The sequence below is a fragment of the Nelumbo lutea genome, chromosome 1, assembly GCF_056320005.1.
Source record: "Nelumbo lutea isolate HS-2025 chromosome 1, American lotus-T2T, whole genome shotgun sequence".
In the NCBI taxonomy this organism is placed as follows: domain Eukaryota; kingdom Viridiplantae; phylum Streptophyta; class Magnoliopsida; order Proteales; family Nelumbonaceae; genus Nelumbo; species Nelumbo lutea.
In genome coordinates, this window is record NC_142684.1 from 108,209,355 (window position 1) to 108,281,443 (window position 72,089).

The window sequence follows — 72,089 nt, forward strand, 5'->3', positions numbered from 1 at the left end:
ATCAGGATTTTAGCCCGCTTCGCATTCAAGGGTGTGTAATCCGCCCGATCTGCCGTAGGAGCTCGAAACGGCTGACTTGGCTTCTTCCCCCGAGCTAGGTATTTCTTCCTCCTATCCTCTTGGTGGGGAGGCTTGCTTTCCCTCTTCCTTTTTTCAAACCCGCCCTCAGCTCTTTGGTTGGTCTCTTCCTCCGTTCTTATGAACCTATCCGCGAGCTTGAGGAATTCAGCTATGGTTGTGGGCTGGTTGACCACCATGTGCTATTTGAATTCCTTGTGCGTCACTCCCCTCTTGGCCGATGTGAGCTGTACTGTGGGGTCTAGGTGTGGTATCTGTAAGCACGTGTTGTTGAATCGCTTGACATAGCTCTGGATGGACTCCCCTTCCTTCTGGACTATACCGAGGAGGCTCTCCTCAATTCGGGGGCACCATTTGCTGGTGAAGAAGTGCGTGATGAAGACTTGTACGAACTAGGTCCAGCTCCTTATCGACCTGGGGGCTAGGTTCTTATACCAGGTGTGAGCCACTCCCTGGAAGGTGGTAGTGAAGGCCACACACATGCAAGACTCGCTGGCCCTCGCTAGGTACATCTGAGACTAAAAAGCATCTACATGATCACTTGGGTCAAAGGATCCATCATACTTGTCTAGCGGGGGAGTTTGAAATCTTTGGGCATGGGGACAACAAGGAGTTCTGATGACAGGGGGAAGGGACTGAGAGAATAGGGGTAACCTTTACCTCGTCCGAGCTCACTTCCTCTTTACCTCTGAACTCGGGTAGGATGCGGGTGGTAGTTCGGTGAGCTCGTCGACGTCTCCACGGCCGCTTGGAAGGCCCGATGTTGGTGCTGCTTGCTTCAGTGTTGCCGAGCTCAACAGGCCTGGACTGTTGGTGCTAGTCCACGGCTAAGGCATCAAACTAGTTTTCCACGAGCAGGAGCCCAAACTGAGAATGCTGAGCTGACGCTGGCTTGATAGGTCAGGTGGTTCCCGATCCGCTGGCATGCTGCGAGGCAGGGGTAGTTGGTCTTTCCCTTCTGCCAGGGGATGAGGCTTGGCTTTTGGAGGGGTTCTGAGCCTGGGAAGCTTCTCTCCGATGAAGGCGCCCACCCTGAGGAGAGAGCTTGACTTGCTTGATAGTAGGGTGCCGAGGTGGAGTTGTGGCTGGCTCTGAGGCAATTGGGGGAACTGCTGTTAGTAGTGGTACCGAGAAATGTGATGTATTACCTACTGCTGGTAGAGTTGGTGTTGCTGAAGCTGCTGCATTTGGGCTTGCATGGCCCGCATGCATTGCATCAAATCATCAAGTTGGTTCTGGCTAGTTGCCAGGGGGACAATGGTTGGTTCAATGATGGTTGTCTCGATAGAGGGGGGAAGGGGAACATTCACAGGCACCACTATTTGTAGCACATTCAGGCTAGGGATTCCGTTCACTAAGAGGGGGATGGTGAACTGCTCGATGCAGACAGTGGGGGGCTGAGGGTGTTTCCCGACGACATTCAGGTCGGCATTACGTCTATCACTGCCGGAAGAAGCCATGAATGCTAAGTTTTCTTTCTTTAGAAAAGAGCTAGGGGTTGGGGGAGGCTTTTTGAAGCGGTTCCCACAGACGGCGCCAAATGATGATGCACGATCTGGTCAGTCCTAGCTGCTGGTAACCTTGCCTCTGACGGAGCAGGAGGTGCCTGAAACAGGGAGGAAACAAGAGATTCCGGGGGAGGAACCCGGTGGGAATGCTCTGATGCTCAAGTTAGTACTCTTGAGAAGGCAAGAAGAATGAGAGACTTTGATACCAGAAGGCGCAAAAATATCACATATCTTTACTCTAGGGGAAGAGGGCTTTTTAAAACTACCCTGGTGCACTCACTCCCAAGCCTCTGCCCGATTAGTCATAACTGCCTCTATGGGGGGTAGGCATAACCTCCATTGTCTTCTCTGTCAGGGTCGTCTCTACAACAACTGAGATGACGGTAGCAGGTGGTCGTTGGAGTACAATTGTCATTTTGTCAAATCCCTGATCAGTCAGGCACACCGCCTTAGAGTACGGGCTTCCTTGTCAGGTACGGTTATTCAGTCACGCAACCTGGAGCCAAGGTGTCGGACTGTCCCGAGGTGTCGGGGTGTGGCCCGGACTGACCCGAGGTTGGTTAGTCTAGGCTTTGTCCTTTGCGGGGTTCCTTGCAAGGCTCGGGACTTCTAGGGAGAGCTCGGGTTCCACCTCATGGGAAGTGTGGGTTCCTTTCGGGGAGCTTGGGGCCTCTCCTTGGGGAGCTCGAGCTTCTTTTTGGGATGGCTATCGCTGTGCCTTGGTTAAAGTTAAATTATATACTTTCAATTATCCATTATAGTTAAACTAAAAGAATTATAAAATCAATTATTATTTCAGGAATTAACAAAAAATCATAATTAAAACATTAAAATCAATACACACATAATAAGAATATATTATTAGTAAATAATAATAATAATTATTATTATTTATTATAATAATAATTTAATATTACTAATTTCAAAATCAATACACACATAATAAGAATATATTATTAGTAAATAATAGTAATAATAATATACTTATTATTATTACTCATTTCATAATTATTAATATATTATTAATCTATATTACTCAATAAAGACATGGAATAAAAAAAATTATTCAAATTGCTACTAAATGAATGAACTAAAAATCTATGAGTATTCTAATTGACTTGAATTTGACACATCAACACGCCCAAAATTATAATTTTAGCCTACATTTCTATTTCTATCTCCCAATTCTCGTAATTCAAACATACCATTATGTTATGTATAGGTTTCGCTACCGCCTTTTTCCTAAAGATAAATTCTATCCAGTCTTCGTGCATTGTGGGGAGCTTAGAATTAAAATCTGTAACCATGATCGACCAAAAGAAGCGTTGTCACCTAACTTGGAGGTGACTTCCAAACTTAGGGTGGTCCCATTATTTTTCTTTCCTTCATGTTTCCTCTGTTGGATGGGCTTTGGAATCTTGATTATATCATTAGTTGATTGTAGCCATACATGATGACGATTTGATTGTAGTCATATATTTTTCATCTCTACTTCAGAGGATTGATGCATCTACAAATGTTGTTTGACATGGATTGTTTTTCGTACTAGCTCTTTGAATGATTTTCTTCCTTCTCTACCTCTTTAAATGCATATCATTTAAATGCTTTTTATCCATCCATATGTCCTTAAATATTTAGTAATATTTGTGATATTGTTGTAAACATCCATATAAATTTGCTATTTTATAAATAGATTAATGATTTCAAAGTTATTGATACTTTTCTAGGGTTGGCTTGCCGAAGAGGACATTGATTTTTTATTGTTAAATAGTGAACTTCAAATTAAGTGATACAGTAGTTGCCCCTTACTTAGTATGGGGTCATTGTCTACCCTAAATGTCTATTATAAATAATTAAAAAATGAAATAATTCAGATTAAATCAAATAATTACTTGCTGAAAATTACTGAATTAAGTAAATAATAATGACAATCAATTATTTATAGAAATAATTAATAATATTAACAATCATCAAGTACTTAATTAAATAAATGGCAAAAAAAAAGAAAATAACTATCATCGGTTATCATTTATGTTTATTCAAAGCATGCCCCATAATAATTTCCAAATACAGTAATTAAACCTTAAATAAGAATCAATATTTGTTAACAATCATTAAAATTGTTAAGCCAAATCATTAATGTTTATTCTTAAATGCAAAATATGAATTAACATATCTATTATATAATAATTGTAATAGGTTGGAAAAAAATAATTTAAGTAATTTTTTAAATAATAACAAATTTAGTTAATATTATTACTATATAACAAAAAAATTAAATTAAATACTAAAATAAATTAATTATAATAATAGTAAGAATGGTTAAATTAAAGCAATAAACAGTTCAAGTTGAATTTAATGACCCGTATAATTTTACGGGTTTGACATATAAGGGTCAATTTATGTGGATCCGTAAACTATATGAGTGTCTTAAAAAATGGCAGTTTATAAATAGTAATAAAAATCATTAATGTTTATAATTAAAAGTAACTAATAATAATTAATTATGCATATTGTGAAGTTATGCATATTGGGAGAAGGAAAAAGAGAAAATACATCCATATAAAACTGTTTATGATTTTGCTTCATTGACTTAGGGTTGAAGATCTTCTGGAAGCTCTGACAGTAAAAGGATGTAATGAGCTTTTGCATCAAGATCTTGACAGTATGAAAACCGTATGGTTAATGCACGTCTTTCCGTGCGAAGACAAGTTGAATAAAAACCAACAAGCTCCATTTGGAGCTTTTCAAAAATAGCCCAAAACAGGTCTCACACATCTTTTTGGCACAATTTGGAGGCTAGATTTCTTGTAAATCAAATGAAAAAAAAAGACCACAACGTGATCTGCTTGACTTTTAAATAGCTGATAGATCGCACGAAAAGATATACCAAATAGAGCCTTAATTAGGCTCTTAAGACTGCATTTGACATTCCTTATTTTAAGGAAAGGATTCATTTCCTTTTTTGCAATTAAAAACTTGTTACTCATAGAAACCGTAAAAAGGAGATAAATCATTAAAACAAGGAATGCCATTGAGTTGCCGATTAATAGGAAATCAGGAAATCTGGAGGATGGGCAAGTACAGGCTCTTCCTGGGCTAACTGGGGACGTGGGGTTGACAACGTACTCAATCAATTAATAATCAGAAGGGCTAAGGTTGGCCATATGCTCCACAGCCTCCACCCAACCCAAACCAACAAGGAGTTTCAATTGAAAAAAGCAAGACAAGGACAGCCAGCTCAAACCCATGCTCTTTATATTTATTGCGTAATATAATATTTGTGTCATCGTAAAGCATTCGTCTCTTCACCATGACCATGCTTTTTGTCCCTACCATGAGCCACATATCTCTTCCCTGATTCAATTGGCCCAATCTGCATTCAATGCCCTAATCGACTGTAAGTCTGTTGGCCAGTATAGAAGGCGGCCGGAAACCAAGCAGGATCAATTTAGAAGCATGGTTTAAAAAAATGACTTAGAAATATAACTGTTCTGTTCTGGCCAGTATGAATGAATGATCTGTTTTAATAAAATAATAAAAAAATAAAAAATAATTAAAATTAAAAAAATGATTAAAAACCATTAAACGAATCAATAAATTGATAGTTTGACTACTCAAATTTATAGATCCTTAATTGGTTTAATGGTTTTGACCAAGGATCAAATTTGAAATAAAACGGAACCGATGATCTAAACGATTGCCAAGCCGAATGATCCGACCGTCCAAGTCACCGGCCGTTTGAAAACCATGCTAGAAGTAGCACAGCCATGGCGTCAACGACGTTATAAAATATATGATCCCACCGAAGGAAGGAGTTGAAAGGCCCACAGACTGGACCAGGACATCGATATCATTCATAGACCATAGTGCACCACCAGACCCACGCTAGCTAAACAGTCAACTTTGAGGCTTCTCTCGATCGAATATCTCCCTCCTTTCATCATTAGATACGCCATCCATTATTAGATACTCCATGACTTTATCACCTCAATTCCATCCATCCCTCCTTTTGACTCCATAGAAATTCTTCAGAAGATTCTCAGATGCCAAAGAAAGCTTCCACTGCTTTGGTGGCCGTGACTACTTTTGTTTCTTTTTTACAAGTGGATGAGAATGGGATGTGCATTCTTTTCTTGCATCTTTATCATTCAAAGCTGTTTATGTGCAAAAACTATTATCCATATATTATCAAACTACAATGTTTCCTGAGCATTTAAAGAAAGTTGTCCTCTTGATTAGGTAATTGGTAATAATTACTTTTCCTTCTAATTATTACCATTGGAAATATTACCAACCCTACATGTACATTGTGATATAATGAAGACCCCCTTGGGCAGTTGGGCCTTAGTATATAGGAATCAAGCCTCCTCTAAATGGGAAAAATCTTTACATCTGTGCCTTACAAGGAGGCATCCTATAATGTCCCACAATGCATTCCTGCCGTATATTAAAAATATCTCCCGATGATAATATTAGATCTGATGATATCATTACGGAGAGATATTTTTAATACTGTACAGATCTGAACTCATATGAATATATAGTGTATGTTGAATTTAATATTATTGTTATTTTTTCATGTAGATGAGATGAAAACAAAATGATAGAGCCGTACATGCTTTCCTAATGCTCCTAGCACCACTGGTTATGACACTCGATGGTGTCTGGTTATCACTTATCAGTATAGAGCTTGGTATTAAAATGTGGCATGAGTCGACTAGGGCCGTAAACAGATAGAATTGGATTGAATTCACTTATATCTGCATTTTATATATTTGTATTTACATCTGATTATCATGTCGGATTTTGAATCAAATTATGACTTAATCTATAATCATCTTATTGTATTTAAAATGATATAAAATAAAAAATTTAAAAAAATACTTAATTATTTTTATTTATATATAAAATAAATGTATATAAATATAACACATTAAAGCTATCAATTATATATGAATTTTATATATTTATAATATATATATATATATATAATATTTTTTATCGGACTTGGATTTTACTCAATTGAGGTAGAATTAAATTTTCATCCGATCCAATTATTAATTGAATGCAAATTTTAACACCCAAATTCGAATTAATCCAATTGAGATTCAAATGACTTTCGGAGTCCATTGACAGTTAGCCTTAGAGTCAGCTGCAATAATAAATGGATTTCACAACCACAACATCTACGTCAACGTGTTTGGGATTTTGGGACTAAAAATTTGAAAGCAACACACATTGAATTGATTATTGCTTAATTTCCTCAATTTCGCAACATGTTTTTTTTTTTCTTATCCCCATTTTATGTTGAAAAATGTCAACGGGTCTGCATAATTTTACCTCAAAATAATTTCATTTGCAGTTCAAAGAAACTTTTCCATCCCTTTTACATCAAGGCTATGCAAACATAGTACAAAGAAATGCAGTCCAATTTATACTACTTATAAAAGTGTGAATGAGGAGGTATTGACTTCTTGAATTATTCTTTATTGAAATATCCATCTTCATGAATTTAGTTCATTTTTATTGAAAGGGCAGAAAATGTAATTAAAAGAATACAATTAAGTACATTCAATTACCTCTCATTAAGTCTTATATTTAAGTCATTAAGGCTCCATTTGGTTTGTGGGATGGGAATGAGAAAAATGGAATATTCCAAAAATATTCTCTTTTCTCTCATTTGTTTTGAGAAAAATAGAGGGATGGGATGAGAAAAATGGTGGGATGTCAGATCCCAAAATCTTGGATTTGGGGTTGCACCAAAACCGTGTGACCCCGATGGAAAATTTTGAGAAATCACTGTTACAAAAGCGGAGCAGAGCAGCAGTAGCGGCAGCGGCTTTCGAACCCAGATCTGCTACCTCCGTTCTAACCTAGAAGCAGAGCAGTGGCGGCAACTTTTGAACCCAGATCTGCTACCTCCGTTCGAACTCAGAAGCAGAGTAGCGGCGGCGGCTCTCCGAACCCAGATCTGCTACCTCCCCTTTTTGAATCTAGATCTTTTTTCTTCTACCTCCCCTTTCGAACCCATATCTGTTACCTCCATTCGAACCCAGAAGCAGAGCAGCGACGGCGGCTTCTCATTCTTCTTCTTCTGCTACCTCCTCTTTCAAACCCGGATTTGCTACCTTCCCCGTTTAAACCTAGAAGCAGAGCAGTGGCGACGACTTCTTCTTCTTCTTTTGCTACCTCCCTTTTCGAACCCAGATCTGCTACCATCCCCATTTGAACCCAAATCTTCTACCTCCCCTTCCTCCCTCTCTCCTATCTTCTTCGTCATAGTGCTTTTCCCATTTATTTTCTCATATCTAAAACCAAACAATGGAAGTGTAAATTTTTACACTTTCCCATCCCATCCCATCCCTCCCAAATCTTCCCACAAACCAAGCGGAGCCTAAATAAATCACATTCTCTCTCATTGAATCCAACATTTATACTTTTGTTTATCATCATTAAATTCCACTAATAAATCCATACACAATAATTATTAATAGAATAAAATTTTATATTTTTTAAAATAAATATAGAAATTAAATCATATTTTTCATCTAGGTGGTGGGTAAGTAGTTCAACCATTTGGGTCAAATAGATAATTTTATGATGTCATAAATAAATAATACAAATTTAGAAATATAAGAAATACAAAAAATGTAAAAAATTTTGAAAAAGTAATTGGACACATTTCTATTATTATATATTTGTCATCATTTTATTAATGATGGACATCAAATATACAACTTAAAATCGATGGAAAATTAAACCATATTCCAATCTGGGAGGTGGGTTAGTGGTTCGCCTTTCAGGTTAAATAGGTTTACCTATGATGTATAATTAAAAAAAAATAGAATAGTACAAAAAAATAGAATAAACAAAAATAAGTATGATAAATAATAATTTTTTATCAATGATATAAATGAAATGCAAAATTTAAAACTAGTTTGAAAATGAAACCATTTCCATATCTAGATGGTAGGTAGGTCAATGATCTAACATTCTGGGTCAAATGGGTCAATCTATGATGTTATAACTAAGTAACGAATATTAAATACATACATACATAAACTCAAAGAAAAGTATAAGCATTATATTAAGAATTTTGATACAATTCTATTGTCATATATTCACCATATTAAAAAAAATAAATATGAAAATAAGTTTTACTTTTATCGATGATGAAAATGGAATACATGATTTAAAATCAACCGAAAAAGTAAAATAGTTTTTCCATTCAAGTGATGGGTTAGTGGTTAAACTATCCATGTCAAATGGATGCTATTATTAAATAATAAAATACATAAAATTCTAGAAAACGTAGAAAGTTGTCGATAATTTTGGGTACATTCTATAATATTATATATTCATCATATAAAAAAAGTGTGATATGAAAATTACTTTTGTTAATGATAGAAATGGTATAAAAATAAAGAGCATTAATGTCTAACACATGACACGACTAACCATGTCAAATGGTTCAATAATTTAATTAGCTAGGTCATCATAGGCAAGTGGTTTGGTAGGGATGCAAACAAATAAGATCATATTTGAATTAAGGTATATTCAAATCTGATATGATCCAAAGATTCGATCAGATCTCATAAATATTGACTCGAATTTGAATCTGATCAAGATGCCAGATATTTGAATATGATACGATCCAATTTAATTAAAAAAAACAATAAATTATTAAAAGGAAAAGAAAAAAAATAACAGTTGAAATATTGAATTGGTATCTATAATATAGATAGGAAATGGATAGAGTAGAACTAGAAGTTTGTATTTGGTAAAGAGTTAGAGTTCACATTTCCGCCCCACAAGGGGCAACCCCACAACACATCCCCACTGTGTATTGATAACTTCTCCTAATGATGATATCATCGATTCTCGGGAGATGTTCCCAATACATGATGGGGATGTGTTGTGGGGCATTGTGGAGAGGAGATATGATCTCGATGGGATGATATAGGTCTGCATATAAAACACAATGGCCAATGACTTGGCCTTGGCAAGCAAGTGATTTCATCCCTGTTCACATGGTTTCATTGCCTATCAAGTGATGATTAAACTTAATTAGTAATTGCATATATATTATTATACTAGTGGGCACCCATGCAATGCACGGGCTTTGCTAAGTAAGAGCTAAACAATAGAAATACATAAAAGCATACAATTGTTTAATATTTTAAATTTTTAAATAATTAATAATTATTTATATTTTATATACTATTTTAATAATCTTTTTTACAATATAAAAATAACAATAATTAATTTCAGCTAGGATTGTTTATCAAATTGTTGAAACCAATCAACCCAACCCATTTTTTGGTATTTTGAGCTTTTTCCACAGGCCAAAAGAACATGTCAAAACCACCTTAATGAATTGAGTTAGGTTAAGGGTCAATCCATCACAAAATCTAAATATGGACCTTAACCTAAATCCGAGTTGATGCCCAAAAGCTAAATTTGTCAAATAAACCTAATTTGTGCCCAACTCTAAATATGGACATTAGCTTAAACCCAAATTTATGACAAACCTAAATTTGCCAACTAAAACCTAACTTGTTCTCAACTGTAAATATTGACCTTAGTATAAACCCAAATTGATGCTAAAAACCTAAATTTGTTGATCAAACCCCAACTTTATCCAACTGTAGATATTGACCTTTTTTTCCTATAGCTCCATTTGGAAGGAGTACAAATTACAAATGTGTAGAGTACAAATTACAAATAAACCTAATTGATGCACGAAACCTAAATTTGAAACTTAATAAAAATTTTATTATTTTTACTATTTTATATGTAAACAACTATAAATATATATAAACTTTGGTGAATCAATGTTACTTCGTTTTTTCCTTAAAAATACATTTTTCAACATCTCTCAAACATGTGGTTAAGGGCCTATCCATGACCACCTCTAAACATGAACCTTAGCCTAAACTCAAATTGATGACAAAAACCTAAATTTTCCAATCAAGCTAATTTCTACTCAACTCTAAATATGGACCTTAACCTAAAGCCAAGTTGATGCCAAAACCTAATTTTGCCAACTAAAACCTAGCTTCTACCTAACCCTACTAAATATGGACTTTAGCTTATATCCAAATTGATGCCAACAACTAAAATTTTCCAAACAAAACCTAACTTTTGTCCAACTCTAAATATGGACTTTAGCCTAAACCCAAATTTATGCAAAAGATCTAAATTTTAAGCTCAATAACTAAAAAATGAAAAGAAAATATTTTTTTCTACTATTTTATATGTAAAGAAATAGAAATTTATAAAAACTTTGTTAAATTACTATTGCTTCATTTTTCCCTTAAAAATACATTTTTTTGAAGAGTAGCTCACATGAACCTCTTCCTCTCATCTTATGCATGTTGTTATCTATTTATAAATTAAATCATTAAAATAAAAATTTAAAAATAAAAACCCTCTTGAGTCTTAATTATCTCTAATAAATTCGACAATTATTCTCTTCAATAGGATTATTCTTAACACACACACAAACATATTCTCTAGATTTCTCAATTTTCAACCCCTTCTTGTTCTCAATAAGGCCATGCTCCTTTTTGGATTTTGAGAATGTAGGACACATAAAAAAGTCACTTTTCTTGGGTAAGTGATAGTGGGTAGCTTCCCCACTTGGGGAAAATGGCCAAAAGAAAAAGAAATGGAGCCTAAATTAAATGGATTGGGTGAGGTTAAGGGCTAATATATCCATGACCAACTCTAAATATAGACCTTAGCCTAAACCCAAATTAACGCCAAGAACCTATATTTGCCAACCAAAACCTAATTTTTGCCCAACTCTAAATGTGGACCTTAGGCTAAGCCCAAATTAATGCAAAAAAAACCCAAAATTTTTAACCAAAACCTAACTTATTTTGAGCCAATGCATTAAATGGCTATAATACAAAGAATTTGAACATACATTAATATTATAAAATTTGAACATACATTAATATTATATATTCTTCATATTAAACAAAAATGTGTTTGAAAAAATAAGAATTATTGTTAATAAAGATATAAATGGCTAAAATACAAAGAAAAAATGAATTAATGTCTTAATCATAGTCCATTTTCCTGGTTAAATAGGCTAATGGTTCAACCAGTAAGGTCCTTTGGTTACTCATTATTATCATCATCATCATTTGGTGCTGCCACGTGCAAAAATAAATGTGAAAATAAGAATTACTTTTATTGATGGTGAAAATGTAATACATGACCTAAAAATCAACTGAAAAAGAAAAAAAATGGTTTTCCATCCAAGTGGTGGATTAGTGGTTCAACTATTCATGTCAAATGGATCAACACATGATGCTATTATTAAATAATAAAATACTTAAAAATCAAAAAATGTAAAAATTTGTAGATAATTTTGGGCACATTCTATAATATTATATATTCATAATATAAAAAAGTGTGATTAATGAGAATTATTTTCATTAATGATATAAATGGGATAAAAATTAGGATAAAAAATAAAGAAAATTAATGTCAAACACATAACTCCACTAACCATGTCAAATGGTTCAATGATTTAATTAACTAAGTTGTTGTAGGCAAGTGGTTTGGTAGGGATGCAAATAGATCGGATCGGATTTAAATTAGAGTATATTTGAATTTGATTCGATTCAAAGATTTGATTGGATCTCGTAAATATTGATTCAAATCTGAATCCGATTAATATGTTGGATATCCGAATCTGATATGACCCGATTTAATTAAAAATAATAAATTATTAAAAGGAAAAGAAAATATAACAATTGAAACAAAGAAAAATAAAAAATATATAAGTATTTTTTCAACTATTTTCAACATATAATAAGTTTACAAAAATCAATATAAATAACATATTTATAAATAAATAACAAATAACATACATATATAATTAATTAATTTGACCACAATATTAAAAACCAATATTCAAACAATATATTGGAATTGCATTTCCTCTTGGTAAATAAGTAATTTTTATTATCTCATAAATTAAATAATAAAAAATAAAAATACTGATTTTTTTTTTATAAATTTTATAAAAAAAAGTGGACATGCATTAATATTATATATTCTTCATATTAAATAAAAATATATTTAAAAAAATACAAGTTATTATTAGTAAAGATACAAATGGCTAAAATACAAAGAAAAAAAATGAATTGATGTCTTAATCATAATTCATTTTCCTGGTTAAATAGATTAATGGTTCAGCTGGTAAACTCATTTGGTTGTTGATTATCATCATCATCATTTGATATCGCTACATGCAATACACGTACACTTTAACTAGTAAGATAAAAAAAAATCATGATAGCAAGATTTGTAACTGATATTTTCTTCATTTTGAACATTCCATATTTAATGGGATTGTAAGGTTGCAAATGTCACATTAAATGGGATTGTAAGTTGATCCATCCACAATGACATCCACTACCACTAGCTAAAATCTCCAATTATGTGTTCATGTGTGATGGGCTGATAATAGAAGCATCTTCTTTGGCAATTAATGTATGCATGCATTTCCCCTGTGATTGTGTCTACCGTTACCATTACTGGTTCGCTGTTGTTGCTGCTGTAATAATCATTTATCCCATCATTCAATTAATTAGTGGTTGTAGGGCTAGGGTTTGCTACCCCTCTAGCATGAAACATGTGGTGGGTCCTGTTGACTGTTTTTTTTTTTTTACTCTCAATCTTTTATGACCATTCTATTTCCTTTCATCTTTTCGACAGGTGGTTAATCCAAAGGGCCCCCCCTCTCAGGGGATAGCTTTGATTAATTACATCATCCCTAAAGTAGGGTTGCAAGTCGGGCCGGATTAGGTCGGGTTAAGGCCAACCCTAATCCAACTCTAAATTTTAAACCCCAACCCTAACCTAATCCAACCCAACCTTTAATATGACCAATCCAACCCTAACCCTAATTCTAACTAAATTCCTTCAATCATAACCCAACCCAATCCAACCCAAAGTCAATTTCGGGTTGGGTTGGGCTCAACCCAACCTTCTTCCCATTCCTTAAAACCTCATAGAATTTATGGATTTTAGATCTTAACTCAACTTTCATTATATATATTAATCCTATGTTTCATTAGTATTTGTTTGTTGACGTTTTTTTTCTTTGTTCTTTTAGTACAAAATTCAGAAAAACAAGTGTTAGAAATAGCTATAGTTTATTATGAGTTATGACTTAAGATAATACACAAAGTTTTCAAAAGATATAAAATAATGTTATTAAGGTTTTAGTCTTTCTGATTAGGATTAAGTGAAGTGATTATTTTAAAAGAAATACATGATACTATGTGGTGGGGGATATAATCAATGTATGTTATATATTACATATAACATATATTTATATATAATATATACTATAGAATTGGGTTCGGATTAGTTTAGGGGTCAACCTTAACCCAACCCGAAGTAAAGTTGGGTTCATAAATTTCAACTCTAACCCTAATCTGAACATCAACCCGATCCAACCCAATCCAACTTTTTCGAGTTGAGTTCGGACCAACTTGGCCTAAGTTGGAGCCTTACATATTGGTGTGAACAGTAATAGGGTGCAAGTAAGGTCCATTGCAACGGTTATGCGGGTTTGGTCCGGCCATCCCATCACTGCATGTGTGATGTGTTATGAAGAAAGTTCATAATTAATTAAATTAGTTAAAAAACATTAAAATTTAGAGTCATTTACTTAAACACTTCATATAAAGACCTACCTGCTAGTTTGTATATTATTAAAATACTACATATAGTTTAATTTACGAATTGCAACTGCTATAATAACGGACCTTCGATCACGAATAGTTTTGTATTTCGTTCTAGGAATATGGCCATATGAGTCTCGTCTTTTTTTTTTTTATTTAAAAAATGCATCTAATAATTCTCATGCCAGCTTTTTAAGTTTGGAAAGAGTACAAATACAAACATATACCAGACAATACAAAATACAATGTTTTTCACTCTAAATATTTGTATACTCCTTCCAAGCTAAGACCCCATTTGGTTGGACAGAATCAAAATTTCATTCCATTTTCTGCTAGAATGACATTCCTCCATTTGAGAGAATGGCCATTCCCTACCCCTCTCTCGGGAATGAAGTCTCATTCCTACTAATTCCAATTACCATAGTTTTCAAAATCGGACTGAAAAAATCGGGAACCGATTAGGTGGTTGGTTCCGTTTTTCCCCAAAATCGGATTTTTCCCAAACACAGTTAATTTTGGTTAGCAAACCACTGACCCGAGTGATTAATAGTTTGAACGGTTTTGACCATTTTTTATTTATTTTTAATTTTTATTTTTTTGTTAGAATGGACCGACCATTTGACTTGAGAACCATACCCTGACCAGTTCGTTCTCCAGGTCGATTTTAAAAACCTTGTCAATTACCATTCTCATTCCTGTTTAAAACCAAACAAACTATGGGAATAGGCCATTCCGTTTCCAGAGAATTTCAATTCCAATTCCGATTGCGAACCAAATGGACCCTAAGCCTTACCATTTTGGGAACAAAAACCCTCCCTCTACATCGTCCATGTATATTTTTCCCCTCTACTCTGGCTCCGCTCATAAAAAAATTCCTGCTCTGCCCCTATAATTTGTTAGACATCGTAGAAGATAAGTGAAAATTCAAAGAACTTTGTTTTAACATTTCTTCAAATGCGCATTACAAGCTGTGGTGTTCTCGTTTTCAGTTGAATCAATACTACTACATGCAGTTTTTGAATGGTAAAGTTGAACCTATGGTTTTAAAAAACGACTAAAAATGGAATCATTCTGGCCACCGATTTAAGGATCAACGGTTCAACTGTCTGGTTTGAATGAATGGCCTATTTTGATAAAAAATAAAAATAAAAAAATAATTAAAGATAAAATGGCCAAAAACCATTGAACTAATTGATAGGTCGATGATTCAACTGCCCAGATTAATAAATCATTGACTTATTCAACGATTTTTGACGAGAGACCAAATTTAAGATAAAATAGAACCGATTACCTAAATGCCAAATGGTCCGACCATCTAGATCAAACGTCAGTTGGAAAACCATGATTGAATCACAAGTGGAATCTAAACTACCCTTCCCTTTTCTTGATTGTTACACGACCTTGATACACGTTTTTCTTGTAGCAGATCCCGCCCCGTACCAAACATCCTCCGTGAGTCCATGTAATTACAAAATACGCCAATAATTCATACAAAATGCACGGAATTCCGCTACGCATAGTGTACCTAAAGACTAGAGAAAGAACAGAAGCAATAGTACATAAATAGAAAATTAAAATTTCTACTAATGTAATTTTCTTTCTTTTGCACAAGCAACATTCTTTTGAGAAATTTGAAAGAAAACATGGAGTAATCTTGCTGCAGAAAAACATGGACTCTAACTGTTTTGTGGGATCAGGGATTCGGAATCGGATTTTGACAAGGTGGGATCTGCTCCTCACACATGGCGCCTCACAACAACTTTTTTGGCACATTCCTGTAAATAATAACACATATAAGTACAGGAAATGTCCTCAAGGCATAGTGGGATGTGCCTATGAGGGACAAATCTGATCTGAAATTTGAATGGGTCCAACTGTTTAATTGGGTGAAATTGAAATCCTATATCTATTCATGTTGGAATAATTTGGGGGAACTCTTATTTCAATTTATTTTAATTTAGATCCTAATTCCTGTTTGAACCAAATAAACTATAGTGATGTTTGGCATTAATAGCGCCACATTAGATAAAAGGATGCTTCAAATAACACCCTTTTGTTTGGTACCGTTTTCTAGGAAAATGGTGTATTATTGTCAACGATGCAATGACATGGCATCATCTTGGTAGGTGTTTGGCATCGGTGCTGAGAACATCACACCATTTTCTGAGAAAAACGGTGCTAGACATGCGGTGCTAGACATGCGGAGTTGTAAGTATCATTTTCTAACAGTGTTTATTTTTTGTTTGGAATTGGTGCTACCACATAGACTATTTTCTAAGAAAACAATACTAGTTTTGTTTGGTACCAGTGTTGGCAGCAATATTTTCAACATGGTCTATATTATCCAACATCTAAGATGATGCCACATCATTGCACCGCTGACAGTAATACATCATTTTCTTAGAAAACATTGAATTTGATATTGTTCCAAACCATACTTTCTCAATTTCCAAGGCGCGGTCTAGAGTAACGTTTTTTTAGAAAAATAGTACTAAACAAGAGGGCATTGTTTAAAGCACCACTTTCTCTGATGTGGTGCCTATGTGGCACCGTTTACTGAGAAAACAACATCGATGCCAAACACCCACTTGGACATTGGATAATATAGATCAATGTTGAAAATGTTGCTGCCATTACTATTACCAAACAAAACCAATGTTGTTTTCTCAAAAAACACCTTTGTGGCAGCACCAATTCCAAACAAAAAATAAACATTGTTTTTTTATTTTTATTTTTTGAAAATAAACACGTTGCTAAGAAAATAATGTTTACAACTCCACATACCCAACATCATTTTTCTCAAGAAATGGTGTGATGTTCCTAGCATCAATGCCAAATACCTACTATAAAAATATATCATTCTCATTCCAATTTCAAAGAATTTTGATTCTGATTTGACTACAAACCAAACGGACCCATTTTTTTTCCTAATCTAGTACTTCTTCCTTTAGCTTTCATATAATCTATCCGAAGTTAATTTAAAGAGTTAGTCCTATGATCATAAAGACTGATACTTACATGAAAGTATACGCTTTGTTTTTTTTTGAAGATGATGGTAGGATAGAAAACGACTTCCACTGAGATCGGCTAAAAAGAAGAAAAAGCAATTCTACGACTTACAAAGGATGGAATTATACTATTTTTTTTTTCTTTTGATAAAGCTATTAGTACTGTATTACCATTAAACCACTATCTTTAATCTAACTCTACTTTTCATTTATTTCAAAAACCACCAAACACATCCCAAGCCCCATCTTCTGTTGAATGAAGTAGGTAAGTAGATATTTTTGAAAGAGAGTAGGTAAGTAGATGCCCTTTGCTTTATGCAGGTTTATACTATTATTATGCCTCCAAAACTCGCTTTCTTTCTGTTGTGATTTTGTCCATCTTTCTTCTTTTTTTTTTTTGTTTCTCAAAATTTATTGGTTTTCCACAGAAAGATTTTAAACCCGACATTTCATTTTACAAGATGTCAACATCCTGACTACTAACCGGTAGGCTGGTCATTCGGGCGGTTTGGTCCAATCTGTTGGGACAGAAGAACCGACCAGACTAAGTCCTTTGTCTCCCACATGCCTCAAGAACGAAGAAAGAAAAATTTCAAATAATCGAGGCGTAACTCAGCACTTACACCTCCAGTCTCATTGCTTGGCAGCTTTAATTTGGCCGTTTGGCAGAGCAACCAGGGCTTCTGCATATTGGGGTTCGGGATCACATTGAAACAATGAAACATGTAGGCCAGCGTCTAAAACCGATTTATCCACTCAGTAAATTTATTTGGGCATCACTGAGACCTCAGATGAACTATTGGTGGACTGACGTGCAACTTTGTATGTAGCGAGAGACAGATAGTGTTTGTCCTCTTCATTCAACTTATTATGTGGGGTGCAAATGGTGCTTATGCCTTGAGAAAGTCAACCGCTCCACTTGTCACTTGTGAAATCGAAATGGTACAAAATTTATATACTACTACTTCAGTATTTCACACTGTTCATTTATGTTATCTTCCTATTTTACCCTACCCCACATTCCTCATTATAATTCTCGTATAATTTGTTCTATCTGATTTAATTTTTTGCCAGCTTGTTTACTTTGAAAACAAACCTGCTATTGATTCCACCGCCTGCATATATAAAAATAGTTTTCATCTAGGCTGTGTTTGGTTTTGAGAAATTTATCAAGTGCCTGACGGACTCTTTTCACTAACTTTTCAATTTTCAACAATTTTCTAAGAATCATGTAATTAGAAGCATATTATCGTCATAATTTGTTCATTGGCTTAAGAATATCAATTTATATTACGGAAGTTGGAAGGCCCATTTCTTCATTTCTTAAATACACCACGAAACTACTGGACTATTGACTTTCATTAACTACTATCCACTTGATCGTTACAGCCTCTAAACAACAATTTGGGGAGCGGGGGACTGGGCGAGCAATAATCTCCGGTCCATGTGCATTCTGTTACCGAATTTATAATTCTTAAAGGGGTATTTGGTACAGTATATATTGTTAAGGATGCAGTGTTACTGTCTTTTGACTAGATTAATACAAATTTATAAGAGTATTATTATATATTGTTGTCACATTATATATGAGTGTCATTATATATATGTATAACATAATGTTTTTAGAATTGGATCGGACTGGATGGTCGGATCAGAAAAATCAGGAATCAGTCACTTGGCTGGTTCCATTTCACTCTAAAACCGTCTTTTGGCCAAAAACTGTAGATTTGGTCAGTGAATTGTTGATTTATTTGAACAATAATTTTTTTTTTCATTTTTATTTTTATTTTATTTTTAATTTTTTGTCAGAACAAACTATCTATTTGATTTGAACAGGTAGACTGTTTGACCCAAGAACCGGACCCTTGAATGGTTCATTGTCCGGTTTGGTTTTAGAAACCTTGATATAATGTATTGATCAATTTGAAACATTTTTCAAAACATTTCAATTAGGAAAATCCCTCTCCCAAATTTATATTGATTTATCAAAACACATCCACAATAATGGCACTATATCAAACACCTCCAAAGATAACATGAAATGTATTACCACAGTAAAGGGGCGTTTAGGAATAGAGTTATTCAATGAAACGGGACCTCACAGTCGCAAAAGCAAGTCTGTTTTCTACTGTGCTTTCATCAACCAAACATTCATATGCAGTTCTTCATTATAGCCTGTTTTATCCTTTTTCAAACTGGAAATTGATCGAAATAACAAGCAGAAAAGACTTGCAAGGGTCTCGAATGGTCTCTCTCCCTCCTTATCAGATTTTTCTGTAAATGAAAATGACTTATTATCAAACACATGCTAAGCTATTTAGGGCTTATTTGATTCATGGGAATAGGGCTCTGGAATTGGAATCGAAATGCAATCATTTGATTGGATAGAATAGAAATCCCAATGGAATAGAATTCTAATTCTGATATGAATCAAACAGTTTATAAGAATAAGCCGTTTTGATTTTTCTTATAAGGGATTCAATTCCAATGCCAATTCAAGAAGCGAACCAAATAGACCCTTTATTATGTTTGCTACGTGACAATTGTTCTTATTTTCTAAAAGCAAAAGGGGTTTTTACCATCCAGTCTACTTCATAATTCATAATTTGATCGTACAAAGGGAAAAGATGTCAAATTCGAGAGGAAATTAATAAAATTTGGTTTAACTATCATATATTTACTGGAGGACTATAGCTCAAATTCTCAGGAAAGTTCTTAAATTATTTTATTCTATGATATACAATGTTAAAGTTATTTTTAATTTATTTTATGAACAATATGTTTTAATATTTTAAATTTAAATTTAAATTGTCAATGATATACAATATCCAGATTGGATCCAAAGTCAAACCGAAAGATCAATTCTCTTAATAGGGTATCAAATTTGAACCTAGGTAAAACCAATCCGAACCCATTCCGTTTACTGATCATCCTTCCAGTTCAACTCAACCTTGCCAGAATTTAAACCGCCTCATGTTTCAAGTCCGGAATAAATCCAAAGGGTTGTACTACTGGTGGGGTGGTGAAACTGAAGATAGCGATTGGGTTGATTGATCATTTTAGATATCTGTGCAACTTGAGTCGGGTTGGATTTGGAATTTGTCAAAACTTCAATGGGCCCTTACCCTAACCCGTGCCCGATCTAATTGAAAATTTTCCTTGTAGCCTATTAGACGATCAGGATTTACCACGGGAAAACAGTATATTCTCAAATAGTTGGACCTACCCGCCTTTGTGAAGCACACTTATCAAGCTTCAACGGCATCTTCTCAAATAGTAAAAAATAAAACCAAGAATGTACCTCTGTAAAAATCGCAAGGACAATTACGTAAGAAAACCTCTTCTAGTCTTCTTATAATATTAACGTTGCTTTCCGTCGTTGTAACTTTATACAAAGACACTTCTACCCTTGTGATGCTAAATTAGACCAAATAGATCTTCATCCGACCCTAAAGAAACAGATACTAACTAGGTAGAATATCGTTATCAGTAGACAGGAAGCGATCCTTTGAAAATGGGCCCGTGGGTCCTCGGTCCCACTATCAAAGCATTCCGACAGTGGTCTCAACGATTGTTATTATTCCACTCTAGTCCTTTTTACCTGATTATTATGTTCCTTGATAGATCAAGCGCTAAGAAAACGTGACACCTCATTTGAACTGTAAGCCGTCTTTACATCTAATACGTCAACAGTTGACAAAAAAAAAATGTCAATAGATTAAGTTTAAGGGTAAAAGAGACATTTCGTTTTCCGATCAAAATGGCTCTTTAACGTCTTCCGTCGTCTAAAGTAAACAGCAGGGCGGTGAGGGACAGTGTCCATTGAAGAAGATAATCAAAAGATTCGACATTTCTGGCAGACTCAACCACCGGGCACCGGCAAAGAAGAAAAAAAAGATTGAAGAGTCTGGGACTAGGAATCTGGGGGAGAAAAATAAAAAAAGAATGTAAAAACCGTCTGTCATCTTACTTCCATGGCTGCAAAGCGTTACTATTGATCAAATCATTAGAATCTTTTGTTCTTCCTCTGTAGTCTGAACTCTGAACGCCGCCACTGTCAATCAGGAAAGCAAAACAAAACAAAAGGAAGTAGGCAGAATTTTGTTCACTGTTCAAAGCCAACGCACCAACAGCAATCTGAGAAAGCTCTGCTCCTGTCGCGCTGTGTTCCCCTTCTTCACCTTCACCTCCACTTGTTTCGTGGTTGCAAATTGCAATACACTTCTGGCGCACATGACCACCGCCGGTGCCTACCTGGAGAACTAACGTGCCACCATGGGCGACACTACCGACGTCGCCAAGACATTCCGCGATCTGGTAGAGAGTGCGGACCGTAAGTTCGCTAGGGTTAGGGACGTGCCGCCGTACGGGCGAGGACAGCAATTTTATTTTCGTAAGGTCTTCAAGGCTTATACGAAGCTCTGGAAGTTTCAGCAGGAGAACCGGGCGAAACTCGTCGAGTTGGGTCTGCAGAGATGGGAAATTGGAGAAATCGCGTCTCGGATCGGTCAGCTTTACTTTGGGCAGTATATGAGAACCAGCGAATCCAGGTTTTTATTCGAGGCTTACATTTTCTACGAAGCGATCCTTAACAGGGGCTATTTCGCGGGAACAAAAGGCTCGACTAAGGATATGAACTTGCTGGGCTTGCGTTACAAGGAATTGCGCTTCTATGCGAGGTTTCTCGTAGTTTCGTTGCTCTTGAATCGATCCGAGATGATGAAGGTGCTTGCGGAGCGGTTCAAGGCTCTCGTGGATGATTGCAAGGCTACTTTTCCGGTAACTTTCTTGCTGTATTTCTTATAGTACATATTTATATATTATTGTGTATTGTTCTTTTAACAAATCTTGGAACTTGTTGGTTTGATAGTAAAAAGTTTTGGATTGAAGAATATGTGGATAATTTATAGGTTTTATGGGTGATCTAAAGCAATTATCTCATATTAATTTGTTGTTTTAAGGAAAGAAGATCACAATGCAACTTGCCAACTCCAATTTCATTTTTTTTCCCTTAATTTTCCTTCTCTATGTTGTCAATGACAGTTATAATTACAGCTTGAGAAATTTCTGGATGAACGCTAGAATTTCCTATTTGTCCGTAGAAGAATATTATTGCCATCTGACTTGCATACTTCATCAAGACCCGTGATTTCATTCCGACCAGGTGGCCCAGATCATGATTAGGTATCAAGTTAGGGTTCTAGTTTAGTTGGAAGGGTGTTGATTCATGCCATCCTAGTTGACTGGGCTTGATAAGATGTTTTATGATGTTTGGAGATAGTACTTGAATTTGGATGGTACATTTATCCATTTGGAAATAATATGGATGTTTTATACTTCATAACTGGTACAAGGGTTTCATAAGTTGCTCTTTAAAAATCTTTAATTTATACGCTGTTTGAGGGAAAATGGTAAAATCGAATCTTGGCTAAAACAGAAAGACCACCACAGTCAATAGAGCTGCTCGTTTTTCCAGAAAGTCATCAAAGAAGCTAGGCAAAAAAGAAAGAAAGAAAGAAAAAGAAAAAAGAAAAAAGAAAAAGAAAAACAATACGGTTGCCTAAATCATAGTCTTTCTATTTCTGGAAAGTTATCAAAGAAGAAAGGTAAGAAATGAATTGGGTAGCTTCCATTGCCGATCTGGAAACTTGGTTTATGAATAAAATTGGGTAGCTTCCATTGCTGATCTGGAAACTTGGTTTATGAATAAGATTGGGTAGCTTCCATTGCTGATCTGGAAACTTGGTTCATAGAAAAGAAGATACTTAGAGAAAGTGAACAAAATTGCATTCTAATCTTTCCTTGCACCTTACCCACCTTAATTAGAAACCAATGAGCTCGGTATTTTATATGTTATGTCAATTTTCTTAGTTAGACTTGTCATGGACCATCGGATTACTTTCCAACTCCTCGTTAACTAGCTTTCACAGATAGAGAATTTGGTTAATGATCTCGAACATATCCAATAAGGGCAGGCATAAACAAAAATATTATGTTCTCTATTTCGTGTTGGAAACAGGGTATGTGAAAATACCTGATTGGGTTAGTGGGCCATAGACTTTGGGTAATGATCTTGAACATACCCAATAGAGGCAGGCATGAACAAAGTTAGTATGTTCTCTATTTCATGTTGGAAACATGATATGTGAAAGTTCCTGATTGGCTCAGTGGGCCATAGACTTACTTAAAGGGGAGCATCTATGCAAGCTGGTTGCGTCCCTATATTCTAAACGGGTAGTGGCAAGAAGTTGTGTTATCTTAAATGTATGAATTTGCTCTGCAAATAGGCTGGCTTTCTTGAGCCAAGGGGCTAGCAGATTGATCGATGCTGCTACAGAAGACAAGCACTGCATGCTTCTCTCTCTCTCTCTCTCTCTCTGATCAGGAACGGTAATCTTTTATTTCATTAAGTATGGTTGACCAATGTGGTACAAGAATGCCCAGCATTTGTTTAATGAGGTCGGCTGGCTCTTGCCCCCGCACCTTGCATTCATTTGCTATTACGAATTACCCCAAAACAACTTTCCTCTATACATTCTGTGTCCGGCCATGGCATCTGCCACTGCATTTGCAGATATGTAGGTCCATTTAAAGCTTATGCTTCAGCAATTATGCTAAAGTTCTCAATTTTTGAAATCATTCCTGTACTGCTATGATCCTTATTTGTTCTATTGCAGTCAACTTATCACCACCTTAGGTTTAGCTTCCTTGCTAATCTTAGGCCTTGCAACACTGCCTTGATGGAGTTTCCTTCCCCTATACGGCCTGAAAATTTAGCTAGATTATATTACATTGTACCTTATAACTTACAGAGCTATTTCAGGCTGTTCTTTGTGCTCCTAAAGGTTGCACTTTCACTTTGGTTTCTCCTGTACCCATACACAATCAAAATTTCATCCTTTCTTTATCTTAAATCCAATGGCCTCTTTGCTGAACATGATATAAGTCTAGAACCATCCTAAATCAATTCTGAAGCATTCATTAGCTTAATCTCCCATATAATTTACATATTTTGTTGATTCTTGTTTATTGAACCTATAGATTTGATTGTTAGGACTTTGTCCTATTTGTCCTACATCAAGTAGGTAGTTGTGGGGCTAGCCTGTTTTCATGGTTGACAAGGCATATTGGTGATAGGTGCAAATGGAGTTCCTAATTGCCTAGGTGCCTAGGCAATATAATTTGATAAATAAAAAGCCTAAGTTCTAGGATAATTCCCTAGTTTTGTTGTACCAATCAAGATGCATTTTGTTAGTGTAGGGGTAGTTCCGTATTTATACTTATGTTGCGGTTGCTGATCTGTAATATTATATTAGAACTAGTGTCCCTCACTTAAATAAGGGCACATGTGTCTTTTCCATTATATTAGTAATATAAAACATGTCTGGCCGAATGGGAGAAGTAATTTTTCTCTAATTCGAACCAGACTTTTCTTCTCTCCTTTTCCCCTCCTTTCTCTCTGTCTTTCTTCTTTCTTCTTCTCTCTTCTTGGCTGTTACCAGACTAACAGAACTCAAAGGCAGGCCGAATTATAATACATTTAAATTGAAAATAGGAATTCTCTTTACTGAATAACAGTGAATTTCTATCAAAATATGACAAATTATCATACTTAAAATACAGTTTCATTTTAAATCAATCATAATATTTTAAAAATTAAATATTTAAAAGAGCAATTGCATGTAAAAAATTTTAGCAACTGAAGAAGGCTATCATTTCATACTAATAGAAGAATTTTAGAGAGAATGAAAGAGTAGTTATAGAGAAAAAAAAAGGAAAAAAAACAAAGGGGTCCTCTTTTATCCTTCTTTCTTTATCTCTTTCCAAAGCTCTTTGATCTTTTTATGTTTCAACTGTAAAACCCTGGAACAAAGCATACATAATATACATATTCGATTGGATGTGTTAAAAAGATGCATGATTGGTAATAATATTACAATAAGGCATAAACTTTGTAATTTTGGTCACCAGGGTAATTGCCTTATTGCCTTATGGTGTGCCTAATTGCCTAGACAAGTGTCTTTTAACATAATTCATGGTATTCATTCTGGGTGCACCACCAAGTGCCTTGTTATTGAGGTAATGCCTTGACAATTATACCTGGTTATCACATTTTTGTGAGTGTTTGAGCATTATCTTTTCTTTTTATTCTGCTACTTATTGTTCTTTCTTTCAAGTATAAAAAAAGATCTGATGCTGCTCCAGAAAGGGTTGTCTAGCTGAGTTGACACTTGACATGACAGCAAAGGATCAATATATATAAGAAGGGCAAGTACATTTACCTCATGACCTCTCTTTTACTTACACTAGCTGAGGCTGAAGTGGCACCATCAGTTTGTAAGTTAAAAATCATGATAAGTTTGTGTTAGAAGCTTAGTTAAGAAATCTGCCAATTGTAGTTCAAATGTAGTAAAGAGGAGGATAATGAAACCTGTTAAATACTAATATCAAGTCAAATGGTAGTCTACTTCAATGTTCTTAGTGAAATTGTACTTAAATGATCATTCTATTTTTTATTCTTTTAATATTTTTAGTTCCCTCTTGGTTTCTTTATTGGTCTCATGTGGTGAATATGAAACCATATGATGTAACATAAGTGTGACTATCAATGTCAATCACATAATCACCATTAAGATTTCCCCCTGGATTCTTTCTTTGGATTGACTTTTTGAATGTCTTCTCAGGAAACTAATTTTAGAGAGTGGAAGCAAGTAGTGCAAGAAATTGTCCGGTTTTTGAAAGTTGATACAGCCTTTACGAATAATAGGCCTCTCAGATATTGTGTTCTGTTTGAGTCATATGTAACTTCACAACCACATTTGGCTCGTTTTCATGCAAACAGGGTTGTGAGGTTGCAAGATGCATTGCTGACGAGCTATCACCGAAATGAGGTAAACAAATCAATGCTTACAATAAAGGTCATATTATTGTATTTATGCAATATATAGTTCTAAAGGAGTTAGCTGCATAGTTACTTGCGTTGTGTACTTTCAGGTCAAGTTCACAGAGTTTACTCTGGACACTTTTAGGATGCTTCAGTGTTTGGAGTGGGAACCAAGTGGCTCATTCTACCAAGAGCGTCCCGCTGAATCAAGCGGTAATGGTGCTTTGAATGATCAGTCTGTGGCCTCTGGACTTATTGATATAAACCTTGCTGCTGATATGACTGATCCAACCCTTCCCCCAAATCCAAGGAAAGTTATTCTCCATCGTCCATCAGCAAGTCAATTGTTAGCTGTGAGTTCTAAAGGCATTAGAGCATTTTTTCTTATTTTAAATGCCTTTCTGCCTTGCTAAACGGAAGTGATTATAAAAATTTATGACTAATAGTATTACCATGTGAAGTTAATCATGCAATGCATCTTGATATTACACAATTCATTACTATTGACTTTCTTTTAATATATTTTTTTCAGTAGAAAATAATGGTGTTATTTTTCAATAATTACTGTCAAACCAGTGAGAGCTTGAGACAAGCAGTACTCTGTCACTTGGTCTTGCCTTTCTGTCTTGATAACTATGGGATAAGTTAAATTAGCATAGGGATGAAGCTTTGATTGGATTATTGGGTTGGGAAGGGTCTCTTGGCTTAACAACAGGAATTGCTACTTTTGAATTGAAGAAAAAAAGTCTATTGTTAGATTTCTTAAATGATACTTTGTATTTAAGGCTTAGAATGGATGGTTGTATGGGCAGCCAAATTCGGTAAAGTTCTAAGTACATCTTGTACACAAGGACAAAAAGTATGCTTTCATTAAGAAAACCCATAATTCTGGAAACTGGGTTGTAGGTAGAGTTTTGAAATTAAATTTGGTAGAAAGGAAGGTGATAAGGACTCATGAAGGATGACTTAACATGAAGATAATTGGGGGTTGGCACAAAAGACAAAAAGTTTCTTGGTGAAAGAACTGAATAATTTGCTGGGAATTGCAGTTAGGCTTAAAACTGATGAGATAGTTTTAAGGTATCATTAAAGATGGAAAACTAAGGGAGGTAGCTGGTTTAGATTGAGTTTTCACTCAATATGGTTATGGATGTTTAAGACTCTCTAAGGGAGTTAAAAGTAGTAGGTTTGGTAATTTAACGAGAAACTGTCCTAGTTGGGATTTTCATAGGCTGCAATTACTGATCATAGGTGGCTGATAAAAAGATTGCTGATCATGGGTGTAGATTGTAGAGAGAGAAGATAGATAAAATTCTGGAATTATTACAAGTCTGCCATTTTTATACTTCAGCTAAGAGAACTAATTTTTTCGATAACTGTAACTATTTTGTATGTGTTTGCAGATTGGATTAATGCATTCTGCAACCTATAACTATTGTAATTCAATATTCTGTTATCAATAAAAGTCTTTTATCTGATAAAAAAAACTAATTTTTTTCGATAGATGGTGAAGTATAATATCTATACTATTATACAAAGTACGAATGAGGGTGTGAAACTTTTCTTGACTAAAATGCCCACATTTGTTATTTAGTCCATCTCTAATTATGAAGGTTGAAAATGTAATTTCAATTAATGTTTTTTACTTCATTTAATCTCGTCTCATCAACTCTTTTAAGGTATTAACTCCCATTCTCTCTTATTAAATCCCATATTTAAGTTAATTTTCACTAATAAATGTTACTAATTAGATCTATGTCCAATACTTTTAACAATATAAACCCATATATTTTAAAACTTACTCTAAAACAAAATCATTCTTTATCAAAGTGATGACTAAGCAATTCAACTATCCAATTCAAATTGGCCAATCCATGAAGTCATGGTTAGATAATAAAATTTTTAAATAGAAATAAATATAGAAAATTACAAAAATGTAGAAAAAAATAGACACATTTATGATATTTTTATTAATCAAATTAAAAAAAGAAGTGTAATAAACAAGAATTATTTTTATTGATGATGAAAATGAAATACATAATCTAAAACTAACAAAAAATGAAATTATTTTCCTATTTAGCGGAGATCAATAGTTCAACTTTTGGGTCAAATCTATCAACCTTTAGTGTCATAATTAAATAATAAAAAATTAAAATACACAAATAAAAATACATAAATTTTACAAAAAAAAAAACATTTGGGAACATGTATAATATCATATATTTAACGTATTAAGCAAAAAAGTGTAAATAACAGTATTATTTTTACACACATAGAAATAAAAAAATATAGAAAAATTGAACACATCTATAACTCCATATTACACTACTATTAAAAATATGAATAAAATTGTAGAACTTTCTTTTGACTAAAATACCCATTTTTTGAATTTAATCCCTATTTAATTGTGAGGTTTAAAATGTAGTTTGAACTACAATTTTCACCTTGTACAATTCCCCCTCTTTAAATCTTACATTTTTTTGATAAATAAACAAAAAAATATACACTAAGAAGATAAACATTACAAAAAGAAGAGTTCAACAAAATAGGTAGGCTTGCCAATGATACCCAAAACTTTGTAGCCCAATATGATGTGCTTACGTAATCAGATTCAGATTTTGAAATCTGCATCCAATTAATAGTGAAAAACAAAAAATATAAAAAATAAAAAACACATGAATTTTATAGAAAATTTTGGATACATCATTCTTATCATTATCATCATCTAGAATTGCCTCGTGCAAAGCACTTGCACACTTACTAGTCATATTAAAAGAAAAAAAAAGCCTCATGTACAACAAGATGCTGTACCCAAGGGTTATCCCCTGCAGCACTATGCTGTCAACCTCTGCAACTCAGAAAAATAAATAATTCTTAAACTACTTATCCTATGTCTGAAATTATAAGAATAACTTGACTACAACCAGAAAAAAAGCAAACTCCTAGGCTGGATCCTACATAAAATTTACAAAATGACCAAAACATCCCTAAATCTAAAAATGCAAAATTAAATAGCAATTTCAGGAAATCCCATATTTGGAATTTTGGACCTTGTATTTTTTTTTGATGAATAACTGATTACTTCATTGAATTTTAAGGAAAGTGTACAAGAGAAAGTGAGAGAGAGACAAACTCTCTTATCTCTCCCCTTTAACTTTAGTTATAATTACAATTACAGTTGTGCCCAAAATGTTTGAATTCTCCCAACCCCTTGCTTGGCCAGTGCATCAGCCATTGAATTAGCTGTTCTTTTCACCCACTGTATTCTCAGTTCCATGTCCTTTATGATCCATCTGATTTTTTTCTTCTCATTATTATACTTCCACATCCTACTTTCCTCATCCAGTAGCCAAGCCACTACCAGTTTGGAATACCCTTCAATAATTAGCTTTCTAGCATTCATGGTTGTTGCCCTTTGCACTCCTTCCATAACTGCCATTACTTCCGCTCTTAGTGAATCTCCTTCACCTGCTGGGCCTGAGAATAATGCACACACTTTACCCTCCTCATCCCTGAATACACCTCCAATTCTTGACCTTCCTGGGTTTCCCATGCTACTGCCGTCAAAATTAAGCTTTATAAATCCTCTTTCAGGAGGGGTCCAGATAGGAATAACTGGCTGCTTATTGACATTTGAATCTGCTACTATCTTCCAGTTTCTAATGATATCATCAATGGATATATGTGAGAAGTTTCCTAAGGATTTCAGCCATTGAGCCGCTCTAATCAGAATTGATTCAATCATGGCCTCTTTTGTTCTCTCATTTTCTCTAAAAATTCTTTTATTTCTTTCGTCCCACACTACCATTGCTGCCCTTGCACTCTTCCACATGATGTTACCTATCTTCTTCGGCGAAGGACAGGAAGTTGGATCAAAGAGACTTTTGATGTCAGCTGGAGGTGTCCACCTTCATTCAAATTTTGGATTCTGTATTGCTACGTTACCAAAATTCATCCAGGTGGATGGGGAGGGGATGTTACATTAATATTTTATTTGATAGTTTTTAAAAAATGTAAAATAGTTTGGGGATGGGTGGGGTGACAATTAAAAACCATCCACTGCCTAAGAATCAATGAAATTCAGAAATGCATAACCCTTGGGATACTTAAGTTAAAACTTCAAAATAAAACCCAAAATACCTGTGTAATCATTTAACATTAGCATTTAATTATAACTGCTCCATCTTGTCAAGAAACAAAACCATCATGAGATATGTGGATCTTTCACAAGCTAGATGCTGTTCTACTACTATTCAGTATGCCAGTAATCTGGAAAATATCTCCTTTCTTGCTGCCATAGCCATGACTGTATATTTCAGAGTATATATTTGGCAGGCATTTACTTTGTAAGTTGAGGCCCTTAAATTAATATTCTTGGTAATGAAATTATGTTCGTATTTTCTTCAACATTGTTTGTTCATTCTTTTCTTTCCAAGCTTGCATTCCTTTTGTAAAAACAAGGCTCTTATTCGTGTCTTGCAATTGGAATACAATTCAAAAGTGTAATAGAAGGTTACATGCTGTATGGGCAGGTTATTGCCACAATCTGTGAGGAGCTCCCTCAAGATAGCCTTTTTCTAATATATCTATCTGGATCAGGTTAATCTTGCTTCTTTACTCTTCAGTCCAGTTAGATTATCCAGCCAAAACAATTTGTAGTTACTCAGCTTATCATCATGCAGGAAAGACTGGCCAGAGCACTGCTTCTGAAATGAAAGCTTCCAGAGCTTCAAGGGCTTCTGCAAACAAAAAAGTTGTTTCTCAGACCCGTGAACATGAAAAGTCACTGCCTGAAGCTCCTAATTGTGATACAGGAGATTCAACAAACTGTTCTCGGAATTATCTGTGCCTGGGTCCCAGAGGGAGTGCAGGTATGAGCTGATATTTACCACATTGTTGCTTTTACTCTCAGGATCGCAGGAGTACTCTCCCCCCAGCCAAAAGGAAAAGCTGATTTACACAATTCCTTCAAATGTTACAAGTATTGTTATATGCATTTAATCTTCTCTATGTGGTCATCCATGCTGTTTGTTTGCAAGGTTATAACATGGCTTGTATGTTACATGTTGGATTCTGTTACAAAGATGCCTTTCTGACTTGCAGGTTCAAACTTGCTTTACACTGGTGATATCATTCCTTTCACTCGAAAACCACTTTTTTTGATCATTGATAGTGATAATAGCCATGCATTCAAGGCAGGTTTGTCAAAACTTGTTTTCAACAGTTTTTGGCTTGATGTACTGTTATGCTTTTTTTTCCCCTATTTTTTGATAGGTAACTGTTCATTTTATTTAAATATAAATGTCTTTACGCTTTAGAAATTTATAATTTTTTGCTTTATCCTAGAGCGATATGATTATAAGCACCTATTGTTATATAGAAAGATAGCCCTTCATGATGTTGTACTTGTCCACTTTTATCTGTTAAAATTTAAATAGTTTAGATAATTTGGCAGATGGGAAACTTCATCTTACTGAGTTTGAAGATGTGGATCATTTTTTTTTATGGGAAGTGCAAGGGGTTCCTAAGGTGCAAGGTGATGATGCACATGCTTAAGTAGAAAATATATAAAAAATATAAAAATATTTTTGAAGATATAAAAATAAACCTTTTGAAGATGATAAAGAAGAAGATTTGAGTTAAGCTGATTTGTCTCAAGAGAGGGAAGTGGAATTTGACAAAACTTATGTTGTTCAGAGAAGGATAGAGTTGGAAGAAGTGTTTAATAAGGAGGTGGAAGTGTGCAAAATCTTGGGTTACGTTTTATAGGAGGTGATGATTTTGCAAGGGAAGTTTATAGAGAAATTGAAGATAATGGAGGAGAAGGTTGGAGAGAAGAGTTTGAATAAAGAAAGGGAATGGAGTGACATTTGAAGAATGATCCTTTTGTGTTTTGTCTGGGACAGGGAGGAGTTATTGTTGGGTGGGTGGAGTCTATTTTCATTGTGTAGGGGAGCTTGTGGAATTTGTCTTTGTATGAGTGTCTTCAGGGATGTTTTTTTATTTTATTTTTTTCCTTTGGGTGATTCCTTATCACCTATTGTTGTATCTCTTTCTTCTTCCTTAATGAAGTTTTTATATTTATATTCAAAATAATGCACATACCTAAGTCATTTGAGGAGCCACTTTTGAAAGAAAAATTGAAAACATATACAAAACATAGTTTTCAAGGCACCAAGGCGAGGCTAGGCGACCACAGGGCGCCTAGGCGTTGGAGTTTTAAAATATTAATTTTTTTGAGTTTTTACTTTATCTATGCTTTTGTAAGCTATTTTATTGGTTTTCTGTGCTAACTAGCAAGCATGTACACTAACTATTAACTCTATAAATCATTCAAATGAGTATAAAACTATAAATTTCATATAACTAGAAAGCATGTATACAGTACACTAACTATTCACTAACTAGCAAGCATGTACACTAACTATTAACTGAAAAACTAGCAAGCATGTACACAGTACACTAACTAGCAAGCATGTACACCAACTATTAACTGAAAAAAAAAATAAATAAATAAGTGCAGGAACTAGGAAGGGAGGAGAGGAGTATAGGGGTGGAAGAAGAAGAGGAAGAAGAAGTATAGGGGATTAGGGGCAGGGAGGAGTATAGACCCCTGTTTTTTCAAAAAAAAAAAAAAAAGGGACTGAGAGTCTGAGACTATCGACTGAGAACAGTCAGGGGCGGAGCCTCTGTTTTTTTGAAAGAAAAAATAGGGGACTGAGACTAGGACTAGCGACTGAGAACAATCAGAAGAAGAAGGAGTGGAGCTGTGGAGGAAGGGAGGAGTCTAGGGGTGGAGCCCCTGTTTTTTCGAAAGAAAAAGGCAAAAAATGACTGAAGCTGGGTTGGAAGAAGAAGAAGAAGAAGAAGAGAAAAACTTACCTGCTGAAGCTGAGGTGCGATGGAGTTGGGCTGGGGAATGAAGTCTTTGGTTCTCCTCCCTCTCCAATCGAACTGAAGAAACCCTTATGCATGTAACCGAAGAAGAAGAAAAACACTTTGTATTGTTGTCTTAATAATAAAATAACGATAGTATGTAACCGGTTTTATTTTAAAAGAATAGAACATCTAATAAAATATCAAAATAACAATTAAAAAAAAAATTGGTAGATGTATGTAGGCACCCGCTTAAGTCTTTGGGCAAGCGCCTAGTATACAAAATTCGGGGCGTTTGGGCGAGGCGCCCATGGAAAACTGCCTAGTCACCTTGACAACTATGATACAAAAAATATACAGGATGCAAGGCAATTCACACACTTGAGCTAAGTAAGGGGTAGACTAGATACAGTTCTAACATTTGGCAATTCCATTTTTACACACTTGTTAGTCCAATATTTTACCATTGAACCAAGTAATGGACTCTAACTTAATATACAGGAATAGACAAAAAGGATCACCTAATCAAGTAGGAGATTGTGTGTAGAAGTGAAGAGGAGGGAGGTTTGGGATTATGAAATGTGGTTCAAAAGACTCTAGCCAACACAATATGGGCCATGCTAGGCATGATCCGCATCCCAACGCAACATGGCTTGCTAGCATGGCCTACACACACACACACACACATATATATATATATATACACGATATAATTTTTATTTGCAATTTTATTTTACTATTTTATTCCAATTTTATTATAATTTTTTCAATTTTATTTTATTATTTTATATATAAACAATTGTATACTTCAAAATTCATATAGAATAAAATTTTAAGATTTTTTTTTTCAATTTCTTGTCTATCTCATTATTTTTCCAGTTTTTTTTATCATGCCACCTGTGGTCCGACCCAGCTTGGCACAATAAGGGCCTGCCTAGGCTTGTGCTGCAGGCCATGCCGGGCTTCCCATTTGAGGGGTTCTAGGCCAGGCAAACATGGCCCCCCAAGCCTGCATGCTGGCCTTGGCGGCCCACAAAAGTGGGTTGTGCGCCACATTACACCTCTATGTTAGATATGATGCTTGTTTTAGAAACTTTGTTCAGTTCTATGAGGATATTTGGGTGGGAGATACTACTTTAAAGGACCTTTTCCCTTATTCTCTGTCTCTTTGTATAAAGGAGGTTGTCTCAAAATTTCTCTCTGTTTTGGAAACTCCTTTGGCTTTTGTATGTAGGGGTGCAAATGGAGCGAATCATGATCTGGTCCAAAGTCTGGTCCTATTTTGTTGGATTCGAATATCACTATTTTGGACCAGATCGGATAATCGGATCCGATTTGAAATTAGGTCGAATTTGAATCACCCTTATCCAATCTGGTATATATATAATATGTTATTTATATTGCATTTTTTGTAAGTTTTTTTATAAAACACGTATATATATGATAAAAATAGTTGAAAAAATACTTGTATTTTTTGTTTTTATATATTTAAATTGTTATACTTTCCTTTTAATAATTTATTATTTTTTAAATGAAATTGGATCAGATCATATTTGGATATTCGACATCCTGATTGGATTCAAATTTGAATTAGTATTTATGAGATCCGATCGGATTTGGTTCGAATATACCCTGATTTGAATCCAATCCGATCTGTTTGCATCCCGGGTTAAGGGATGAGGAAATTGAATGCCTATCTAGCTTGCTTTGTCTCCTCAATAAGTTTTGTTTAGATCCTTTTAAGCTAGACAAAAGAGTTTGGATTCCTAGGTCCAAAGGGACTTTCTCTTGTGCTTCTTTTAAGTCCTTTTGTCAGTCTTCCTCTCAACAGGTTTTCCCCTCTAAGCAAGTTTGGTGCAGGTTGATTCCCCCTAAGATTATGGTTTTTTGGTTGGGAAGTGTTCCATGGGAAAGTAAATACTTCAAATAACCTACAAAAGAGATGACATTTCTTTTGTATTTCACCTAGTTGGTGAATCTTTGTAGATCTCATGGTGAGGATTACTACGACTTACTAATCTTCTGTTCTTTTACTATAGAGTTATGGGATTGCCTTTTTTTGATGTTTGGGTGTAGGTGGAATATGCCAGCAGAAGTCAGCATGATCTTTAACCCTTCTTCCTTCACTTGGCCTAAAAAAAGAGGAAGAGTTATGTGGAGATGTTCTAGAGCAGTTTTAATTTGAACAATCTAGGAAGAAACTAGAAAGGAATGCCGGGATCTTCCAAGAGATGAGGAACAACCAAGATTTGAAGGAATGCGCGCTGAATAGGGCGATACATTGGCTAAAGACTTTGGAACTTTTCTATCAATTATCTTTTAATGATTTATGGAGAAATTGGTTAGCAGTTGCAAGGTGCTCCTCCATTAAGAATAGGGTAGCTACAAGGTGGGCTCCCCCTTCTAAAGTGTGAAGTTGAATTTTGATGGGAGCAGTCCAAGCAACTTAGGGTCTTCTGGAATGGGAGGGGTTCTGAGAAATGAGTTTGGAGAGGTTGTTTTTTATTCACTTGGGTCATTTGGGATTTGGAGATTCTGTTAGGGCAGAAATACTAACTGCTTTACAAGGGAGTGCAATTTGCAAATCAAATTGGGTGCGGAGCAACTATTAATTGAAGGGGATTCCAAAGTGGCAGTGGGGTGGTTGAAGAACCCTAAGGATGCTGTGTGGTGCTATAAGAACGAAATGAAGAAATTTAAGTGGCTGACAAGGAATGTCTCTAACAAACTAATAATACAGTGGGTGGGGAGATCAGAAAATGCTTTGGCTGATGGCTTAGCCACGCAGGGGGAAAATAAAGAAGTTGTGTTTTGGGCTCAGCTGTAACATGTTTTTAGTCTCTATTAAACCTGCTTTTAGTGTCCTTGTAATCTGTTGGGAGAGGCTGCAGACTGCAGCTCGTGCCTCTTCAAGGGATGTTGTGTCAGTTTCAAGTTCTGAATTAATATTTTATTTACTCAAAAAAAGAATATGCAAATATAAATTCTGAAAGAAATTAAGTATTTCAAAAAGCTCATTAATTTGATTGGTTAGAGCTTCTTGTTGAGAGCACAAAAATTGTGGCCTTGTATGTTCAAGTCCATCAGAATATTAGAACTGTTTAAAGTCTAAATATCTTAGATACAACTTACAATAGAATAAGGTGGGTAGTGTTTTCTGGGACGGTACTGGTTATATTCTGTTGATCTACTTGGGGCCAGTTGGGGAATGAAACTTATTGAGAGTTGAGCTCTTCTCCTTTCTTCAGGATTTGAATTTTGCATGTTGATTGTGCTGAAAAAATATTATCTTTCAAGGGGATCTTTTGGTTGTTACAGGTTTTTGATTGGATGGCTGCTAGTACTGCAGGCCTATGGTTATGGACCCTTGGATATATAACTAGCCTCTATTCTAAATATCTTATTCAGATGGATCCCTAGACCAGAAAATGACTTGGAAGATTGGTTTGTGTGGTAAGGGATGCATTCAAAAGATCACTGGTTTGGGTATATAAGCAGTCCTAGGGATGCATTCAAGAAATCACTTGTTATTTATGTTTTTCTGGTCCGTTTTCTTTTTTAATGGTTTGCTAATTTCTGTGTATTGTCCTACCTATTATCTGTTCTCAAGCTTTGGGATTTTTTTTTTGATAAATGCTACTTCGATTATCTATAAAAAAATGCTACTTTGATTGGTATTGTTATAAAATCAGTTTCTAAAATCAACAGCTACCTAAAAAAACTTGAAGTAACAATCTTCTAATTTAAAAAACTTAAATACTAAATAAGACTTCCTTTATCACATTGACCATAATTTGCTTAATCAATGTATTTTTTTGATCAGCAACTTAAAAGAGATTTATTAGAACTTAAAAAGAGAATAGTACAACAAGAAGTTGTTAGAGATAACACCCAATACAGCAGAGAGCCCCACTACCCAGCTAAGATTGAACTGCTTAATCAATATATGAATCACACAATCTTGCTCTTGTTGGATATGTAATAAATTGACATATTTAGTGGCACCATAATCAAGCTAAAGGTGTAAGTTTAGACCCTCAAGTTGAATGACGGATCTAATTGAGTTCCTTCTCTAGACTAGAGTTGAGATCCAAATAACTTGCAAATGGCTTTGAGTATTATCTCCTGTGTGTCCTGCATCATCCAGAGGCCATCTATTATTGCTGTTCTCTCGAAGTGCTATTCATTCCAATGCATTTATTGCTTAATTTAGAAAAACCAACTAGAAGGAAATTGTTCTGACATGTAACAAGGGTTCTGGGCTGGAATTTGCCTGGAAAGGGAGGTGAGAAGAACAAATGAGGCCCTCTTGGGCCTCTCCCATCATGATATCATTGTGTAATATTACTAGGTTGAAATTTTCCTGGAAAGGGAGGCAAGAGGAACAACTGAGGCCCTCTTGGGCCTCTCTCATCATGCTATCATAGTGTATTATTACTGGGTTGTGTAGGTTCTGGACTTATTTTCCAGATATTTCTATTCCATTTGAAAACCATGTTATTTGTTATCCAAATTGGATTATTAAAAGTGATGAGAAATACTGGATGGATGTGAGATGTGGAAAATCTCATCTCTACAAGTGGCATAGATTTCCTGGTCATTTTCAACTTGATCAATTATTAAGTATTTTAAAGTACTTCTATCAAACAATTTTCCTGCTGTTCTAATACACTGAATTTGCTTGCCCTCCACTCCTCCTTGACAACCCTCGGACTATGTTTTTTTAATAAGCTTCCTATATATGAAATGTTTTCAGGCCATACATGGTGAGGAAAGGGGAGAAAAAGCTGCCCTACTTCTTTCTCCACTGAAGCCAGCAGTCCGGAACCAATCCAATGTTGATTTCACAGAGAATGGTAGTCAATTTACATATTTCCTCACTGATCCTCTGCAGGCTTTCTGCCATCTGGTTGGACTTAGCCATTGGGGTGCTGATATAGTGAGTTGACTTGGACAGTGTTATCTTCCTATGAACCTTATCTGTTGATTGCCCTGGTCTAAATTGTTTGTGGGTTCTGCTTGCAGGATGCCCACAACAAAGCTGATAGCATACTCTCCAGTGCCTTCTCAGAATGGGAAGTTATCCTCTGTACATCCACTTCCCTGGATCTGGTCTGGGCTCAAGTTTTATCTGATCCATTTCTGCGGCGGCTTATTGTTAGGTATTCATTTCTCTGCTTTGCTTTTAGGTCATCAAGGTGGCTGAACAGTGCATGTTGGTTTTGCCCTCCCCAGGTGAAGCATCTGGTAAATGGAGTCAGCCACCAAAAGATGTTGAAAACGAATGGGTGTAAATAGAGATTCTAGGTAACCTTTGAAGCATATAACCAATACAACCATGAAGAGAAAACTACTGTCTAGTGTGGTTCAATGCTTGGCATAGCCTTTTTTCTTGAGAATGGTAGAGGAAGAGTGCTATTCAGGGAAGTAAAAATTAGGGAGCGAGGGAGGGAGTTCACAAATTTTATTGTATCTAATGGCTTTTCTAGGCTTCCATCTAGCAAGCAATGTTAGTTACCCAGGAACCTTCAATGTGGCAATTGTGCTGGCAGATTAATAGAACTCTGCATGCTGATCATGTCAGACTGAAATCTTAACAGCTGGTGTCAATATGAGAACATTTGAATACTAGTGCCAATTAATGTGTACATTATGATTAATCTTAATGCATGAGCATCTGTGACTATCTAAACATGTCTAGTTCTCACCTACTGAAATTTGACAAGGTTTATATTGGGTTTAGATGAATATTAGTCAGAACGCAGGGCTTACACATCTAACTTTCATCACCCCTATTTTTTCCACGCTAAAGACAAAAAGGTCAGGACTTACCACTGGTCCCATATTGAATATCCCTCTTAAACTAAAAATTAGCCCAGGCTGGACATACCGCCAGCCAAGCTTGGCCAACGTATCTCTCCATGTAATGATCTTGTCCAGACATTGCAGAATTATTCAAATGACAAAAACGACTACTACTATTTTGTTGGTGAATGCTCATTTAACTGTTATGCATTTTCCAGGTTCATTTTCTGCAGGGCTGTTCTCTATTCTTTCTGTCATTCTGGAGACGTTGATCAATATCTGCCTGATTGCCTACCACATCTTCCTGAACCTCTCTCTTCAAACTCCAAAGTGGTGCAATCTAGTATCCTGCAGCTTGTGAACACTCTTGATGTTGGAGATTGTTTTAACTTCAAAGACACATAATTGAAACCAAAAGTCCACTAAAGTTTGCAATTGAGATCGTCGTCTTCTGCACTGGTATAGGATTAGTAACTCCATTTTTTGGCTCATTAATGCGCTTGTGAGAAAGCTGCGCAATGATGGCAAGGCTATTGAATGAATGGATTCAGGTGAGAAATATAGAGAAAAATATTTATTGGAGGTTGATGTGCTCTTGGTTATTACAGGTTCGGGGATGCTCAATCCTTTGATGGATTTCTCTTTTATAGTTGCAGATGGTGGTTGATGCTTTGCAGGTGTTTGGCCCTCCTTTGTGTTAATTTGTATATGGGGCATTTGTGCTGTATAATTTGATATCGAGGCAATTGGTATAAGAAAGTAGATATTTTTTTCTGTACCTTGTAAAAGAAATTAATTGATCGATGAGGAGATGGTTATTTTTTCCACCTTGAATGGCAGCTCCTCTTGAACTAATAATCAGTGAAAGATGAGAAAAAAGCTTGCTCCACATGGTGAACTGAGTTGGCAGCCCAAGCGGGTCTGTGACTGTGTTTCATCACATCATTTCCTTATGTTGTAAGGGTAATCCCAGTGGTTCTTTAATTTTATGATTATGAGTAATTAATAAATTTGCGGGGGGAATAGTCGCAGAAGCAGGGATAGCATGGCCAATCCACCGTAGTACCATGTGGAAAAGTTACACCTGTTAGATTCTAGGGCAAACTATCGCCTCTTTGGGCCCTTATTTTGGTGTTCATTGTTCACCAACTCCATGCATCTGGATTATTGAGTATGCGCGTTTGTTTTACAAGTGTTCTTGTGAAAACGCTAAATTAATGGCGTTTGGCAATTTGTTTTTTATAAAACTGCTGTTGCAATGATTAGCTTTGGGATTTGGAAAGTTTTTTTAAGGGATCTTTAGATTGCATTCCATCTCAGAAATCTGATTTGAACTGCGGATTTATAACAATTCAAAATTATAAACAGCTCCACCTATAACACTGGTATCAATTCCGAACTGGCACCTATCTAATTGTATGGTGGAAGTAGGATTTCTGAGGTGGAGTGCAGTCTAAAAACCTCCCTTTTTTATGGTATCCTTGTTAAGGTGATGTGTTATATTAAAAATTGAAAAAGCTGACATTTTTTTCCGAGATGTCATATATTTATCATTATAAGTATATTGTAGTAATTAAAAATTTAAAATGCCCAATCGGCTTGCATCTCTATCAAAAATGATTTTTGTTTTGTTTTTCAAGAAAAACAGATGAAATTTGTAAGACAATTAAGTATGTGTTGGGCATAGATTCCTTTTAAATGTTTGTAATTAATTTGATTGCAAAACCAAGAAAAGTAATAATGTAACATTTTTAGGCGTCATTAGGCACCACGTCAGTATAACATTGAATAAACATCCAATTATTGGGGGAAGCTTTAAATGGTAGGCATACATATAAGTCAAGGCCAACTTTTACAAGTCTTTATACATATGAATCAGTATGATTGATTAAATGCTGAAGTGGCACCAAGGTGGCAGCGTTTATTGAAAAAATGCTCACGGTTCCAAACACCACCTAAACCAAACATTTATAAAAAGCTATAGACTGAGTTTTGGATCGGGATCTACTTGTGTATTTTGAATTTTGATGGTAGGCTTATGTGTTGTATCATATTTGTCATATTCAAGCTGGTCCTCGACACAGGAGTGCATTTTTTTTTGGGAAAATTCTTTATTAGTAGTTTAGTGCCTGAATTTTCAAAAACTGTCTAATAGGTCCCTTATGGTTTAGCTACTTAAAAAGAAAACATTGATCATTGTCTTCTACAATGAGACTAAACCAAAATAGACATTATTTTAGGGTAAATTTCTTAAACTACCCTTATGGTTTAGCTAATTGACTAAGTGCATCAGTGTACCCTTACTATTTGAAAATTAACTGATGTTACCCCTATTGATTTTGACAATTGTCTAAACATTACCAAGGCTGTTAAACATGGACAAAAAAATGTAAAATGACCATTTCACCCTTAAATTCAACTGGATGGAGACATTGGACCGCAACAAAGATCTGAGAGAGAAAAAAATTCTCTTGTATTGTTTCTAGTTTGAACCCAAATCTGAGATAGCCCTGATGAGATCCACCGAAGATATCGACGGTAGTAGAGATCTAAGAGAAAAAACTAGTCTGGAGATGAGCAGGTATTTATAGGACAAAGGAAAAGAAAAGGTGGAATCTAAAATAACCCAAATCATCGTTGCTAAGAGTTGCAGCGGCGATGGTAGGGGAGGATAAATAGGGAGGTGAGGTTGAAGAAGAAGGAGAGAGAGAGAGAGAGAGAGAGAGAGAGAGAGAGAGAGAGAGAGAGAGAGAGAGAGATGTGAGATCCCCGTCCATCGCCGGGGATGGACGGATACCATGGCCACCATCGCCTACACAATTGCAATGACAACATCTGCTATGGATACCATGGCCGCAACCACCATAATGTGTGCTTGTTCTACTCCTTCTCAACCTCAGTGTCATAAGACCTCAACCAAGTAGCATCTGCTTGACTTATGTTATTCGGAATGCTAGATGAGATCTGACCCATTCTCTTCAAATCCCTCCATGACTTGCCAAAATTCCATCTTCTATTATCTTTTCGATCGTCGGAGCTAGAATTCTCCCTCTGTTCCTTATCTTTCTTTAGTCTAAGTGCTATTGCCGTGGTCAACGACAGCTCTACACCAGCTGACGCAACAGTTTATGGTCTGTACCAATGCAGGGGAGACCTCAAGACAAGTGACTATTCTAGGTGGCTCTCAAATGATTTGGGTATTCTCCTAGTGAGAGAGAGAAATGTAGGGTGGTTGGAAAGCGATTGGTATATTCATTCGTTTTTTGTATGGTCTTCTGAGAGCTTCGACACGGTTGTCTCGTCCATTCCATTCGTCAATTATGGCTTTTAGAGCAATGGTAAGAGATAATTAGCGATGATTTGGGAGAGAGTCGGTCTTCATCTATCTATCTCTCCCCCCTTTGAGAACTAATACACTACAAAATGCAGGATGGTTGGAGAGCGAGTGGCATGGCGGCAGGAAGACGGTCAATCACCACGTCAACTACACCAAAGATGAAATCCTTCACATCAACGCCTAATTCTGCTCAGGCTTATCATCAGACCATAATAAGGTAGGTTGTTGTGTTTGTTACAGTGTTACTCATGTCAGGGGAGGAGGGAGGGGGGTTATATACTTGTATATTAGTAAGGGTGGTGCTACTGGTATTGGCTAGTGGCTACTGAGTATTGACACTGTGTCACGGGGCTAGTCATTGGTGCCCTGTGTGGCACTCGAATGCGACAAGTAAGCCTAAGCAACAAGCAACAACATAGGAAAAGACAACAAAGATGTCATACAAATTAGACAAAAGGCAACTTGTATTGCATTAATGGATGGCAAGCATAAGCACACAGTTCAGTGTCGAGGGGATCTCATGCTTAACCTTTACATGCTCTTGATTCACTCGACTACCTCCTTCCCCTCAAAGAGTACGTTAAGCTTTTGGAGAGTGACATAAAGATACATCAAAAGGATGAAAAATCATAATAGGTAATTACAAGAATGCCATTGGCAACCCCCCATACAAAAATACATGAATAGCCCACCCATGACACACACTTGGACACTAGAGTGGCGGCTGTAGGCACGATGGATGGCACTTGATGGTGCAGCGAAGAGAACACTTGTGACAGTCTCCCCCACTCAATTCAATCTTCGTCCTCGAAGACTAGCTTCTACTCGAGGTTCGGATCTGTTGTTGATGAAGTAGGGTTCTTCAGCTGCTCCACGAAGTTTATCTCTTCTAAGGCCCAGGCATGATGATTGGTGGAAGTCTTTAGGGTGTTTTGGATGGTGGGAAAACCTATGACTAGTCCCTATGTTAAGTCCTTGCCTGGCTGCTTCAAGGTAAGATTTTGGTTGTTCTGCTTTGGTGTTATGAAGGTTTTTGGCTAGGGCTAGGTCAAAATGAAAGTTTGGATTTTCTGGGAATTGTTCCCCCTGATGATTTTTTCCCAAGAGTTGCTCCTCACAAGGCTCCTATGAGGGTTGGTTTGATCATTGTAGTGGCGGACAGGGTACCTAAGTGGATTTGGTGGTACTCGCTCTCCCCGATGATGGTCATAGTGGAACTGGTTGTGGCTAGAGACAACCTTGGGTCTTCCAAGAATCTTCTGTGCTGTCGGCTCGTGGCACTGACGTTGGTGCCATTGTTGATGTTGATGTTGGCGCTGGTGCTACTCCTGACACTAGTACTAGTGCTGGTGTTGATGTTGGAATGGCTTTGGGGGAGACTTCTTCCTGGTGATGACTTTCCAACCCATCCCAGTGCCGAAGTGAGATGATTGAGACGAGGTCTTCTTTGTAGGCACGGCGCTAGCTTCGTGGGTATCTGCTTCCTGATAGTATTGCAGGGCTGAAATTTGTTTCCCATGTACCTTCAAGGCTGTTGTCACTGGAATCATGCAAGGGGAACACTCGTCCAAGATGAGCAAACTGTCTATGTGTGGCATGAGCACTGCTTTCGCCTGTGCAAGAAACACCATTCCCAAGACAACCTGAAAATCATCCCAAGGTACTACAGATAGATGGATGGGTCCTTTCCATGACCCAACTTGGAGATCTACCCCACGAGCTGTGCCTTCTACTGCCTTGGCCCTTGAATTGACAACCTTGATCCACCCTGTATGTTTGATGGTGGTCAAGCTGAGTCGCTTTGCCTCCGTAAGCGAGATGAAGTTATGGGTGGCCCCAGTGTCCACCAAGGCTTGGGTAGGCCTCTTGCCGAGGGTGATGCCTACATATTTCAGCCCCTTGTAGGCTTTGGTGGGCAGCTTGGATGTGGCCTCTTTCTTAACCATGCCATTGATGAGTTGGAGGGCGCCTACTCTTGGCGCCGCTGTGGGTTTCTCCTCATCGCTCTCTTCACTGTCGCTGAGTTTGGCGATGAGGGTAGTGAGTTTCTTCCATGTTGGACAGTCACTCGTCCAATGATTCCCATTGCAAAGGTAAGGTGCAGGAGGAGTAGTTGGTCTCCTAGTGAACTAGTGGCCCTGATAGCTTTGGCCTCCCTGTGGCTTCTTCCCTTGTTGGTAATTGTTGGGCTTGTTGGTGGGCACTGGTTTCTCCTGGGTAGAGATTGGTTTCTGATCTCCCCCACTCAAACCACTGGTACGCGAGCTATGTGGCTAGTGGTCTTCCTCTTCAGACTTCCTTAGATCAACTAGTTGCTCGGCCACCACCATGGCTGTTGCTAAGTCCTTCACCCCACGCCATTGTAGTTTGAGTTCCGCCCATGGTTTGAGACCATCCATAAAGTTGAACAAAAAGTTGGACATAGTCATGCAATGAGTCTTGATGCTTCAAGTTCTTCAACTTTATTCGTGCCAAGTACTCAACATTTTCGGGGAAGAATTGTCGCTTGATCTCTCTCTTGAAATCGGCCCAGGTGTTGAGGGTCTGAGTGCCACGTTAAATATCCTTGCAACATCTACGCCACCATAACATTGCAATATTATTTAAATACATGGCGGTTGTACGTACCTGAGTTTGGTCATAATGGATGTCAGTCGCAGAGAAGTATTGATCAAGTTGCCACAAGAAGTTTTCAAGCTCCCGAGCATCATGAGCACTAGAGTATGGAGTTGATTGGATTACCTTGATGTGGGTGGATGGAGTAGATGAAAAGTTGGTGGAATTAACCATAACTCTTTTCATGATTGTCAGCTTGGCCCTCATCTCATCCAACTGCGCTTGGAAGCTGTCCATCATGCCTTGAAGGCTGCTTTGGGAAGAGCTGGCTTGTGCTTGCTGCACGGTGTTTTGGACGTCTCGAAGGGCTCCGTTAAAGCGGCTCTCCAGCTCCACCACAACATTCTCTACCATCTCCATGTTGAGATGGAGTTTGTTGACCCGGTCTTGAGTCTCACCTACTGTTGCCTCGCAACGTAGGATGCGCATGTCCATGCTAGCTAGTTGGTTGACAGATTTGTCACACTTGCTAGCATTAGTTGTGTGACCCTTCAGGGCTTGTGTCATGGCAGGATCGTCGAGTGGAGCCCCATTGGTGTCGCGGGCCTGGTGCAGCCCATGTAGTATGTCATCGGCAATGTCATGGTTCTTCATTGTGCTAAAGTAGGGGTGAAGATAGGGTCCAATGTGTGTGTAGGAGCTCCTGCTCGGATACCAACTGTCACGGGGCTAGTCGTTGGGGCCCTGTGCAGCACTCGAATGGGATGAATAAGCCTAAGCAACAAGCAATAAAACATGAAAAGGCAACAAAGATGGCACACAGTTCAATGTCAAGGGGATCTCATGCTTAACCTTTACATGCTCTTGATTCACTCGACTACCCACCACCCCTCAAAGAGTACGTTAAGCTTTTGGGGGAGCGATATAAACATACATCAAAAGGATGAACAATCATACTAGGTAATTATAAGAATGCCATTGGCAACCCCCCATACAAAAATACTGAAAGAATGGTAGGATCCATCTAATGGACGCCATAAAGGTTGTGGAATGGGTGGACGAATTTCAAAAAATTTCCTACCTTCGCCCAACTGGGAATCATATTCCCTAAGTTTAGAATACAATATTCAAGGATCCCACTTGAATCATAATCAAACCAGATCTGTACCAAAAGATAAATGGGAGGAATATACATGATCCGGAGAAGCAGTATCTCCCAAAGTTGGTGTTCACGCCCAAAGAATGCTCCAAGATCCGTTCCTGCTGAAGATGACACAACTGTGGATCGAACAGAACCAGCAGGGTGCGTCCTACACACTGGATCCTTCACAAGAATCCTCTGGAAACACTGAACACTAAACCCTTTTAGTCTTTGTTGCAAGACTAATGCCAAGAACAGATTTCTTGACTTTCTTTTTCTGCAAAGATCTAATCTTGCAAAAAAGATGGCGGCGGCAGGAGGAGAACTCTAAAGGCGAAAAGGCTGAACTGCCTTTCTCTTTTCTGGAGTATGAATGAGATCCTATATCAATTCGCAGGAGATATCCTATATCTCTTCAAGGTGGTTCGAAATCTGATATTTTCTCTTTCTTGGTTAGGGTTTCTCCTCCTTTCTTCTTGATTAAGAATCCTCCTAATTAGGAGTTATCCCAATCCAAATCAGTATTTGGATAGGGGATAATCTTAATCCTATCTGCAGATAAAGTTAGCTTACTCCTGATCTTATCAGGAGGTTACCAGATTCAAATCTAATTTGAATTTGGTCTCCAAGAGTGGATAAGGCTAAAGGCCCAATCCTTTTACTAACATTAATCTCAGATTCGCCCCAAGGATGGGTGATCATATCAGCCCACCTCGAAATGGGCTTCTGGCCCATTAAGTGTTCAGTGTCTAATTACATTCCAATCTGCTGCCCAGTTGGGCTTCTTTGTATGGCGTGGGACCCAAGCATTGATCTACACACCAACCACATGGGTTCGGCCCAGCCTTTAATACAAGGCCCAGCCGAATTCACTGAAAAACTCAATGAACCCCTTGAGTCCATCATATGGACCCTATGGGCCCAACACTTACATTAAGTGGTCCCTGGGCCAAGCCATCTTATAAAAACCCAGGGAGTGTGGGCAGGTGCAAGATTAGCCCATCAGGCATTATCCTCAATGGTCTTACACTTAACCTCTCAGCCCTTAATTATCAAGCACTGCCCGACAAGAGAGGACCTCTCCCTCGGCTGCAAGGAACAGTGCCACACTCTCCTCTCACATGGATCCCAGGAATTAAAACCATTTGCAAACAATTTGAAACCGCACACACACACACACACACACACACACACACACACACACACACACACACACACACACACACACACACACACACACACACACATATATATATATATATATATTAATTTTGCAAAACAAAATTCCAACGATTGAAATCAATTGCCGGCAGTTTGGTTTCCATCAGAGAGAGTGCATTCCCGATCATTACCCTTTGTCCGACAAAGTGGCTGATTCTGTCACTATGATCACCCACTCAGATGAATTCTCAAACTGCCCCAACATACCCAGGTTTTGATCCCCGCTAAGGATCTCACTGAATGGCATATCAAATGCAGCCTGATCCAACACCTAGTGAAATGTCATAATCGAGTCTAGGGGTCAGGTGTAACTTTCCAGTTTTGCCCATCTATCTCCAAGGTCCAGGGCAATACTGGAAATCTGATCCGGTTCAAGGATTCAAGTAATCCCATACCGCATGTGCCTCGGGTCTTACCCTGGTGGCTGAGACAGGCCATCCCAACACTTGGTGGCACACCAGTATCAGCCTTGGCAGGATAAATCTCCCCAGACTTATCCAATGGCTGTGAACATTTAAAACTAACATGAGTCTCTATAAATGTCCAGTTTTAGGGTTTTACACAGAATTAAACCAAACAACATGAATCAAACATGCACTTTATTTATTTCCACTAAATAAAAAAAGTACATCAAATCAGATTGAAGCTAAGGGCATACAAAATTGTCTAACAAATACATGCCTAGCCCACCTTTGACACACACTTGGACATTGGAGTGGCGGTTGTAGGCACGACGGATAGCACTTGATGGCGCGGCGAAGAGAACACTTGTGACAACTCGGCAGGACTGCAAAGGGAGAATTTGTTCCATTGTACGTGGCACTGGGAGTGATAAACATCACGTGACCTCATGGAGGTATGAGGAGGAAGAGAGAGGAAGATAGAGAGAGGTAAGAGAGGAAATGTCTTCTGACCATAGGTAAGAGAAAGGAAGATAGAGAGAGGTAAGAGAGAAGAGAATGGAGGTATGAGGAGGAAGGGGTTGCCGGTCAGAGGAAGGGGATGAGGGAAAGGGTAATATTGGGTTTTAAAAGAAGTTTAAACATCACGTGACCTCATGTGTATGCAAGTTTTAATGGAATATTAACGAATGTTAACGGTAACGATAGAGCTGGTCAATTGTCAAAAAACAGTAGGGGTAACATCAATAAATTTTCAAACAGTAGGGTACAATTAGTCAATTAGCTAAACCAATGGGTAATTTAAAACATTTACCCTTTTTTATGCCCACTCCGTAAACTTAAATTCTTCAATTCTTCCATTGGTTGCTCCTTTAAGATCTCTCCTATCGTCCTCATCCCCCACACATACCGTGCCAGGTCCATTAGATTACTGAAGTAGTTTAAGCACACCTCTGGATTCACCCGAACATCAGTGGAAGTGAGTTGAAGCGACCGAGGGGCCTGACAATCTTCTCCATAAGGGTAGCACCCGAATATAGGTTTCGAATGAAAACAAAGCGAGGTGGGGAGGTGAAAGGGATGACGTTCGATGCTAATTTGCTATAGGTACCCGAGCTGGTGATACCCACAACTTGAGGGAATGATTGAGTGGGGTTGGTGGCGCAACGGAGATACTGGTTGCGAGGGTTGTCAATTTGTCATATATGAACTAACCCATATAATGTAGGTGGTAAGCAACGATGCCCCATGATGAAAAGTAGGGATGAGGACCAATGCCACTAAGTAGTGGAAACTACGGATTTTGGATGGCTCTGACAGAGAGTATTACATCCTCTTCGCTACATATCATGGCACAGTGGTGCCGCCCAATTTATCCCGATAATTGACCCAATTGCCGCTTGTTTCATGTTTCCAAAAACATGAGCTTGGATTGAACCATGAGATAAGGTAACGAAGGAAAAAGGAAAAGGAATTTTACAAAACTTTCACAAGCTATAAGACAAGGAATCTCTTTGTGCAAACACCAATGCCTCCCTTTATCCCCTTCTTGGTGGAAAATCCATGTCTTATAAATTACAATCTGAAAAACGTTGCATTTATCAGACACACAAAGGTTGGAAGAGCCAATCATACCAACGGAGCATGCCACAGTTGAGCCATAAAACCTCAAAAGCTCATTTCCATCATGGCATGGTGGTGACGCCCAATTTTATCCTAATAAATGACACCAGTCTGCTCAGTTGTAGAAGCTGGCGTTAATTGCGCTACTCCCCAAAAAACCTTGCCTCTTGCATTAGGTATGCTATCTTCCGAAGTGTTGGAGTGGCACAACAAATAGCGTAATCTGTATGTGCACAAAAGGAAATAAAAGCAGATAGTCATAAAGAAAGAAAGAAGAGAGAACACCAAATTTAACGTGGTTCGGCCAAATTGCTTACATCCATGGGCAATAGCTCGGAGCTTTCCTTCTAACTTTAAACATGAGAAAATACAAAAATGACCTCACCAAAATTACACCCATACCCAGCACCCAATACACCCAACACTTCACTCCTCTCAACACATTGTATATACTATACAATGAAATGAAATGGAATGGGATGGAAATAACAGAGGAGGCACCTCTATTTATATTTGAGTAGAGGGGTATATTAGGAATTATGAAGATAAGTCTTCATTGCTAAGCAATCAGAATTGGTGGATCAAAATGGCGTGCCACCGATTAATATTTGGTGGGCCACTGATTAATGTGGTGGGCTTAGTTCGGTGGGCCACCGTTTGCTAATTCGGTGAGCCACCAACTGGCCCACCGAATGCTCTTTAACATTTTCCCACTAGAAGATTATTTTCATAGCGAAAAACCCTCTTGAGAATAGCTACTGATCATCTCTTGTTAAGTGACTTTAAGTCCCAAAGAAGTTCTACACCAGATAAACTTCTCTCATCACATGCTTTGTTAGCATATCGACAACGTTGTCGCTGGTGCGAATCTTTTGTAATGAGATATGCCCATCCTCAACTACTTCATGAACAAAGTGGTACTATATATCAATGTGTTTGGTCCGAGCATGAAAGATGGGATTTCATGCTAAGTGTAATGCACTTTGATTGTCACAATGAATAGTCACCACTTCTTGCTTGATGTGAAATTTCAACCTCTTTAGCCAAATACTTTTTTTGCATGCTTGTGTAGCTAACATATATTCTCCTTCTATTGTAGATAAGGCCACCATAGATTGCAACTTTGATGCCCAACTCATTGCACCATTAGCTAAAGAAAACACATAACCAGTAGTTGATTTTCTATTATTGCGATCTCTATAGTCTGCATCCACATAACCAACTAGCTTCAAGCTTTGGTCACTATAACAAATGGAGATTTCAAAAGCACCCTTCAAATAATGAAGGATTCTTTACACCGCAGTCTAATGATCTCTTCTTGGATTTGCCATGAACTTACTGACTGCTCCCACTGCTTGTGTAATGTTTGGTGCACACCATGGCAAACATAAAGCTCTCTATTTCTAATGAATATGGTATGCGAGACATCTCTGTCTTCTCAACTTCAGTGCTAGGGGATTGTTTTGAAGACAACTTGCAACCAACAGGAAATGGGATACTGACTGTTTTGGATTCTTGCATGTTGAAGTGGCGCAAGATCCTTTGAACATAACTCTTCTAAGTTATCCATACTTTCTTGTTCTTTCTGTCCCTATATACTGTCATCCCAAGAATCTGATTAACCGCCCCCAGATCCTTCATGTCAAACTCCCTAGCTAGATGATCTTTCAGTGTTGAGATACTTCCTTTATCAATACATGCAAGTAGCATGTCATCAACATATAACAACAAAATGATGAAGTGATCATTACCAAAGTATGTGTAGGCACACTGATCTGCTTTGCATTTGCTAAAGCCCAAGTTCATAATGAAGGAATCAAACCGCTTATACCAACACCTTGGCGCTTATTTTAGACCATAAAGTAATTTGGTCAGCCAACAAACCAGTGTTAGACAATGTATGCCCTTAGCTTCAATCAGAATGATGTAAATTATGACATTTAATGTAGATGAATAAAGTACATATTTGATTCATGTTATCATGGTGTGTTTCTATGTAATACCCTTAAACTGGACACATATGAGATTTGTGTTAGTATAGAATCTTCACAGTCGTTGGATAGATCTGGGGAGATTTATCCTGACAAGGTTGACACTGATGTGCCGCCAAGTTGGTTGGGGTGGCTTGTCTCAGCTACCAGGGTGAGACCTGAGGTACATGTAGTGTGGGTTTTCTTGAAACCTTGAACCAAATAAGAATTTCAGTATTGCCCTGTACCTTGGAGATAGATGGGCAAAACTAGAATGTTACACCTGACCCCTAAACTCGATTATGATACTACACTAGGTGTCGGATTGGACTGTATTTGATATGCCAACTAGTAAGATCCTTAGAGGGGGTCAAAACCTGGGTATGTTGGGACAATCCAAGAAATCATTTGAGTGGGTGATCATAGTGAAAGGATTGGCCTCTTTGTCAGACAAAGTGAATGATCGGGGATGCACTCTCTGATGGAAACCTAAACTGTCGGTAATTGATTTCAACCGTTGAAATTTGTTTTGCAATATATATATATATATATATATATATATATATATATATATATATATATATATATATTATGATTTCAAAATGTTTGCAAAATGTTTTAATTCCCGAGATCCATGTGAGTAAAGAGTGCAACACTGTACCTTGCAGCCGAGGGAGATGCCATCTCTTTTCGGGCAGTGTTTGATCATTATGGGCTGAGAGGTTAAGTGTAAGACCATTGAGGGTAATACCTGATGGGCTAATCTTGCATCTGCCCACAGTCCTTGGGTTTTTATAAGGTGGCTTGACCCAATGACCGCTTAGTGTAAATGTTGGGCCCATTAAGAACCCATGGTGATGGACTCAGGGGTTCACTGTCTTCTATAGTGAATTCGGCTAGGCCTTGTTACAAAGGCTTGGTTGAACCCGTGTGGTTGATGTGTAGATCAATGTTTGGGTTCCGCGCCATACAAGGATATCCAACAGGGCAACAATTTGGAGGGTAAGTGAGCAGATAGACTTAATGGGCCTAAAGCCCAATTCGAATCGGCTTAATGAGATTAATTAAAAGGGGGCGGTTCTAGGAGTTAGACCAGTAGATAGGATAAAGGATTGTCCCTATCCACTCAGAGAGTCCAAATCCAAATAAAGATTTGGATCAGGAAACTCCTAATTAAATTAGGAGGGTTGATCTTTATCTGCAGATAAGATAAGGGATTATCCTTATCTCTTAAAAAGAGTCCAGATCCAAATACAAGATTTGGATCAGGAAACTCCTAATGGGATTAGGAGATACTCTCTTTAAAGGATATAAATAAAGGAGCATGGATAACCTCCAACACACAATTCTCAGTTTAGAGATTACAAAGAGAGAAGAACCTACAGTTCGACTACTCCTGTCTTCTGCTCTTGCCACCATACCAGGTCGATATCCACTTGTGGGAGCGATCAAGAAGTGTTCTTGATATTACCTTTTGGCAGAAATGGTAATCAGAAATCATGCTCACTAGCCCTCCATCAGATTCTTACTGAAGAATCAGGTTCTTGCTGAAGAGCCATCTTGCTGATTCTGCTTCATCTTGCACCGTGTCATCTTTGGTGGAAGCAGTCTTTAGATATTTCCTTGGGCGTGAACACCTTCATTGGAGGTTATTGTTACTTCGTATTAAGTATAACCCTCCACTCCCTTTTGGTTTCAGATTTGATCTGATTTAGGTTCAAGATTGATCTTTGAAAATGCAGTTATCTAAAATAGGGAATGTGATTCCCACGTGGGAGAGAGGGAAATTTTTTAAATTTCGCCCAACCTTCTTGCAGGGTTCGGCCGTCCATATGATGAATCTCTCATCCCTTCAACCAGATCCTTTTTGTCACTCTCGACAAAGCCTTCAGGTTGAGTTATATAAATCTCTTCTTCAAGATTACCATGCAAAAATGTAGTCTTAACATCTAATTATTCCAACCAAATACTGCAACCATACTTTATAGAATTCGAATAGTACTTAATCGAATTAGTAGATTTTGATCAAGAATTACCTTTAATCCTTACTTGCTTATATGACCCAAACGTTTGTGCCAAATCATGACAAAATTTGCAATGATGGAGTCGCCGACCATGGTAGATCCGATCAAGTGGTATAACTTTTCTTGTAATTTGCCTTTTACAATTACCATAACTCCTTTAATAATCTTCAATTGGCCTTTTTCTCCAGAAAACATGTAATCATCCTCATCAAACTTTCCTAGTGATAGGGGACTTTTTTGCAATTCAGGAACATACCGTACACCAGAGGTTGTATGAGTGATGCCAAGAAGCATAGTAATTCTGACTTCTCCAACTCCCACTATTTTGCATGTGATGTTATCGTCCATGTAAACAGTCCCACCATTGCATGATTGGTATGTGTAGAACCAACCTTTGCATGGTGTCATATGGAAAGAAGCACCATAATCTAATATCTAGTTATGTTTTAGGTTTTCACATGATTCAATAGACAATACCTCACCATCTTCTAATGAATCATTTCATTTTGCGATGTTTCCTTGGGAATTATTTGAAGTAGGATCTTTGTCAGAGTTGGGCCAATTTTAATATGCTTTGGGTTGTCGATAATCTTTTCAAAGGTGACCCTTCTTACCGCAGTTCCAACACTTGAATCCTTTTCTATTGCCTCCTGACTTGGATCTTGTTTGATTTCTATTAGAGTCGTTTCTCTCATTCGATCTACCTCGTACCATTATTGCATCACTTGAAGAATTCTCACCAACTTTTCTACGAGATTCTTCCGTAAGCAACATAGAAATTGTAGATTCTAATGACAGATCTTTAGTATTTCTCAAATTCATTATCAAACTATCCCAAGGGTCCAGCATAGAGCAAAGCAAAAGAGCAACATTTTCTTCGTCATCAATACGTACCTCAACAACTGCTAATTTGCTTACTAGAGTGTTAAATTTATTCAAGTATTCTTGCAGAGAGGCTCCGTCCTTCATCCTTAGATTGTAGAGTTGTTGTTGGAGAAAGATCATGTTGGACATTGATTTTCCCTCGCAGAGATTTCGCAACTTGTACCATAAACCTTTTGGCAGTGTTTCCTCGGACACGTTGAATAGAACCGAATCTTCTAAAGCAAGAAGAATATCAGTTGTGGCTATCTGGTTTATCTTCTCAAAATATTTGTCTTTCATATCATCAAGCTTCTTCTCTTTTCCTTCTAAGACAATTGCACAATCTTCTTTCACCAACACAACATGCATCTTCAGCTTCCAAATTGCATAGTTGGATTTGTTGAACTTTGGTATATCAAACCGGGTAGAGCTCGAACTTGCCATATTCAACATGTGCAATACCAAAACAAAAAATACAAACTTTAATAGAATCCCTGAATAGAACCTGAAGCTTTGATACCAATTGTTGGAGTGGCACAATGGATAATGTAATTTGTATGTGCACAAAAAGAAACAAAAGCAAATAGCAATAAAGAAAGAAAGAAAAGAGAAAACTAGATTTAATGTGGTTTGACCAAATTGCCTACGTACATGGGCAGTAGCACAGAGCTTTCCCTTCTAACTTTAAACAGTAGAAAATACAAAAATGACCTCACCAGAATCACACCCGTACCCAACACCCAATACACCCAACATTTCATTCATCTCAACACACTATATATACTATATAATGAAATGAAATGGAATGGGATGGAAATAATAGAGGAGGGGCACCCCTATTTATATTTGAATAGAGGGGTATACTGGGAATTATGAAAATAAGTCTTCATTGCTAAGGAACCTGAATCAGAGGATTGAAATGGTGTGCCACCGATTAATGTGGTGGGCCACCATCTGCAAATTCGGTAAGCCACCGATTGGCCCACCGAGTGCTCTTTAACATGAAAGTGTGAACAAGGGATTCGTAGGCATCACTTGGGTGAGCGCGGACAAGAACCCTTCTTGGGTCATAAGGTTTGGGGCTCCATAGCTATGCCTTCCTCTTTCCAATAACAAGATTTTGTACTTCTCAGACAAGGTGGTCGCCAAGGGGAAATTGGTCATGCCTCCTCCAACGATTATGCATCTGTTTGGCATCGTTGTCGTTGCTCCAAAAAACGACACCACATCAGTGTCATGTCAAAAAATGGTGCTCTAGGAAATGAGCATTTGTTGGAGCCGATTTTTCATAAAAATGGTGCTCCAAGTCATGCCTCGGAAATCGGGAAGGTATGGTTTGGAGCAACGCCAAATTTGGCATTTCCTATAGCTGAAGCTCATTGCTGCCAACAAGGCAGTGATGTGGCACTGGTAGGTACCAGTGCTGAAAACATTTCCTGGAGCATTGGTACCAAACAGAAAAAGTTATTGTTGCTCCAAGAAATGTCCTACTTGGCAGCAATGATTCCAAACAAAAAAACACCAGCAACACTATTTTCGGGAGCGTTTTGTATTGTGGATGAGAAATTAGTGGGTGACTGTTCCACACCACACCCTGTGGTAGGGACCAATCCACACCATACCACAGTCTACAACTGTTCTGAATTGTGGATAAGTTGTCTAGTCCACACCCACAGTGGCATTCCACACCACACTTTTTGATTCTATGTATCTCATATACATTTATGAATGATCTACACTAATATTTTAAAAAATGATCCAGAAACAAAACCGTTTCGGCCATCGGTTTTCGGGTCGACGATCTGGTCATCCGGTTCGAATAGACCACTCATTCTAACAAACAAATAAAAAAATAAAAAAATAAAAAGTAAAAAATGGTAGAAAACTATTGAGCGGGTCGACAAGTCAATGGGTTGTTGACTTTTTCAACGGTTTTTGGCCAAAACTAGGTTTGGGGTAAAATGAAACTGCTTGCCTGGACGGTTCATGGGCCGAACGGTCCAACCATCCGGGTCAATGGTGGTTCAAAAACCTTGATCTACATAGTTAATCATAATTATCTAGTTTTTGCATTTTATATGATAAATATATTGAAAATGCATCAATGAATTAATATTAACCAATAAATATTAATTTTTTATAAAAATAATAGTAAAATAATTAAAATTTAAAAAAATATATTTTAAATGTTTAAAATATTATCAAATTAAGTAAAACAATTAATATTTTGTTAACAAAAATATTAAAATGTGAAAAAGACAATAGGGCTTTAGTCTTTTAAGAAAAATGTGAAGTAGGGGATCAAAAATCAAGTGTGGACGATTCCTAACCACGAGATTTTATTATAGATGAGAAATTGGGGTGTAGACTGGACCGGTTTATGCTCATCCACAGCCTGCAAAACAGGTGTTAATCCTGTGGACGGGACCGGAACATATATTATATTGTCATATTTAACATAGATGACAATGAATAATGTATCTTTTAAAAGTATAGTTTTGACATTTTCAAAACCAATTAACGGATTATTGAGGGACGCTTGAGAACTATTAAACAGTTTTTTAAAGTTCAGGTATATTAGGTACTATTAAACAGTTTTTGAAATTCGGAACCCTTTTTTTAGATAAATTGTATCTTTTTTTCTTCCCTCTTCTTTACGAGTTGTCTAACGTGTCTTATTAGGTGCACGCGTCTTCTTGGTGGCGTACCCTTCATGGTAGGTGAGTTGCGCTAGTAAGGTTTATTACCTTATCACTTTGAACACCCATCAGAAGCTTTTTATAATCTCTTTTTAGGCCCTCAGCCTCTTGGGCCGCTACCACTAAACATTTTATAATCTCTTTTTGATCATGTGTAGCTGCAATGTGTTATGGGGTGGGTGTGATTAGGAAATCCAGATTCAGGCAAATAGACTTAAGGGTAGCCATATGCCCTCCTGAATCCCATCCCCTAATTCGATCCCTTAAGTCTTTTTAGATTTTGTTTGTTTTTGGATAAGTTATTTATTCGGGTAAATATAATTATTTTGATAAATTATTTTTGGGAAACACTTATTAGGTAAGGACATTTATCCATTTATTTAAGAAAATAGGTTTTCCTTAACCTTTCTATAAATCTAAAAAAAGAATATAAAATTCTTGTTCAATGAGAATTAAAATCACATTGACCAACTTTCCCCTCTCACAATTCAAAAAAAGAACATCTCAATCAAAGAACTTGGACCGTTTATCCTAAGGGATCTCCTCCAATGGAAATCAAACACGTCATTCTTCTTAAAAAATGTCAAAATTAACGGAGTCCAGACTAACTCCAAAGACTTGTCAATTTTGGTTTAAGCGTCTTATAGAATCCCACATTCCAAAATTTCTCTTTGTATTCGTTTAGCATTCTTTTCCCTCTCCCGCACAACGAAAGTTCGCTCGGACTAACATCGTCGGAGGAGGGAGTTCATTAAAATTTAATGAGGGACGACGGTTGGTTGTAGTGGTGGTGAAGAGGAAGAAGAGAGGAGGGAATAAAATTTAATGCTTTTTAGAATCCGGACTGCAGTTTAAGTAACTCCGTTAAATTTGAGTTTTAGACAACTAGGTGTCGTGACAGTATTTTATTGGATGGGAGAGAAAATTTCGATCCGAACTCGTTAATAAGGGCGTTTACATCGCCTGTCCCCCATATTTTCAACCACGACTCTCTTTTTTGTAAATTTCAAAATTAAAACTTATCAATTTTGTTTTAACCGCCCTGTTGGGATCCTACTTTACAAGTTTCTCTTCTCCATTTTCGTTCTACTTTTTCTCCCTCTCCCTCACCCAAAGTTCACCCACACCAACATCATCGCACACTACCATTGAATCAAGCAACCATCATTTGTTTGTGGCAATAGCCGGAGTCTTTCTCGACCACCACTCATTCCCCTTGCCGTAGATCATGATAGGAGAACACTGCCTTTGCGAGCCGAGCTACAAGAGTTCGTCCGCTGCAAGCTTTCAGAATCTTTCCATCGCTCACCGCCGATACTCATTTCAGCAGTGCTTATTTTTGCTTAAAGTTGTTTCATATATTTTTTTTAATTTCTTCCTTTTTTTCCTCTATCTTTTTCTGGATAAATCTTGCACTGTAAAGTTGTTTTTTTCTTCTAAAATTCTTCGTAAATTAAATGATTTATAGACACAAGAATCTTCCGTATATGACATCTTTTTATAGATGAAGAAAGATGTCATATACGTTGCGAGCACAACGGATCGGTGGATCAATTGCATTTCTTTACAATACTTGAATCCACGAAAAATTGTTAGTGACATTGTGTATCAATTGATTTTTTATCTTTATAGTGCCACTAGGTAATCTTGATATCGTGAAGCCTTAACAGGACAAAACATTGCAGAGTGTGTTTTTTTATTGAATGACAAAATTTTAAGCTAGGATAAGTTACTCGCCGAGAGCCGCTTGACCTGCACCTCCTCTCCGAGGCTAAGGCGCTCCGAGCTACCTCTGAGCTCGGGGCTCCCTGACCTTTCCTAATGCCCGAGCTCCTCCCAGTGGATTTTGGGACACTCCCAAACAGGAACACTTTGGGCCGGACAGCTCGGTGTAGTTTGCCACGGGCAGTTCGCCACTTGCGGGATAGCTCGGCACAGGGTAACTCGCGAAAGAGCAATTCGGCATATCGTAGGAAGATCTCCTGCCCGACCACCGTACCCAACAAATCTGGGGACAACCATGTCCATCGTCAGACAGTGTCGTGCCTGCCACCTTTAGAGGATGCCTTACACCTGATAGGCACGTACCCTGCAATGACGACCCCGCGTGTGCCACCTCAGCCTTGCCTGTAACAGTTGCGGCAGGATGACAGTGGCGGTTATACCTGCCCTGTCAAAGGCTAGTGGGCCTGATGCAACAGAATTCTATTATAAGAAGCCCAATCTCAAGGAACAAAGGTAACTTCCATATACTCGCGCCATCTGCACTCTTAGCCTTCATCTTCTCTTTGCATCTTTCACAAAATTCTAACTTAAGCGTCGGAGTGTTCCCGCCGGGCAAGCCCCCGGGGATTCTTCATCTTCTCCATCTCTGGTACCTTTCAGGAGCCACGTAAGTGCCAGCTAGGAGTGACCAAATTGCGCACCATCATTTGGCGCCGTCTGTGGGAACCACTTCTAAAAGCCTTCCTCTAAACCTTCACAGTTCTTTCTTCTCTGAAAACTCAGCGTTCATGGCTTCTTCAAGCAATGTCAGACGTAGCATGGAGATGGATAACACCAGGGAACAACCCCAGGTTCCCAAGCCCACATGATAGCTCATCAGGGGCCCACTTACCTTGCCACTCTAGCCAACTCACCGCCAGCTTACCTTATCCCTCATCCCTTACCTTATCCCTTATCCCATCTACTTATCCCCTGTTCTTAGTAGGAGTTGTGTTACCTATAGAAATAGGAAGCTAATTACCATTAGAAGTAGGAGTTTGAGTTTCGATAAGAGATGGATTATCCTAGTCGAATACAACAAGGAAACCCTCTTGTAATCTCCTATTTAAAGGAGCTTGGAATTGGAATAAAGGCATTGAATTTTCGATCAAGGAAAGAGCTTAGGAGAGTTAGGGGATCTCTTGAACAAATTATCCCTTAGTTCGCCACAATAGGGTCAGCACGCAAAAGGAAGGGCAAGAGAAGGCTAGGAGTTTTCCCCGTGGACCGACTCGTGATGAGATCCAACGCTCGAGCCCATAACAGATGTAGACCTAGCGAGCTGGGGTCCTCCCGACCTGACTGCCTGTGGCACCGGAGTGGCTGGTCTTTCTTGTCTGCCACGGGAGGAGGCTTGGCTCTTAGGGGGGTTTTAGGAAGCTTCTCCTTGGCGAGAAGGGCATTCATCCTGGTGGCGAGACCTAGCTCACTGTGAGGCTGGGTGCCGAGGAGGGAGCTGAGTCTGAAGCTGAGGCTGAGGCAGCAAAGGGAATTGCTGTTGATAGTGGTACTGGGAGACATGGTGCAACATTTGCTACTGGTAAAGCTGGTGCTGCTGGAGCTGCTGCACTTGGGCTTGCATGGCCTGCATGCACTGCATCAAATCGTCGAGCTGGTTCTGGCTGGTCACTAGAGGGACGACAATCGGTTCAACAAAGGTTGTTTCAACAGAGGGGGGAAGGGGAACACCCGCCCTTCACTGTTGCTGTCGGCCACGGTGGTTAGGCTCGCCTATGAGAGTGTCTACTGCTTCTGTGTCCGCAACAACATCACCTTGGCAATCAAAGTTTGAAACCCCGCTTCTGGAGAATCGGTTCGAGATCCTGGCTGTAGACTCCAAGCAGGATCCCTCTATCCGTAGTCATCACCAGTGGCTGGAGCTTCTTCCTGCGCAAACCATTCCTGACAGCACGAAGGTGAGCAGCACCAATGTGGAGCCCACCAAGAAGCAGAGACACCACCGCCGAGCTCGTCGATCTACCACCCACAACCTACTCGAGCTCGAAGGCAGGGAAGAGGTAAGCTCGGGTGAAGTTAAAACTCCCCTTCTTTCTGTTCCTTCCCCCTATCTCCCGAGCTCCTAGCTGTTGCCTAAGGACTTCAAGCTCCCCCCTCTCGAAAAGTATGATGGGTCGTTCGACCCAAATGATCATGTAGACGCCTTCTAGTCGCAGATGCACCTGGCGAGGGCTAGTAAGTCTTGCATGTGCGTGGCCTTCTCCACCACTTTCAGAGGAGTGGCCCACACATGGTACTGAAACCTGGCTCCCGGATTGATAAGAAGTTGGGTGCAGTTCGCACAAGCCTTCACATCCCACTTTGTCACCAGCAAGTGGTGCCCACGAACTGAGGAAAGCCATCTCAACATAGCCCAGAGAGAGGGAGAGTCCATTTGGGGCTATATCAAGCAATTCAACGATGCATGCATGCAGATACCGCGCCTGGAACCCGCAATGCGCCTTGCAGTGGCCAAGAAGGGTGTGACACACAAAGAATTCAAGTGGCACATGGTTGTCAAACAACCGGCAACCATAACTGAATTCCTCAAGCTCGCAGACAGGTTTATAGCCACAGAGGAAGAGATCAACCAGAAGGGTGAGGGCGCGCCCGAGAAGAGGAAAAGAGAAGGAGAGTCTTCCATCCAAGGGGATAGCCGAAAGAAAAAGGATGTAGCTTAGGGGGCAAAGGCGGGTCAGCTGTTCCGAGTCCCTGTAGCGGACCGAACTGATTACACCCCACTGAATGCGAAGCGGGCTGAAATCCTGATGGCAATCAAGGACGCCCAGTACGTGAAGTGGCCACCCCGACTGAGGGGGAATCCCAATGAAAGAAATAAGAATTTGTATTGTAGTTTTCACAGAGACTACGATCATAGTACCGAGAACTGTAAGAACCTACACGACGAGATAGAGGAGCTCATCCATCGCGGATATCTAAGGAACTTTACAGAAAATAATAATAATAATAATAATAATAATAATAATAATAAGGCAGGTTGGCAAGGGGAGCACAGTAAGGATGCTCCCGAGTCCAACAGTAGGTCAGTCGAACAGTCACAGAGGCAACCTTCGGAAGAGAGGCCTTTTCGGGGCACCATCCACATGATAGTGGGAGGCTCGATCGTTGTAGGTTGTACCTCAACAGTAGCTCGGACGTCAGTTCGCGAAGCTGCTAGGGAAGAACAAAATCCTTCAAAGCGGCCGAAGACAGAAGAACCAATCTTCTTCACGAAGGACGATGCACGGGGGGTCCACTACCCCCACGACGACGCGCTTGTCATAAAACTAAGGATCAATGATTTCGAGGTCAGGCTTGTCCTCGTTGACTCAGGTAGCTCGGCAGATATCCTCTTCAAAGTCGTGTTCGACCAGCTTCAGTTGCAGGGAAGTGACCTATGGCCCACGAACACTCCCTTGGTAGGTTTCAATGGAGAAGAAGTCAGGCCCCTTGGGAAAGTATCAGTACCTGTGGAAGTCGGCACATGGCCCTGCATAGTCAGGCTCAACCATGACTTCCTGGTGGTCACGACCCCCTCCCCATACAACGCCATAATAGGCCGGCCGATCACCCATGTCCTATGGGCGGTGGTCTCCACTTATCATTTGGCAATGAAGTTCCCTACAGACTTCAGTGTGGGGGTAGCGCGGGGCGACCAGCTCGAGTCCCGCAAGTACTATGTTGCTGCCCTAAAGTGGAATACCAAGGTGGCCGACGGCCTCGAATTGTAGCGGCCTACGGAGCAAGGCGAGGAACGAGCTGCACCCATGGAAGAAATAGTCGTTGTTTCGACTTCAGTAGCAAACCTAGCTCCGACACTTTAGATTGGTGCTTCCGTCCAGGAACCCCTACGATCCGAACTGGTAAGTTTCTTACTTCAAAACTTAGATGTTTTTGCATGGTTCGCGACAGAGATGCTCGGTATAGACCCTAATCTTATAACTCACAAGCTCAATATTGATCATGTAGTTAGGCCCGTTAGACAGAAGAAACACAGCTTAGCCCCTGAGCGATGGAAAGCAATCGACGAGGAGGTCGCGAAGCTCCTCGCAGCCGACTTCATAAGAGAAGTCCATTACCCGAGTTGGGTAGCCAACCCCATGCTGGTAAAGAAGGCTAACGGCAAGTGGCGCATGTGCATCGACTACAACGACCTAAACTGAGCTTGCCCAAAAGACTGCTTCCCACTCCCCTGAATCGACCGCCTGGCAGATGCGACTTCAGGGCACGAGTTGCTAAGTTTCTTAGACGCCTATTCGGGCTATAACCAAATCAGGATAGACCCAGCAGACGAAGAAATGACTGCCTTCATCACAGAGTTTGGTCTATATTGTTACAAGGTTATGCCATTCGGGTTGAAAAATGCTGGGGAAACCTTTCAAAGGCTTGCAAATGAATTGTTTGAGCCATTAATTGGCAGAAAAATAGAGTGTTATATACACGACATGGTCGTCAAAACTCAATTCTCACACGAATTAATACAAGACTTACAGTCTGTCTTCCAAATTCTAAGACGATTTAACATGAAATTGAATCCAAACAAGTGTGTCTTTAGTGTTACCTCGGGCAAATTCCTAGGATACATCGTTAACCGACATGACATTGAGGCCAACCCGGATAAGATTAAGGCCATCTTAGATATGAGACCACCTCGGAATTTGAAGGAGGTTCAAAGGTTGAATGGCCGCGTAGCCACCCTGAGTCGCTTTATGTCCAAGTCGGCAGACCGCTATCTGCCTTTCTTTAAGGCAATTAAAAGCAAAGGGTTCGAATGGACCCAAGACTACCAGCTCGCGTTTGACGAGCTCAAGAAATACCTCGCTAGTGTGCCAATCTTAACCCGGCCCGAAGAGGGCGATATTCTAGAGTTGTACCTCTCGGCAAGTGACGAAGTGGTCAGCTCGGTACTAATAAAGGAAGTAGATCGGGTCCAACGACCCATCTATTATGTTAGTAAAATATTGTAGGGAGCAGAGACGAGATATCCAGAGATAGAGAAGATAGCCTACACACTGGTCATCGCAGTTCAGAAGTCATCCGTACTTCTAGCCTCATACTGTTATCGTCCTCACCGACAAACCTCTGAGGCAAGTCTTTACTTAAGCCCGAGGTCTCTGGTCGACTAACGAAATGGGTCGTTGAGCTCAGCGAGTATGATCTTCAATACAAGCCACAAACTGCAATTAAGGCCCAAGCCTTAGTAGAATTCATTGCCGAGTGCACTTTAGCTCTGAAGTCCCTAGGCCAGTTGAGCACGAGGCCCCCAGTTCGGGCGAACCCGGAGCTCTCAGGTCAGTTGAGTCCGGGCCCCGTGAAGTAGCAACCGGTGTGGCATCTCTCCTAATTAGGCCAAATGTTAACTGGGATGAGGAGCCCTGGATCCTTCACGTAGATGGCTCCTCAAACCAGCAGGGCAGCGGAGCCGGAATAATCCTGCACGGCCCAAGCGGCATGAAGTTGGAGTACACACTATGCTTCGAGTTTGCGGAATATGAAGCGTTGATAGCTAGACTAGCTTTAGCTAGGGAAGTAAAAGCCAAGCACATCGTCATCTGCAGCGACTCCCAACTCGTAGTCAACCAAGTCACAGAAGATTACGAAGCTCGCGAACCAACCATGATTGCTTACTTAGCCAAACTAAGAGAGACCCTGCTCAACTTCTAGTCACACTTCATCATGCAAATCCTGAGGTCAGAGAACGCTAGGGCCGACGCCCTGTCCCGGTTAGCCAACACCAGCGATATCACTATGAGATTAGTGTACATAGAGGACCTGCCTCGGCCTAGCATTCTCGAGGGGGGGCAGAGGAGGTCGCTTTCATCATTCAAGCAGAGTCAAGTTGGATTGACCCGCTATCGAGCTTCTTGCTACATGGGACCCTCCCCGCAGATTGCAATGCGGCCAGAAGGGTAGAGCGTCAGGTAGCCAAATACGTCATAATAGACGAACGGCTATACCGGAGATCCTACACACTCCCCTAGCTGCGATGCTTGTGACCTACCGAAGCCGAGCTCGAACTCCGCGACACTCATGGGTCTGTGTGGCGGACACTTGGGGGGGCAGAGCTCTTGCCCAAAAAGTACTACGACAGGGATATTATTGGCCAACAATGAAGGCATATGCCATCGAGCTCGTTAGAAAATGTGACAAATGCTAGAAGCATGCCAATATCCACCACCAACTTGCTGCCGACCTCAAGTATCTTACTAGCCCATGGCCTTTCGCACAATGGGGCATCGACATACTTGGACCATTCCCGCCAACGACAGGCCAGAGGAAATTCTTAGTAGTAGCAGTGGATTACTTCACCAAGTGGGTAGAAGCTGAACCTCTTGTAACGATTACAGCCTGGAACGTCCAAAACTTCTTTTGGAAGAACATTGTGTGCTGCTTCGGGTTACCTCGGGTACTGATTTCTAACAATGACAAACAGTTCGAGGACATCAAATTCCAGAACTGGTGCCAAGACATGGGAATCTGACAGAATTTCACTTCAGTCGCACACCCTCAAGAAAATGGTCAGGCAGAAGTCACAAACAGAGCCATCCTCCGCAGATTGAAAGCACGCTTGGACCAAGCTAAAGGGTTGTGGGTAGAAGAGATACCCAGTGTTCTATGGGCTTATTGAATGACGGAGAAAATCACCACAGGAGAGACTCCCTTCAACATCACCTACGGCACCGAAACAGTTATCCCAGCAGAAATCGAAGTACCTATGCTGCGACTGGAAGCATACAATGATAAGACGAATGAGGATGAGCTGTGTACCAACCTTGATCTACTCGATGAAGTAAGGGACCTCACGTACATCAGGACTACAACTTACTAGCAAAGAGTAGCTCGATACTATAACGCCAAGGTCGAGAAGCGGAACCTCCGTGTCGGTGATTGGTCATTCGTAAAGTTATGGTACCTGAGCCTGGTGCTGGCAAGCTCGGGTCCAACTGGGAAGGACCTTACTGAGTGAAATGAGTGCTCGGGGAAGGAACATATGAGCTCGAAACCCTCGAAGGGAGACATGCACCTCAGGCATGGAATATTGTCAACTTAAGACAGTATTACCTGTAACAACTGAGTGGACTACGAGTCACTTCCAGAGCCTAAGGGCCAAAAATGCCAAGCTAACATGACCTCAGCGCTATAAGACCCTATCGCCTCTTTGGCATGGGTGAACTCCAGGAGAGCAGACTATAAGCCTTCCCCCCAGCCTAAGGGCTAAAACCTAGCCGCCTCATCGGCATAGGCTAAGTACTTATAATGCCTATGGCGTAGATAGCTCGGGGACGAACCTTGTGATGCATGGCCTGCCCCGACATGCAACAGGTTGAACCCGTTAAGGACAACCGGTGTCAACTTAAACCGGGCGCAGACAGGTCGGGCATATACCATACTATGTTACTCGCCTTGGTGTACATAAGGTTACCCCTACTAAGGACCGGAAGACGATTCGGGGTAACGATAGTTGAGAAACCCTCACTTCGGGTGTTTAGCTTAATAGCTTAACGGTTCAGGATAAAATAATCACTTCAGCAAGTAAAGAGAGTAAATTGCACAGCATGTAGAAAAGTGTATTTTCATTACAAATATTTCATTACAAGAAGATTGTTAAAAAAAGAAAAAAAATCAAGCTCGCAAATACAAGGACTGAGCTACTTGGGAGGCTCGTTGCCTTCGCCAGGGACCTCCTCAGGGGCAGTAACTAGACCAGTGGCCTCTACTTCATCATCGACACCTTCATCCTCAGGATCCGAATCATCCACTCGCTGATGCACTATGTCATTAGTGATCCGTGAAGTAGTGATGGCGCTTGTATCAAGACCGGGGTTGAGATGTCTAATCGACCACCGGCTGAGCTTGAAGCCCTTGCGGTAAGCATCGGTCATCACATCATCAAATCTTGAAGACTGGACGTAGTCGATAACTGCATGAACCTTAGTCTCCTTGAGGGCATCCTCGAAGATCTTGATATTCTCTTTGAGGTTAGCTCGGAGGTACTCCACCTCGTGCTCCAACTTCCCTTTTGCTTCCTTGAGGCCCTGCACCTCGAGCTTCAGGACATCCTGATCTACCTTGAGACTGTCCCAGTCTACCTTGAGACTGTCAACCTCAAGCCTCAAGGCTTCTTGGCCGACCTTAAACCCATTCACTTTGGCCCTCAGTCTGTCATTGTCTCGGGCCAGCTCACTCTTCCCCGCTAACAACACCACAATAAAGCTCTTATGAGCTGAGGCATCATTCTGCAGGTGGTGGATCTGACCGCGAGCTGCCCTCAGTTCAGTATGGGCTGTGCGGGATGACTTCACAGCTTTCAAAGCCCATTTCAGATGCTGATCAGATTGAAAGGTCAAGGCACGCACGATTGAGTTCACCTACAAGGAGACCAGTCAAAAAAAAAAAAGAAAAAGAGAAGAGAAAGAAAGAGAATCTTTCACAGGGAACTCACCACCATGGTATGAGAAGCAGCCCGGGCACCGAGCTGACCAGGAGTGAGATCAACCCATTTTATGACCTCCTCCGGGTATGCAACCTCCTTGCTCTTTTGGAGACTACACCGGGGGTTCAGGACACTTTCGCCCCCTGACTCTCCGAGCTAGACACTGTTATCTCTGCCGCATGGGCGGACTCCTCGGAAGCCTCGGCGGCGACACCAATAGGGCAGGCCCCGGCTGTAGCCTCTGCAGGACGTGCCTCAGGGGCGACTTCTGTAGCACCCCTGGCAGCAGTCTCGGCAGGCTTGGTGGTGGGCTTTGCCACTGTCTTAGGCCCTTGAGGTGCCATGTCCCCCTCTAGATCGATGACAATCTGAACGCCAAGGAGCTCGAGCTCCGGAACTGGGGCCTATGAAGGTTGAGCCTCGACGGAGGTCTACGGAGACTCAATGCGCACCTTCCTGGCTATGCGCTTCTTTCTCTTCATCTGGCGGAAGAGCCTCTGATCGTCTATCTTGTCTACCTCCATAGGACCTGTAGTGAAGCTCGGCGTTAGTAACCCCGAAGTAAGCATGCAGACAAAAAAGTCAGAGTAAAGAAAAACCTACCTGGGCTCAAGCCAGCCTGGATGAGCTTCTCCTCAGTTGTGAAGTCCTTGTAATTCAACCCGAGCAGAGCCCACGACTGAAGTGACTTCTTGGTCTTCCCATCGAGGATAACACCGGGGTCTTGAACGGCCACCCTCTAGTCAGTTGGGAAGGGTCACCCCGTGCTGCTCTGAACTACGAGGTAGTCCCACTTCTAGGCCAGGACTTTACTCGGGAGCTTATGCATTAATTTAAAACCTGGGCGGGGAGACAGATAATAAGCCCGCCTTTGCCCGGGGAGAGTGCCCAAAGTGCTCTTCTTTATTGCCAAGATAGTACTAAGGATATCTAGGTCAATGGGGAGGGAGCGGTCGAAGCAAAGGGAAATGGTCCCAACCACATTCCGTATGGAATTCGGATGAAGCTGGTCCAAGGTAATGTTAAAGTGCACCAGCACCTCAACAATCAGGGGGTGAAGAGGAAGTCAGAGTCCGCCAGTTGCTCCCTGAAGACCACGATCTCATCGGGATCATGCTCCCATGGAAAGCTGCCGGTGGGGAGAAAGTAAGAGTACTCCCTAGGAAGGTTGAACATCTGTATGAGGTCCTGGAGTCTCTCCGGAGTCATGGTGGAAGGGCCAAACTGATCTGGCATCCGACCTTGGTTGGAGGTGGATGCCAGATGACCCGAAGCCACCCGTACATTGAACGACTAGGCCACAAAAGAGCCACCCTGAGCCGAGGTACCCACCTCGGGCTTGTCGATGAGGCTATCTACACTAGATGACATCACAACGTGGAAAGGAAAGAATATTCAGAAAAGGAAAGGAAGCTCGGGGACTCACCATAGGAAACACGAACTGAACTAAGGGAAATAACCGAGCTAGAAGACCTGAGCTGGGAACCTCAAATGCGAGCTCAACACTGACTTTGTGGCGAAGAAATGACCAAGGGTCCCCAACTATTTATAGCCGTTGCACCCGGGCATTAACGATTAAGATGGAGACGATCCAACGACTCTAAAAAAAACTGGCTATGGGTTCCTCGAGGTGAAATTAGTTTTGCGCATTTTTTGGCATTCATGAAGTCCGAATTGCGTGAAGTTCACGCGTAAACCAAACGCAACCCGGATTCCAGATTGGTCCAGCTAGGCGAGTCGCATGACGAAACATCATGAGTACCAAAGCCAACTCCACCCGGCGCGACATGAACTCCCCGCGCTGGGTCAACACCGCCAGCACAGGGAGTGGGGGCAATTGATGGAGGATGATTTGGCCCGACCTCGTAGCATGGGTACACGTGGGCGTGACCTTGCTCAAGCGATGACTCAGCCTGACAGCATAGCAAGCGCTGTTGCAACTCAGAGGGAAGGGCCCGCCAAGTTCAGCCTGGCAACTCGGTAGGATAAATTACTCGCCGAGAGCCACCTGACCTGCACCTCCTCTCCGAGGCTAAGGCGCTACGAGCTACCTCCCAGATCGGAGCCCTCTGATCTTTCCTAATGCCCGAGCTCCTCTCAGTGGATTTTGGGCCACTCCCAAATAGGAACACCCCGATCTGCCTCTAGATACCTCGAGGTAAAGACACCTCGGGCCAGATAACTCGGCCACGGGCAGCTCGTCACTTGCGGGATAGCTCGGCACAGGGTAACTCACAAAAGAGCAGTTTGACATATCGCAGGAAGATGAAGGGTTGAGAGATCCATCACATGGATGCCCAAAGATTGCGGAATAAGGGGCGAATTTCAAAAATTTTTCTCTCCCTTCAACTGGGAATCACATTCCCTATTTAGAAAATCACATTTTCAAGGATAAATCTTGAACCTTAAACTGAACCAGATCTGAACCAAAAGGAATGGGAGAGAATGATACCTGATACGGAGAAGCAATATCTCCCAACGAAGGTGTTCACGCCCAAGGAAGGATCCAAAGACTGCTCCCACTGAAGATGGCGCAGTGCAGGATGGAGCAGAATCAGTAGTGTTCTTCCCCAAGAACTTTGTCCTTCGCAAGAAACAGCAGGATGGAACGTGAGCACAACTCCTTTTTCAATCCTTTCTCAAAGAATTGATGTCAAGATCCAATCTTGACTTCTCCCACAGTTGGAGATCGAACTGGCAAACAGGGCGGCAAGAGCAGGGAGGCGGCAAGAGAGTATTCGCAGGGTGCAGAATTCTCTCTTCTTGATTTCAGCACTAAAGAGGATCTGATGTGTTTCTTGGTCTCTCTCTCTAGGCTGCCGCCCCCTCCTTCCTTTTGTTAACTTGAAAAGATCAACTCCTAATCCCATTAGGAGGTGCTTATCCAAATCATATTTGGATCAGCCTTCTCTTCTAATGATAAGGATAAACCCTTATCTTATCTGCAGATTAGATTAGCTTTATCCTAATCTTATTAGGAGGTTTCTAGATCTGAATCACATTCAGATCTGGACTCTCTGAGTGGATAGGATTAAGACCCTATCCTCACTGCTAATCCATCTCAAAATTCGCCCCTTTAATTAACTAAATTAATAGCCCAGTTCGAAATGGGCTTTAGGCCCATTAAGCTTATGTGCTCACTTAACCTTCCTAACTTCTGCCCAATTGGGCTTCCTTGTATGGCGTGGGACCCAAGCATTGATCTACACATCAGCCACATGGGTTCGGCCCAGCCTTTGTTACAAGGCCTGGTCGAATACTCTGTTAAAGACAGTGCACCCCTGAAACCCATCAAATGGGCTCTATGGGCCCAACACTTACCCTAAGTGGTCCCTGGGCCAAGCTACCTTGTAACACCCAGGGACTGTGGGCAGATGCAAGATTAGCCCATCAGGTATTATCCTCAATGGTCTTACACTTAACCTCTCAGCCCATAATGATCATACACTGCCCGACAAGAGAGGACCTCTCCCTCGGCTGCAAGGAACAGTGCTGCACTCTCCACTTATATGGATCCCTTGGTTTCCAACAGTGAGAGTGCATCCCCGATCATTACCTTTGTCTGACAAAGGGGCTGATCCTGTCACTATGATCACCCACTCAAATGAATTCTCAGATTTTCCCAACATACCTAGGTTTTGACCCCGCTAAGGATGTCACTGATTGGTACATCAAAGACAGCCCGATCCGACACCTAGTGCAGTATCATAATCGAGTCTAGGGGTCGAGTGTAACTTTCCAGTTTTGCCCATCAATCTCCAAGGTCCAGGGCAATACTGGGAATCTGGTCCAGTTCAAAGATTCAATTAATCCCACACTGTATGTGTCTAGGGTCTCACCCCGGTAGCTGAGACAAGCCACCCCAACCGACTTGGTGGCACCACAGTGTCAGCCTTGTCAGGATAAGTCTCCCCAGACCGACCCACTGGCTGTGAACATTCAAAACTAACACGAGTCTCAAAAAGTGTCCAGTTTAAGGGTAATACACAGAAACATACCAAGGGAACATGAATCAAATATGTACTTTTATTCATTTACAATAAATTCATAAAGTACATCAATTTTGATTGAAGCTAAGGGCATACAAAACTGTCTAACAGCTCCCATTTGCACTTAGGTCCAATAAGGTACTAGTCGGAGTCCCATGCTTTCCACGTGTTTCTCAAACACTTTCTGTGTCAGTGGCTTAGTCAATGGGTCTACGACATTCTCCGCTGATGCTACCTCTTGCTATCATCCTCCCATAGGTCTAGTGTTGTCATACAACAATGGAATGGGTGATGTGCTGAATTCCAAATTCATGAATGAACACCTTCATTCATAAGGCAGCATCACTTACAGCAATGCGCTCGACTTGGGTTGTGGACTATTAATTTGCAACTTAGGACCCCTGTTTGCTGACACTCAGGAAACAACACACAATCCTATCGTGAAAACATATCCAGATGTAGACTTTCTATCATCTGGGTCTGACTGGAAATCGGCATCTGTATACCCTTGGATCTGTAGTGAGCTACCGTCGAATACTTGACAAAACTATTTTGTCCTTTGAAGGTACTTAAGTAAGTTTTTCACAGTAGTCCAATGCTCCTGCCCTGGGTTGGCCTGAAATCTGCTTACTACACTCACTGCCTGAGCTATGTCAGGACGAGTGCACAGCATGGCATACATGATGCTCCCTACGGCAGAGGCATAGGGAACGTCTTTCATGCCATCAATCTCCTCAGAAGTCTTGGGAGACATCTTCTTGGAGAGAGTGGCTCTGTGCCTGAAAGGAACATTTCCTTTCTTGGAGTTTTCCATGCTGTATCTTTTGACTATTTTGTCAATGTAGGCAGATTGGAATAATCCTATTATCCGCTTTGATCTATCTCTATAGAGTCGAAGACCCAGTATATAGGAGGCTTCTCCAAGATCTTTCATGGAGAATTGCTGTGATAACCATACTTTCACCGTAGTTAACATACCTACATCATTCCCAATGAGTAGAATGTCATCTACATACAGAACCAAGAAGGTAACCTTATCTCCACTGTACTTCCTGTAGACATAGGTATCATCCGGATTCTGCTCGAAGTCAAACGATTTGACGGCAGAGTCAAAACGGATGTTCCAACTTCTAAAAGCTTGCTTAAGTCCATAAATGGATCTATTAAGTTTACATACCATGTTTTCCTAACCTGCAG

At 39.3% G+C, this 72,089-nt stretch overlaps 1 protein-coding gene across 2 annotated transcripts; it reads left to right on the forward strand.

Moving 5' to 3' along the window:
- The first annotated feature begins 21,099 nt into the window (after window positions 1–21,099).
- On the forward strand, window positions 21,100–39,699 carry LOC148876686 (signal transducer, putative (DUF3550/UPF0682)). Of its 2 annotated transcripts, XR_016104645.1 has the most exons (10): window positions 21,104–22,086; window positions 25,992–26,198; window positions 26,302–26,544; window positions 30,724–30,790; window positions 30,874–31,062; window positions 31,295–31,386; window positions 37,824–38,006; window positions 38,093–38,229; window positions 39,091–39,423; window positions 39,523–39,699. XR_016104645.1 is itself a non-coding variant. In XM_088962739.1 (9 exons), exons 1-9 carry the CDS (start codon window positions 21,583–21,585, stop codon window positions 39,275–39,277), a joined length of 1,809 nt encoding a protein of 602 aa, XP_088818865.1. In that variant the 5' UTR covers window positions 21,100–21,582; the 3' UTR covers window positions 39,278–39,699. The 2 variants fall into 2 exon arrangements, 1 of the variants encoding a protein (XP_088818865.1); XM_088962739.1 differs by having other exon boundaries at window positions 21,100–22,086; window positions 39,091–39,699.
- Window positions 39,700–72,089: the final 32,390 nt, after the last annotated feature.

Coding starts and splice junctions, on each gene's coding strand:
- LOC148876686 (XM_088962739.1), top strand. CDS start 21,583: ATGGGCGACACTACCGACGTCGCCAAGACATTCCGCGATCTGGTAGAG. Junction 38,007..38,092: donor GCCATTGGGGTGCTGATATA/GTGAGTTGACTT, acceptor TTCTGCTTGCAG/GATGCCCACAACAAAGCTGA. Junction 38,230..39,090: donor CTGCGGCGGCTTATTGTTAG/GTATTCATTTCT, acceptor TGCATTTTCCAG/GTTCATTTTCTGCAGGGCTG.